Below are 72,089 nucleotides of genomic sequence, written 5' to 3'. Positions count from 1 at the left end.
TGGGTGATTGTAGATCGACTAACAAAATCTGCACATTTCATACCGATCCTAATCGCGTATGGACCAGATAAGTTAGCACAATTGTACGTTCGTGAGATTATAAGATTGCTTTGAGTACCGATGTAAGATCACCTCAGAAAGAGATCAATAAAAAAAAAAATTTACATCACGTTTTTGGATGAGTTACAGAAAGAGTTGGGTACAAGGATGAATTTTAGCATAGCAGACGATAGAAGATATGATAAGAACTACTATCCTTGATAGAGGAGTACATCAGGAGAATGTGTTGCCACTAATTGAGTTTGCCTATAAGATGTGAGACAAAGTTTCGAGATTGGAGACAAAGTTTTCTTGAAGGTTTCACCCTCAAAAGGGGATGAATAGATTTGGAGTTAAAGGACAGCTTAGACCCAGAGTTATAAGTCCTTACGAGATATTGCAAAAGATAGGTCCAATAGCGTACAGGTTGGCTTTGCCACCTAGCTTTGGAAATGTGCATAACGTGTTTCACGTGTCACAATTGAGAGGATATATATTTTCGACCCAAACCATGTGGTTTACTAAGAAGAAATGATCTTAGAACCAGACTTGAGTTATGAAGAGAGACCTCAGATGATGCTAGATCATAAAATTCGGCAATTGAGTAATAAGTCGATTGCATTGGATAAGGTCCAATGGAGATATGATAGTTAGAAAGAAGTGGAAAGAGAGCTTGAGGATAAGATGTGAGAGAAGTACCCGAAACATTTACAGGAGGTACAAATTTCGGGACGAAATTTATTTTAAGGGGGAGGGTATGTAACACCCGGGCTTTTGATGACGTGTTAATTGCTTAAGTTTGAGTAATTAGGGTTTAGATCCCTTGTTTGATTTACTTTGTAAAGAGATGAAGAGTTATATGAAGTTTTGTTGTTATATTTTAAAGATGTTGAGATGTTCTTTTGATGATGTGAGGATGATGTGGGATTTTATATCCGTATTTGAGTTTGAGTATTTGAATAATTCTAGATAACTATTTGAATGAGAACGGTGAACTCGGAAGTGAAATCTGAGTCCGTTAAGACGTTTTTGAAATTTTTGACTTTTTGACGATGAATAGTAAAGTACGGCTATTTCGTCTTTTTGTCGACTTTCAAAATCTTACGTGCACGTCGTCGAGAAATATTCTTAGTTTTTCGATACGAGTCCAATAATGAAAGTTTTTATTTTTGGACGACGAGTGAATAGTAAATCGGGATTTCTCAATAAACGTGTAAATCTCGTTTATCAGAATTTCGAGAACGAGCTTGTATTTTCTATATTTATATAGAATTACGAGTGTAATAAAAGTGAGTAGGAGTTGAGAGGGCGAGTAACGAAGAGTATGGGTAGTTAGTCGTTAAAACGAGACGAGACGAAACGAGATATTTAACGACTAACGGGTTAATATCCTAAATATCTAACCTACCCTACCCCTAACCACCCCCCCAACCGCCCAAACTCACTCACTCACACATATTACACGTTTGTTTCAGCCAAACACTTTTAACTCACACACACAACACCTAAAACACACACTAAACTCACGCATAACACCATTGTTGAGGAGTTGGAGCTTTTGACCTCCGATTTGAGCACCGAGACGAGCGCCGATCATCTTTTCGATCACGTATCTAAGTAGGTAAGATCTCTACCTACGTTTTGATGGTTTTCTTTTCGATTTTCGTCGACGTCGAAAAACGTCGATTCTCGACTTTATTTTGGAACGACGTCGGATCGTCGTGAAATTTTAGTATGTTGTTCTTGGGTAGATGTTGAGCATGTTTAATGAAGGGAGTAAGAACGGAACGAACCGTAGCTATGAAACCCATGAGGGCAGCCCCGTTTTTCACATATTAGCTTGTCTTTCGATTTTTGTTTGATCGTTTTGACTTGATATTTGTGCTTAGGGGTATGCTAGAATCGATATATATTAAATTCGTATTTTTCCAAGCACGAAAATTGTATAAATTTTTAGAGTATGATTATTTAAATTCGTGAAGTTAGAGACGTTGCATAATGAATATTATTGCGTATATGTGTTCTACGATATCACATGAGCATGCTAATTGATTTACAATTTATGGATGATAATTGTTGAACGAAATTAAAACTGGAATTCTGTCAAAATTTTACAGCAGTTTCAAGCTTATGTTTCGATGAGTTTTCATTGCTTGATGGCTCTGAAATTTTAGTATGTTTATCTATGATATGTGTATTTCGTTGCTGCAAAATTTCATGTCTTTTGGATGATGTTTGCTATTTTAAAGATATTTTGAAAAATCCTTGACAGAATCTGTCAACTATTGGTAGACTTCACAAAAACGTTTATATCTATTAATCCATGAAGGATTTTGCATCACCGTTTTTTTTAAACGAAACTAGACTTCAATACTTTTCTAAAAACATAAGATTTCAATTTTTATGACCTCTGAAACAGAGCAGTTTATTATTTCAAAAATGCCCTGTTCTGCTGTCATATTTGTCCAACAGTAAAAGTGTATGAGTTTCATTGTTTATTTGGCAGATCATATGAACGTTTTCTCTTGTGAAATTTTAACCAAATCTTCAAGGATACCTTTAGTTTTGGATGATTAAATTTGATGGAATTTTATTAAGGTTTGCCTTGGTTTCTAATGGCCTAAACAAAATTGGCAGAAACTGTCAATCTTTGACAGCCTGCACTAAAAGAGCAATATCTCCAAAAACCTTTAACCTTTTTGGTTAACTACCATTTTTAGAGTGAACTACACTTCATGAAGTTTTTGAGATCAATTGGTATGAGAGTTTATGATGATTGAGTTGGTTGTTATGAATTTTTAAAGATGACACAAAAACAGCAAAACTTTCTAGAAAATAACTTGATTATATTTGTTTTGATGGATGATACGATATGACTAAATGGTGTGAGTTGTGAGAGTTATGATTAACGCACATAAATGTTGGTATCTGACACTCGAACAATTGGTGTCGAGTATAAATGATAGTTTACTGATAAAGAGTTTTGATGATTTTGAATTGTTTGGTTTGCGTTGAAAAGATGTCAAGATGTTAAGTTTTGAGTCGAGAGACGAGTTCACGTAGTGAGATTCACGCGTTGAAATCTCGTGGTTGACATTATATATGAATAGGTCATGCCGAAATTTTTAGTGAAATTAGGATTTGAGCATAGTCAATTCTTGTTGACCCGTGACTCAAATACATGCTTAATGGATAGTTTAACTTCTAATTGGTTAATTAGACGAGATGAGAGCGAATAGATCTGCTAAGAAAGTGGACTTTTCGATGTGTTAAATATTTCTTTTAATTGAAGAGCTGCTAATTATAACATAAGGATGTTATAATTAATGAGTAATGACGAGAGATAATAATTGTTATATTGATTAACAATCAAGAGAGATGAACATTAGAGATACTAATGTTTCATAAAAGAGATTAGATTATTGATCGAGGTTTCTTTTATAACTTCTCACCAATTCTTCATAACGATGAAGGTCCTTTTGGGAAGTAACGACTTGAGGGAGAGAGTGACGTTACTCATTGATACAGAGACACAACGAGGTGGGTATTACTTTTACTATACGTATATAGAGATCCCCTGCGTGTCGTAGGCCTCTTATACGAATGAATGCATGAGATGATTTAACTGTTAATTTCAGTTTTATATATCTATCAAACGAGTTTAATGCTATCTTTGAACAAGTTATTTCGTTACAAATCTTTGAACTGGAAAATATTACAACTGTTGTCTTGCCATAAAATGTTTAAATTTTAGTATGATATCTATCTGCTTTGGCTTTGCCAATGATGCAATCGAATTCGGGTCCTGAGCAGTTGATAGCTATCCTGCCAGGGCTAGTGTACACCAGTGACCGTGAGTCATCTAGCGGGTTGGCCGGTCAAGTGACCGTGAGAGGTGGCCACCTCTCCGGCACACAGTTTCAGATATGATAGATTACAAAAGAACTTAGTCTGATCAGACGAACTTTAAGAATCACAAATGAACTTAGTAAGCTTGGGCCTTTTTAGCGAAAAACTCCCTTGCTGTACTGTTTATGATGGCATGACAATTTACAGTTTTGAAGCATGTATTTTTATACCTAGGCATACGTGCCCACTGAGTGCTTTTGTACTCAGCCCTGCATATGTTTTCTAAATGTGCAGGTTGAGCTGATGTGATGATGGTGCTGCAATGAGCGGAGTCTCCAGGGTTGTTAATAAATAGTTAACCTGTCTAGAATATGTCTTCATACATATGTCTAGCTACTTTCCGCTGCAAGATGTTGTTGATGTTATAGTATGTTATGTCATACTTTGAGTCTTAAGAGAATGGTTTCATACGATGTATAACTTGATTAATGATATTAATTAAGTTTTATGCTGTCTTTCATAGACTGTTTTCAATTGAGTATTAATGAATAAAAATGACGAGTTTTATTAAGATGAGTAAGTTTTACGGCTATAAATGACGCCCCTTTTCTTCCCCTTCTTCTTTAACCACATCCCTAGTCGTGGATCACTCGGCCTAACTATCCATAGTTAGGGCGGGCTGTGACATATTCGGCTTTTGATACATTGCGAACTTGTTTCTGATTTTTCTAAATTATTCGGGATAATTATGTTATTGATTTCGACCTATGTGTGTATTTATGTACTTTTCATTGTTTTTGTTGGATTTCTTAGGACTTTTTCAGTGCTTGTTCGTAAACACTATTTATTTAATTTGTTATGTTCTTTTTTGTTTTTGGGTGTATTTGCAGCGTAATTTTTTGACGAACCCAAATAGCAGATTAAAGATTTACTTCATTTTGCTATTTTTTCAATAAACTTAAATTTGTATTGTTGCGAACATATGAATTTTTATTGATGATTGTAGTTTTGTTTGTGTATATGGTCGAAGAACAGATTTACCGGAGAGATTGGGATGCTGGGTTCTGAATAAGTTCAATCCTCAAACTTTTGAACTTGAAGTTGATGCAAGGAGGAGGTTCAAGGTTACAGAAAGTGATGTTCACCGAGAGTTTTTGATTGTTCATCACACTTTTTGTATGTTCATCAAAATTTTCTTTTGTTCTTTTTCTTAATGGTTGAGATTTATCATTTATTTTAACGATTGCATTCTTCCATTGAGATTTCTCTATGATATTATGTATCAAAATCGATGCCCTTATAAACTAGAGGGAACATATATTTGTATATTAATTTTCATAAAAAAATTCATAGATAATTTTTTATATGAATCAATTATCTGTCAAAAATCTTAATACTTCACTCAGCATATTTGTCTATTCAATTAAACGGAACAAACAAATTTATAGGTAAGCTTTTTTTTGGTGCAAAAAAAATAAACAAAGTGCGATAAGTTCATTAAAAAGTATTAAATACGTTAAAAAAATTGCCATTATGTTCATAGAAAATTGAGATTAAAAAAATTTGTCATTATGTTCAAAAAAAATAAACAAAGTGCTATAAGTTCATCATAATTAATAAATTATTCATTGCAAAAATTGAGTTATGTTCATTTAAAAAATGAGAGTTGTTCATGAAAGTTCAAAGGATATAACTATTTGTTCGTACAAAACGTATTAAAAATTCATTATACTAAACGAAAAATATAATTTCATCAATCCGGGAAACTCTAGCAAAGTTTAAATGATATAACTATTTGCTCAACAAATTACGTTCAAATTAGTAAAATACGTTCATCAAATCAGTAAAATACGTTCATCATAATTAATACACTATTCATTTAGAGAATGAGATTTGGTAAGTTAGAAAATGAGATTTGTTCATTAAAGTAAGAAGGATATAACTATATATTTGTTCATACAAAAATGTATTAAAAATTTGTATTGAATAAATTTGTTCCAACTTCGACTATGGGGAGCTATACGCTATAGGGGCTACTATCTACTACAAGAATGGATCTGCACATTTTTCCAATAATTAATCAAAGTTAGGTACTTGAATAAATTTGAATCATCAATATTGAATTTTCTTTATTCGATTAATAACAAAGTGGTATTCGATGAATTCCTTATCCTTAGATATCCTCATACTTATGAGGTGCAGTATCTAGGTAGTTTATGAAGTTCATTAAAATATATAATAAGTTCATCCAACTTGTGAAATTTCAATGCAGGGAAATGTTAAGTTCATAATGTTTTTCTTGGATTTCTGGTTTCATTTTTTTATGGGTTTGAATCTTATTTCAGTGAAAGTTAATTATAGTTTGCTATATATTTATGTTGAACTTGTTCGAATCGTTTGTTGAACATATAATATTTATTGAATTTTCACTCATTTTGAAAAATTCAAAGTTTATTTATGTTGAACTTGTTTATTGGATTTGTCGAACATACAATATTTACTGAACTATATGAACCCAAATATCAAACATTTGCTAATAATTCAAATTGAATTCGAACATAAACATATAATAACTTGTGAACTTTAATGATAGATTTGAATATGAAGTTAAACAATAATATTCACTCTCAATAATATGAACATATAGACGCAGAAATCATCTGAATAATTACAATAATTGTGCGCCGAAAAGCTATTCTAATGCAATATCAAATATTTGATATAAGCATATCACGCTAATTTAGGGAGGAATAATATATTCCTTAAATAAATTGAATCTTTTAATCATTAAATATGGGAATTCGGTTAAGATTAAATGTTGATTTACGAAATGAGCCTTCATTATTCATATGAGGGCCGAATCCTTCCTATAATTTGGCTGAAAGTTTGATGAAAATTGACCACACGATTAAGTGATATGGAGGGCCAAGATTACTTCTCTCTTCTTTCTTACATTTAGGCCTTCTTCATTGAACCTTTGCATATATATATATATATATATATATATATATATATATTCATCAATTTCATATATATTTAATTTAAATTTAATGATATTAATAAAATTTAATCTACTACTTAATGAAATAATGAAATTATTCTATAACTAAAATTATCATTAATAATTCAAATAAAACGAAAGACCTACACATAAATACTATCACATAATCATATAACATTTACACATAAACAATTTATACGTTATTCTCTTTTTTTTTTTTTTTTTTGAATGGAAGTTTATTCGTTATTCTCATTTATCATGGAAGATAGTATTCTTACTGGATCTCAACCTGCTATATATAAATTGTTTCACAACTTTAAATGGTTATACTAACTTGTTTATCTTAAACCTTTTTTTACATATAATACATCAGATTACAACTCTCGTCGTGGCCTTTATTTTAAATTACATATTGAATATATTTTCATTAACGGCATGATTTTACGAAAGAGTAAAATTATAGAAAATAAAATTGATATCTAACTGTAAATTTATACTCCCTCCATTCCACCTCACTTGGCCTAATTTTTTTCGACATGGTTATTAAGGAGAGTAAGATTGTAGTATAAAGATATATGTCTTAAAATGAAAAGACCACACTTATTATGAACAGACGAAAATGACAACAAAATCATAGTTATCGTGGATCGTGGGAGTATAATTTAAGATGGAAAGGGAAGTGGCCTTCCCGGTGCATGTCGCAAATCCTTGCTGCAAGAGTTACATTGTCTTACAAAATAGAGGAAGAAGAAAGAATTCAACCACAAACATTGCAATTAGAAATGAATGTAGTAAAGGAAAACAAATCATCATAGGCGTATTCAGGTCAATCAAATCAGTAGGCAATAATAACTACACAAATTCAATAATTAAAAGAAAAAAAAAATGAGGAACAAGTTCACACTAGAGACATGAAATCTCTCCACACTTAATCACTTTAACCACTTGAAAGCAGAAGCTGCAGCAGCCGTGGTTCATATTTTCCTGTTAAAATGGGAAAAATGACCACAACTTGAGCTTCATTCAGGACTTGCACTTTTCAAGTCCACCAATCCACAATCTATCCTATACTATCATACAGGTTCTCCTTAGGCACCTGTATAAGTCAAATCTACCTAGCTTTGCACGACCGATGCTTGCCAGAATCGGGCATGAAATAGCCGCAGCTCACAAATCATAAATACTCATAAAAAAGCTACCTTTCCAGTGACATTTCCTATAGTATCTCACTCTTTTTCGCCTTTGTTTGCTCGATCTATGCTGGTTAGTTCGAAGGGGAACATATTGCTTCAACTGACAGCCGCTTTAGCACATTCGGACATGGATCATGCCCAAAGTTACTGTTGGATATTGTCACAGTGCATCTCTGCTGCCCAATGCACTTCTGCAAGGTTCAAAGAAATCAAACAGTTTGAGCATTGAATAAGATAATGCCTTATATATATAGAGAGAGATAATCTCCTGCAGTTTAAAGGAAAGAAGGAAGTATACCTTCTCTAAGATGGCATATGAAGTTGAAGCATGGCAAGCTCCTTGCTGGAAGTTACCACAGGTTCCAAGAGGAGTTCCGAAGCTTGCAAACTTAATGGAAGAAATGGACTGTCCAGGAGCACAGCGCAGATGAACCTTGGGTTTGTGGAACTCTTCAGGCTGGCCGTAGCTTTCTATTTGCCAGTTCTTAATGTTAGGGTGATACTCAGCAACGTCAGCACAAACGCTGGTTAGTGACCTCTTGACAAGAGCGATCCTCGTGGGATCTCCTCCAAGTTCTTCAAAAAGTACCACCACATTTTCGGTTGGTTTTAGCCAAGAACGTGGTAGATGATACCTGAAAGAGTAGTCGTTTTTCAGCCTCAACTCGTAACTTCTGATTCTTTTTCTTTTGTTATGCCGTACATTCATTCATGCATCGACATGCTAATTAATAAAAGTTCGAATCAAGACCTACCATCTTTGAGTTGGTTGCCCACACCCGAGTTGGCACTTGGTTGGCCGGAAACTTCCCGTGTAACTACATCCATTGCAATCACCGGTGGCATAAGCAGTCCAGTATCTTCCCAGACTCTGGCCATTCACCCACAATTGGCCTTTGCCCATGCTACTCATGTCCAAAGCCAATGGCTCATCTCCATCTGGTGCTTCAAAATAGGCCTGCAGAGTTTGAACAGAACAAATTCACGATGCAAGTCTCTTGTCGACCAGGGTCTATACTTCATTGAGTATTTTGTTGTACCTTATGCCATGTCAAAGGCTGCTGCCTCTGGGCTATTAGTGAACCTTGCATCCACTCAACTGAGGAGAAACTGTTTGGAGAGACAAGATTCATAGCTTCTCCCTTAAGACCAACCTACTCAGGAGACGATCATGAGAGAGCGGTCCTAAACCTAAGACATTATGGTGGAAAATTATGATGTCAGTCGTCACGTATATATACCTGGTAAGTCCATTTTGCCCAGGACAAATCCAATTTTCCGTGGTCAAGTCCTAGCAATGCAACGGGACCCAAGATTCCAGTGTTCCATGACTCATAATGTCCGCCAACATTCTCCAATTTAAAAGACACAAATGTCAGGTAGATTCGCAAGCGTAAGAGCTCATAAATGATAGATGAGCTAGTAGAAATACCCTTATATATGTAATCAAATCAAATGTTTAACAGTTTAAGTAACTAGTTATACACTAATTATATGAAATAAGAATGTGTCTATTAAAGATAAATGATCAAAAGCACTAACTGGCAATCCAACGGCCACACTCAGGAGACTAATCTTGTTAGATCCAGCATGAAAGTTAACTTTTCCCTTAAACATAAATCTCCTGTTTTGCCTCGTGCCAGAAGCAGAACCTAGACAACACAATTAGCATGACATAGATAATTAGCCTTATGTAAAGAAATGTAATATGACGTGTAAGGCCTTGAAAAATTACAGAAGCAGATTATCTACCAGAGAGCTGTCCGTTCACAAAAACATGCAGAGCATGACCAGTTGACTGAACAATAAGAGTTGGGAGCTCCCCACCTTGCAGAAAGGACTCTGATGAACCAATATCAACACTGCCAACACAGAGAAGAACACTAAATATAGTTAACTCTATCACAAGGGACACAATATTGCGTAAGTATCCGAGTTTCATATCCATATAGGCATAACAAAAGAATCACTAGCATGATACAAGTGTTACTTAATTTGAGAATTGCCAACCTCCAAATGATTTGTAAAAAGTGGCCCAGCTAGAAAAAATTTGCAAGTAATATACATATAATAAGAAGCGGTGGACACAAGTGGTTCACTTGCCAATTCAACTTACCTAGTTGTATACCAGAGATAATCGGTCGCATCTCTTGTAACATTTATCTGCTCCAAGAGACCAACAGCAGTGAAGGTTGAGCTGTCATCAAGAGAAGTTAAATCTTCGTTGAATGTTTCCCAGGAGAACACTTCTTTATTAGTCGGTAGCATTTCCATTTGTGATGTTTGAACTCCAACCTGCGATTCAGACAATAAAATCTCATCTCAGGGAGAGAAATTAAGAATAAAAGATACTTAGTTGCATAAAGTAATAAAGTCTCTACGAGAACCGGCCTATCACTGTAATGAATATTACATACTTTGGCTGTATTAAAGACAACGTTTCTGCAGTCAGGAAGGATGCTAATGGACCAAGGCGGCAGGTTGTAGTGCATGTTATTGAACATAACTCTCACCACAGACTTAGTATCATAATTAGAAAGAAATGCTGCACAATCGCCTGACTCTGAAGTGTATACATGAGCCTGAAAGAAAAATGAATAAATATTCAGAGGACAGCTGTCAAAAATGGCAACTGCATCTGGCGACAGAAGGTAAGAGGTAGAAACCTGCTGAAGGCTCCCTAGAGAAGTCACCACGGGATCTGCTGAAACTAGAGCTTTCTCACATAATTTGACAGCTCTATGCAGTTCCTTCAAATGGCCATATTTAGGTTGTTGGATCAAACCTGTCAGGTTAAAACAGCAAGCATTGAGTTTGCTTGGTGGTGTCAAATTTGAATACAACTCAAAAGGGCATAAACAATCATCACACTGTTTTTTGCGCCTTAAGCTCAAGCCATACAGGAGAAAGCCTTGTTAAGAGCGACTTCTTTTATTAGTAAAAAACTTTTAACTAGGTTCCTCTCCTGATTAAGAAATCAAATAGATTTTTCTCAGGCACCCACAAACAACCTCCATCAAAAGCATTTACAAATGCACCTCAGTTGTTTCTCTCTGTGCCTTAAAGAAAGATTTTGCTATTTACAATATACCCTACAATGATTATAGCAATTCCAATACAATCTAGGATTGACTTACAGAATAAAGCATGAATTAGAATTATCTGTACCATATTCATCTAGTGGAGCATCATAATCATAGCTTGTAGTAATGAAAGGGCCTCCTGCGGAGCGCCCAAAATTCGTGCCTCCATGGTACTGTTTACAAAGAACAATTGTGTTGCCATGTTAGTTAACTACCATTACTAAATTCTTTGGGAAGAATGAAGCCATGACATTGGTCAATTATGAAACCAACCATGTAATAGTTCAAAAATGAGCCTCCCTTCTGTATAAATCTAGCCACAGCAAATGCTAAATCCTGAACAGGCCTCTCATGCGTTGGACCGCCAAATTCTGTAAACCTAATTGTTGATAAAAGAGAGATTATACATGATCAATTCTGCGATTCTCCATCCAGTAAGTGATGAGAACTAAAAGATTTACTTACCAGCCACTCCAAGCTTCAGTCCACATTGTTGGCTTGTAAGGTTTGTTGGGGGTGAAAGCATCACAATAGAACCCATTGCATGTGTTAATCTGCCAACAACAGGAAAGATGAGAAATGGATGCACTGAGAATTCCAAGTCTTCTAGACAAGCAACGATTTTTTCTTATTTTACTACTTTCATCTGATATTAAAGATAAATATCTGTCTACGAGTGCCGCGAATCAAAATCCAATAAAAGCAATTAGCTAGGACCATTGAGCACTGACGGAAAATGCTGAGTTTTGCTTCAATAATTTCATACCACAGGATCTGGGGCATCTTCTTCTTTGCACATCACCCATGGAACCCCGGTGTCAAGTGCAACAGCCATGTTTGCAGCCCAAGTAGCATATTGATGGCCAGGAGCACCAAGTAGTTTCGCTTGTGGCCCATACTCATTTTCAATCTGTGTATAGACATTGACTTATCAGAACATATAACAAACAAGCAGAGAAGTAATACGAAAACCAACCTAGACAAAAGGGAAAACAGAAAATTAATCAGATGAAAACCACACCTGAGACAATATAATGGGTCCACCCTGTGATTCATACAGATTTTCACTCTTCATGAGATTAACGATTTTCTCAGCAAACCCCTTCATAGCCATCTGCCACCACAAAACCGTATAAATGTAATGCAGCTTAATAACAGTTTGACAAGGACTTCCCGTTCACAATTCTCAAATTTCATGCTTTGGAAAGGTCATATTCTATCTCCTCAACTCCTCAAAAAGAAAATAGTAACAAGCACAGAAGCAAAAGGCAGAACATTATAATAACCTTGAAAGGCTCATTATCTGTCCTGAAACTAATCCCTGGTACATATTTCAGCCACACTGGAAATCCCCTGCATATACAGAACAAGAGCATTTCAAGACACAGAACCTCAAAAATAGAATAGATAACACAATTTGTCACATTTGAAGACTAAGACCTGAAGCCAAAATGCTGGACTCAGTGGTGTGTGTGTGAAGGTGAGTTTGGAGCTTAATGGTTTGTAGGATAGATCTACACAAGATGAAAGGAATTGTTACCCAAAGTTCCATTCGGCACAAACATAAGGCCCCATACGGAGATGAACATACAACCCTGCTTTCTTAACAGTCTTCACAAACCTCACTAGATCATTTCTCCCTTCAAAGTTATACTGAAAAAAACACACACACACACAGCATTCCAACCAAATTACAACAAGAAGAGGCAAAAGGTTACAAAAATTGAGAAGAGAGAGTAGTACATTGCCAGGAGAAGGTTCGTGAACATTCCAGAACACATAAGTATCAATGACATCCAGACCTCCATCTTTAGCCTTGTTAATTAGATCTTCCCACATCTAAACACACAAATGCGACCCATAAATTCACCAGAAATCTCAAAAAAGGGGGAAAAGATTACAACTTTACTACCTCAGGAGTGCTTCTTGGGTAGTGTATGGAGCCAGAAATGAGAATTCTTCTCTGGCCATTGATGACCATGGCCTTTCTGTCATAAGTCACACTACACTGCACCGCCCCACATCCAAGGAACACCGCCATGCACGCCCAAAAAACCCACTGCGGAACTCGGTGGTTAGCCTTCATGGTTTCTCTCTCTAATTTACACCTCCCTCTCTCTCTCTCTCTAGAATGGCTCCCCTCTCCTCTTACAATGTGCAAATTGCTTGCATTATACTATTGTTGAGTTTACGAAGCCAAATCTAAGGAAGAATGTGGGAATGTGACAAGTTGGAGTGTCGGAAAACAGAAGAACTGCGAATTGTGAGAAGGGAGGGAAGAAGCAGTTGACAGGAAAATGGTGGTGCGTATTATATATACAACTTGTGTGTACAGAGAATGGTATATTAATTAATCACTGCTTAACTGTGTCTGAACTCAATACTGATTTCTCTTTTCTTTTAATTTTTGGGGTTTTGGTTAAAGCGACAATAGAAAAGGTGAGGAATAACAGATAAAGGGGGGCAAGAACGAGAAGACAGCATTGGTTATTATTATTAGTATTAGTATAATTAATATTTAATAGTAAAATCCCAGTCATAAGTAAAATTTGACTATAGATTAGCGTGAAAATTAAAGTATGGCAGTGACACTCACGCTCCCGTTCAAGCGGTCCTGGATTTCAGGGGACACTATCAACTGTTTTTTTTTTTTTTTTTTTTGAGAAACAAACACTATCAACTAGTTTGTTTATTACTATAATCAATTAAAATTAGCACGCACTGAAATTTGTTCAATTTGATTTCTCTTTTTCTTATTTCTAGGAAAAATGTAGTTTACAATTCTATTATTATTTTCCTTTTCCGGTTTGGGCTTTTTCTTATGTCACTAGCCCCATAATAATAATAATATTAATAAGTACCATATTTTCAAAAAAAAAATCTTCTTCCAAATAAATGTCATATCTTATATTCTATCCAAAATTGATGATAAATTATTAAATTCTTTATACTACTCTCGCTTTACATAATTTCCATATTCCTCACAATAATTAAAGAAAAAAATATGTAAGAATAATGTAGCATGAGTTTGCAAGTTTAAATATGTATGCAATAGCAAGTATGAAGTAGGTATTGCAAATTTTTCTTTAAATGAAAACTGAACAACTTATGTTTAATGGTCCAACCATATAAATCAGAAGATAAAAAAATAATTATAAGAATGAGAATAACCAGGGGGCTTAGCCCACTGGCCACCGGGTCCTCACTTAATTGAAGTGACACGGGTTCGATCCCTCTTGGGAGCGAATTGGAGATTGGAGATATAAGGTGGATTTTGGTGAATGGAGAGATAAGGTGGTTCTTGGAGCTGATGGGGAACTAATTACTAACATCTAACATGACTTTGCACGATCAAAAAAAATTATAAGAATGAGAATACATAAAGAAGGAAGTAGATGTCTTGGGTTGGAACTAAATTAAATAGGGAAGCCTCGAGTCACCGACAGAAATATACGTTTCATTAAATTAAAATTGACATAAAAAAGAGAACGGAAAAGAAAATGAATGCGAGAGGATATAATAGTAAAGGAGAGGAATTGAAGAAGCTAAGATGAATGCATGTGTGGAGTTTGGGGCCAAAATGGCAAATAGGCCCACACACCACTCCCCAATCTTCTTCCATGTGAAATTGCATCCTTCTTTCTTTTTATGTTTTTATTTTGATCAGTTGTTGAAGGTGTGTCGTTTTCGTTACAAATGAGACAGCGCAACTAATCTTAATAACCAGAAAAAATTACAGCTTCGTCTATCTTCTCTTGGTGTCAGAAATCAGAATTTACGTCACTTTCTTTTACTCCATTAGTCTTCACGGGATGCTTATATGTGTAATGTGCTGTTCTCTTCTCCAGCACACACATGTACTAGTATATATGTATGTGTTTTTGGTTTGCATTTTATAAAAGTTACACACACGTGATCAAATTTACTTACTACCTCAACCAATTCTTACACGGCTTTCATGGATTACTAATTCTATACTCTTAAGATGAATACTATATATTCTCTAAACAACTCACGGTCTTTTACTCATTTTTGGGGCTCAGACTTTTACTTTTTAGCAATACAATTAAGTGATGAAATTTCAATTTAATTATTTTAATTCGGCCCACGCCACAACCCTTAATTTGACAAATGAAACTAGATTTAAATAAGTTCTTTATAAGCTTGCAGCTCGCAGTAATCTAATTGGTGAAATATTCGAATTTGATGTTCAAAATATCTTTAGTGCGTCACATGGATCTTGTTCAGTACTGGTTGTTTGCTTTACATGAAACAAGGTCTATTGGGAGCTTACACAAATCTCTCTCTGGCTTTTGTATCATAAAAATGTGGCATCCCAATTAATACCTAAATTAATTATTACTCCAGTTATCGTGGGTATGTGTGAACAATATATTAAACATATAAAATTAATGTATTCGATGTTAAATTTAATATATTCAAAAAATAATAATTTTTTCATCATTCTTCCAACTCATGTGATGTATTTATTCAATAATATGATGCATTTATTGTAAATCTTCATTATAAAAATCTAAAAATGATTCATAATTCTCGCAATAATTTCGCTGGATTTAGGGAAGCAACTTAATTTGACCTCAAATGAAAATAATAAAATAAAAATTAGTTTAAATTCAATAGCCGGACCAGTCAAAAAATGCAAAAGTTGATGAAAGGTAAAGGAAAACAGTGAGAAAGGACACTTTAGTTAATGATGAGATTGCAACTAATGGCGATTTAATTAGTTAAAATAGGTGTGGGAGTAGTGATGAGTGAGAGTGACATAGTCAACCAAATTAAGAATCCTAACTAGGGTTCATAAATTAATAAACTTTGGATACTAGTTTCTGCTCCACTTTAACCTCTTTTCTGGTGGGAATGCTTTTTCCCATATTAGATTACGCTTTCTAAGCTTTCAATGGCGCCATCCACGGAGATTATTGGGTGGGTGGGTATGACTAAAATGGGTCGAATAATCTTTTTTTCCCACCCGTTGACTATTTATATATCTAACTTTCCGATAATTATGGTGCATCTATCTATGGTGGAACTATATTATCTACTCCCTCCGTCCCATATCGTCTCATATGCTTAGGCTAATTTTTCTTTTTTGAATATCCTATCTTGTTTTCATTAAAAAAATAATATTTTTTTACTCATTTATAATTATATCCCTATTTAATTCTTTAATTTACTCCCATTTTAATACATCATTAAATAATAAATATGGGCATACTAGGAAATTTACTTATATATTTTTATTTCCAGTGATTTTTCTTAATCTTTGTGAAAATCACAATCAGCCTATCCATATGGGACGGAGGGAGTATATATAACACTATCAAATAGAAGTTTTTTTATTTTCAAATTTTCTCTCCCCTCTCATTTTTTTTCTTTCAAATTTTCTCTTTTATTTTTTATTTTAATTATTTTCAAAAATTCGTTAATTTTGATTCATAAAAAAAATATTCAATATGAATGTTAAATTAAGATTACGAGAAGATCATTAATTCAATATAAAAATTATAAAATATAAATTTGAAATAAATGAGTTATGATCATTTAAAGTGTCAAAATAAATTTTCATTCTCTCATATTTATCTACAATGTTGAACATCATACTCTATTTTTATTTTGTTTTCGCTTGTTAGTGAAAAATAAGTAAATTCCTTTTTTTTCTTTCAAAAATCTTTACATGGTTGTTTAATTATAATTATTTTAAATTTAAATATTTTAAAATTATAGTAGTAGTTTTAATGAAATTAAGGAGAAGGAAATTTGTATTAACTTTGTAAATAAAAAATTATTTATATATCTTAAAATTAGAATTGAATATATTATATAGATTTATTTAATTATATGTACGAATTATTTGTTTATTTATATAAATATATTTGTTGTAATATTTTTCTTTTTATATTATTCATATTTTTCCTGATTTTTTTAATTAGTTTTGGGCTATTTGAATACGAACGTTTAATAATAATACAGTTTGAATTTTTAAGAGCCCAAGATTTTTGGATTAAATGATGACTATTAATTTTGTTATATTGATGGTTTAGTGTTATTTGCTCAAAAAAAGATTGACTTATTATTATTATTATTATTATTATTATTATTATTATTATTATTATTATTATTATTATTATTATTATTATTATTATTATTATTATTATTAGGGTTAATTATGCGAAAAATCATGAACTTTGGGCCGATTTCCAAGTTTGCCATGAACTTATTTTTTTTATCAAATTTTCCCTAAACTTAACCAACTGATCAATTTTGCCATAGTTTTGAGAAAACCCCAAATAGAGTGCTGACATGGCACTCTTTAAGTTATCTGAAAATTGACGTGGCATCGCCGGTGGAACAAGAAACGACGACGTTTAGGTGGGGTAAAACGACATCGTTTTGAGCCCAAAACTTTTCTCTGTGTGTGTCGAGCTTGCCGGAAAGAAGCTCGTCTAACCACCTGATACTGCGAAGGGGGGCGGCGGATCTGCGAGGTGGTGGGGAAGGGCGGTGGAGAGAGAGGTGTGGTGTGGGGGAAGGCAGCGAAGGGGGCGGCAGATCTGCAAGATGGTTGACGGCAGATCTACGAGATGGTTGGGGGAAGGCGCAGTGGATTTGGTGATGGTGGTGGGGGAGGGCGGTGGAGAGAGAGGTGTGGTAGTGGGGAAAGGTAGCGAAGGGGGCGGCAGATCTGAGAGGTGGTTGGGGGAAGGCAGCGGAGGGGGCGGCAGATCTGAGAGGTGGTTGGGGGAAGGCAGCGGAGGGGGTGGCAGATCTGAGAGGAGGTTGGGGGAAGGCAACGGAGACAGCGGCAGAGGGCGGCAGATCTGAGAGGTGGTTGGGGGAAGGCAACGGAGGGGGCGGCAGAGGGCGGCAGATCTGAGAAGTGGTTGGGGGAAGATGAAGGCGGTGGATCTGGTGTGGTAGTGGGGGAAGGTACGGCGGATCTGGTGATGGTGGTGGGGAAGGGCGATGAAGAGAAAGGTGTTGTGGTAGGGGAAGGCAGCGGAGGAGGCGGCAGATCTGAGAGGTGGTTGGGGGAAGGCAACGGTTGGGTCTGTGATTTGGTGTCGGAGTTGGTCACTTGCTCCACTTCGTCAGTCGGCAGCGGCGGCGTTGCATGTTTTGGGAGGAGGATTTTTTCTAGACAAAGAAGATGAGCGACGGTTGGCGGTAAGATGGAGGGAAGAGCAGCGGTCGGCGGTCGGCAGGTTTTGGCAAATAATTGATTTTCTATTTTTTTTGTTTATTTTTTTTCCAAGTAGGAGCCACATCAGCTCGGTATTACCACGTAGGCGCCATGTCAGCTCGTTATTGCCATGTAGGCGCCAGCTAAGACCGGACCTTCACCAGAGGTAAAAACTGTGGCAAAATTGATCAATTGGTTAAGTTCTGGGAAAATTTGATAAAAAAAAAAGTTCACGGCAAACTTGGAAATCGGCCCAAAGTTCATGATTTTTCGCGTAATTAACCCTTATTATTATTATTATTATTATTATTATTATTATTATTATTATTATTATTATTATTATTATTATTATTATTATTATGCCCACGCAAGATCGTCTTATTCGGCACGGTTTGATCATACCGAATTGGTGTGCTATCTGCATGAAGGATGCGGAAACGACGGATCACATTTTTGGGGGCTGTACTCCTGTTCAGCGCGCTTGGATGGAATTTTTAGATTGATTTCAGTTTCCCCAAGACAGGCAGACGTTGGATATTTATATCTTTTTGGTCTTAGCATGGAATCAGAAGCTTAGCACTCAGGTTGGCAATTTCTGGAAGGCAGGCATTATTACCATGATTTGGGTGATTTGGTCTTAGCGGAACAGCTGCATTTTTTACGACAAGAATTTCTCCTATAAGCATGTCATTCATGTTGTCAAGGTGGCTTTCTTGGAGATAGAGAATAATTTTAAACATCTGGGTCGTATGAGCAACACTTGAACCGATTATATTATTCTTCGCACCATTGGAGTTAAAGGCAGGGCTGCCCCTCCGCCAAGGTTTATTACTGTTAACTGGTGGCCACCTACGGAGCATTGGATTAAAGTGAACACAGATGGTCGGCTTTAGGTGCACCGGGGGTGCTCGGAGCTGGTGGTGTTTTTCGTGATCACTGGGGTTGGGTGCGTGGGTGTTTTCACTATAAGGCCGTTGGGCGTGGGCTATGCCTTCGAAGCGGAACTTTTTGCGGTGATCTCAGCTGTGAGAATTGCCAAGATTAGAGGATGGACTGATCTCTGGATTGAATCAAATTCTACTTATGTGGTTGGTTTCTTGCAAAATCGTGCTAAAGTTGTCCCTTTGGGAGGAGGTTTTGGGTTTTCTTTCGACTTTTAGGCTTCACATCACTCACATTTTTAGAGAGGGTAATAAGGTTGCTGACATCATTGGCCAATCCTGAGAGAACTGTGGGGTGGTGGCCTCACGAGATTGATGAGATTAAACATGCTGTTCGTGTTGACATGGCTACGCATTCTCATATTCGCATGGTCACTTAATTGTTGGCGGCTTTTCAAGTGGCAGTCGGTTTGCTGGTTTAGCAGGATTGATGAGTTGGCTTTGGAGGTGGTTTGTGGCTGGTTTGATGTGGTTTGGAGTTGGGGTTGGGGAGTCAGTGCTTTTTCAGCATCTGGGTGAGCTCGGTGCTGAGGCGCAGCTGGTCGGGTCCCGTTGGTTCTCCGTGAACGACCTCTTGGGGTTGTTTAGCGTCGAGTCTGGTTGGGAATCAACAGCTTCCGTCATTGATAGGTTGATTCTTGGAGTGTTATCTCCTTTATTTTGGGTTAGCTGGTTTTGGTCTTCTTTCGAGTTTTCGTTTTCGATTGTTTTCTTTGTTTGTTTTGTTTGTTGGACTTTCTTTTTCGGCGCTTGGGAACCGAGCTGCTTAGAGGCGATGGTTAGCCCGGAGCTTCTGAAGCTATCTCTTTTCAGCTCCCTCGCAGATTTGACCTTAAATGAGTACTCTTTTTCCCTTTTAAGGATTTTTCCTCTCGGGTTTGCCTTAAAAGGGTTTTAATGAGGCTCGGCCCTTAGTTTGCTTCTTTGTGCTCTCAAGGGTTCTTGGTTTTGCTTTCTTTTTCTTTTCTCCTTTTATAAAATCTTAATTTAATAAATAATAATAATAATAATAATAATAATAATAATAATAATAATAATAATAATAATAATAATTATTATTATTATTATTATTATTATTATTATTATTATTATTATTATACAATACTCATTAAATTTAATATGATACTCATTAAGTTGATAATATTGTTATTATAAACTATTTTAAATCAAATACTAATATTTAAATTAACATAATTCTTTTATTACCAATTAATCTAACTCAGAAATAATGAATGCTGATATTTTTACATAATTTAAAATTTTAAAAATAAATATATTGTGGCTCGTACATCACACGGGAGGACATACTAGTATAGTATTAAAATATAAATATTTAATTATAAATCAATTGAAAATTTTATGATTAAAGTAAAATTTAAGGTTTGTTTGTATATTATTTTTTTCCTTTCTTTTTCTTTTTTTCTCTTTTAAATAATTTTATTCTTTCGTAAAATCATGTTATTCTTCTAATAAAAATATATTCAATGACTATATGTGAGATTTAAATAATTTGATATGTAAAAAGGGGTTAAATTGAACAAGTCATGATCATTTGAAGTTGTAAAATAAATTATGTGCACATTAAATATTGATGTATAGATACATAAAATTACTATATTTGGCACAAATAGTGCGAATAGACCTTTCCGCACCATTTGTCTCAAACTCTATCGAGCCCACACTTGGAACGAATGGTGCAAAAGAACTCATTTGCACCATTCTTTCCAAGTGATGGTGTGCAACATTTGACATATGTAATGGGAAAAATGTAATGCCCCGCTCTTTTAAATACATATTAGATTAAATATGTGCATTAGTTATAAAATTTTTTTTAATTATTTATTGTGATTATTTTGTTCAGATAATATTATTTCAGCAAAAGTCTGTATAAGAGATACAGAGCTGCGATTTAATATTCAATCATGAATCAAACCAATAATTAAATTATTGGTTTAGCTACACATTGAAACTTTGCATTACCAGTTGATTGATTCAATAGTATTAGAAATTTTAGATTTATAATCGATTTCATAAATCGTGTTATTTAAATCGAATTGTTAGAATTATAATTTGAGATCATATGCATAATAATTTTATTATTTCGCGTTATATGTGTTAAGGTATTAAGTCGCGAATTAATTCCGACTTTCACGTATTAAATCTCAAGATTGAGGATTTAATTTATATAAATACGACGAGTATTTATTAAACAAGAATTGGAGAATTATTACAGGAACTAGGAGAAACTAGATCACGGCACTACACGTATTTCTCGATTTTTCATCCAACGCAACAATTCCTACATGTTAGTCAAAAAGCAGCTCCCACAATTGTCAAAAAGTTGCGGCAAGCCATTCAACAATGGCAACATTTCTTTTCACACTGCAGCCACCTACCACCTCAATTCCCTATAAATAATCCTCGAAGCAGCATTTGTAAATACACCCAAAACCAAAGAAAAAAAAAAAGATTCATCTGCAATCTAGAGAAAGAGAGGAGCAGGTGAAGGGTTGGGAGAAAAGGTGAATAGTGAAGTACTGTTCAAGTGAATAGTGACAGTCGTCGCGAATAGTGAAATTCGTGAATAGTGAAAATTAGATAGTAATTTTCACGGGGAATAACGGGTTGTGAGTTGAGTGTTGTGAGTGTTGTAAACACTGTATATTTTTCTCCCTTGTTAAATAGATCTGCAGCAGCTCCGGGGACGTAGGCATAATTGGCCGAACTCCGTTATCAAATTTGTGTCTTTATTTTGTCAAAAGATGCAAATTTCAACAATCAAATTTTCAAAAGTTGCAACTCCCGGTACCAAAAATTTCCACCATTTTGATTCTGTTGTCTGCAGAAACTCCTCTATAAATTGAGGAGAGTTCTGCAGAAGGAAGAAGTGCAGCAAGAGGTGTGAGGCAAGAGAGAGTTTAGGAGAATTTTTAAAATTTCTTACTTGCAAGAGCTCAAGTGAGCTCCCTTCGCCAGGCTATTTCTTCGCCGACCGGCCACTAGGCTCTGAACCGAGAACGTGTACTCGTTCCTCCATCTTCAGGCTACCAAACCCAACAATCGAAAGGCCGAAGCCTTCTCTATATTTTCCTGACCAAAGGCCGCAATATCCTTCGGAGGCCAACGTCGAATTCCCGACTTAGCCACCGGCCAACTTACGGCTTTCGTTTCTCACTATCCTTACGACGAAAAAGGATTGAGAAAACACCGTTGTGTAGCCTGATCTACCTCGCACGAGGAAGACTAAGTCGTAGACCTTCGCGGCTAAACACCATCGCGGAACGACGACCAGAAAACCCCCGACGAACAACTTCCATTAGTGCTCACTTGGACAAGGGTAAGTTGATGCCCTTATTTCGATGCATTCCCGTTTCTATTATATTATGGGAAATTTCTGGGGTATAGATGGGAGTGTGGTGAATATTTGTACAAAGTTTCATGTTATTTGAACTTCGTTTACTACTCTTTTAAAATTTGAGAAGTCTACTGCCAGTATCTGCTGAAACTGTCGTGAGGCAGATGATTAGGTTAATTATTTCAGTAACCATATGTTGATATTTAGCTCTCAAATTGTTATTCTATGAAGATATATGTGTTAGCTATCTACATATAAAATTTGAGCTCATTCAGGTAACGTTTGCTATTTTTCAAAAATCTGGACTTTCAGTTGGCAGAAACTGCCGAATCTGGTAGGCGATGGGAAAATCGCTATATCTCTTAAACTACTTGGAGTTTTTCAACATACTTTTTTTTCAATTAAACTAGACTCAAAGAGGTTTCTATTGATATAAAATTCGACTCCATACGAGTTCGGAGTAAAAGCAGTTTATTAGTTGAAGTTGAATCTATACAGTTTTGTTGAGATGGAAATGATTCAAAATAATTCCTATTAAGGATTTTAAAGTTTTATTGTTGATAAAATATCACTTTTAGATTATAAATGAGCTATTGATGTGTATATATATATATTGGTGATTGGCATTATTAAATGGGGAAAAGGAAAACGTTTTATGTTTATAGAATTATTCTTTATTTATAATAGATAAATAAATGAATAATATAAAATGGAATTTCCTACATCCTCAAAGGTACATGAAATATTTTGATAAAGGAAGAACGATTGTATATGAGTTAGATATAGTCGTTTAAGGAAATATGGGTAGTTAGAGAAATGAGTGAATAGTGATTCACTGCATTTGTTGTTATCTTTTCTATTATTCACTCGAACACATGTTTTCGTGTTATCAAAGGTTCAAATAAACAAAAGCGTCTGAGTAACCTATCGCGCTAAGGAAAGAGAATCATTGTCTTAAGTAGCAAAACACTGCAATCAGGTGGGCATTACTTTTACTATACGTATATAGAGATCCCCTACGTATCGTAGGCCTCTTATACGAATGAATGCATGAGATGATCTAACTGTTAATTTCAGTTTCATATATATCAAATGAGTTTAAATGTTACATTCAAGCAAGTTATTTCATGACAAAATCTTTGAGTTAAAGTTATTTCAAGTATTGTCTTGCCATAAAATGTTTAAATTTTAGTATGATATCTATCTGCTTTGGCTTTGCCAATGATGCAATCGAATTCGGGTCCTGAGCAGTTGATAGCTATCCTGCCAGGACTAGTGTACACCAGTGACCGTGAGTCATCTAGCGGGTTGGCCGGTCAAGTGACCGTGAGAGGTGGCCACCTCTCCGGCACACAGTTCCAGATATGATAGATTACAAGAGAACTTAGACTGCAGTCGAACTTTAAGAATCACAAATGAATTTAGTAAGCTTGGGCCTTTTTAGCGAAAAACTCCCTTGCTGTACTGTTTATGATGGCACGACAATTTACAGTTTTGAAGCATGTATTTTTATACCTAGGCATACGTGCCCACTGAGTGCTTTTGTACTCAGCCCTGCATATGTTTTCTAAATGTGCAGGTTGAGCTGATGTGATGATGGTGCTGCAATGAGCGGAGTCTCCAGGGTTGTTAATAAATAGTTAACCTGTCTAGAATATGTCTTCATACATATGTCTAGCTACTTTCCGCTGCAAGATGTTGTTGATGTTATAGTATGTTATGTCATACTTTGAGTCTTAAGAGAATGGTTTCATATGATGTATAACTTGATTAATGATATTAATTAAGTTTTATGCTGTCTTTCATAGACTATTTTCAATTGAGTATTCATGAATGAAAATGACGAGTTTTATTAAGATGAGTAAGTTTTACGGCTATAAATGACGCCCCTTTTCTTCCCCTTCTTCTTTAACCCCATCCCTAGTCGTAGATCACTCGGCTTAACTATCCTTAGTTAGGGCGGGCTGTGACAAAGTGATATCAGAGCCAAGGAAAGCTCTGAATTATAAGTCTTGAGTTTAGTCTAGAATGAGTCACTAGACTAATAGTTATTAACAACCGTGAGCTCAGCGCACCATCACACCAGACTCAACGAGGTATGTAAAATTTCAAAGTTTATTTGACATTAAATTTTGAAGAGCATGATGTTGAGGTTATATGATGAGTTATGATGTTACACTTTGAAGGTGCATAGTTTGAGTTTGAGTATGACAACATGATTAATAATGAGTTATTATGTTGTAAGAGCATATGTTGACGTTACATGATGAATCATGAGAGCGTTTATATCATATGATGTTATATGATTGATGATGCATAATTATGAGTTATGATGTGATGTATTTGAGATGTTTTGTGATGAGAATTGTTTGAGCAGTTGTGATAAGTCACGATGATTTAGATGAAGGAATCTAATGTCATTGTTAAGAGAGATTTTTTTTTACAAAGTAGAAGGATGAAATGAGAACTTAGAGCTAAAGCTTGAGAGAATTAGCAATTGCTTTAAGTACTTGTTGGTTTGAGTTATGAGTTTGAGTTATGAGCTTGAGTATAATAGCATGATTAATGATGAGTTATTAGCATGCTGCAATGAGATATTGTACGATATGTTGAGTTGTTTTGTGACGCGAGTTTTGCTCACGCAACCTTAATGGTACTTGAGGAGGTATCATGAGCCATAGTCTTTGGAGATGGCTTTGAGAGAGAATTGTTGAGTTGTCTTACTGAGTCACGAAGATTTAGATTAAGGGATCTAATATCATTGTTTAGAGAGATTCCCTACTGAGTAAAGATGGGACGAGATGAGAATTTAGATGTTTTGAGCTTGAGTTTTAAGATATCAGTACTACTTAGTAGGAGTTTTGCTAAGTTATGTTTTGTTTATTTCTGTTGCTGGAGCCAAGTAGAGTTAGTTCCTAGAGTCACCTTTAAGTTCTCCTTATAGGTTGGCCAGGACTGTTGGCACTGCACGAAAGTGGACTGTTGTGAGATCGAACTCAGGGAAGGTCGGATACGAGGACGAGGCGTACAGTATGTGGTACAGAGATACCCTAGCAGATTTTCAAACACATGTTCATAGACTATGAAAGGATGAGAAAGAGCCAAGGAAGGCTAGGGTATGAAAGGATGAGAAGTAGCCGAGGAGGGCTAGAGTTGATGAGAATGAGAAGAGAAGCCGATGTAGGCTAGAGCTAAGGATGATCTTGAGAGTATGAGCAGTACACCCTTGTTTTTGATTAGTTTCAATTATATTGCGATGTATATAACTTACTTAGGAGATATTGATACTTGAGCTTTTGACATGCTGATAGATAAGCATGCGAATATAGTACCCTACTGATGTTAAATAGATGGATGTTCCTAGTGTGCTAAAGTAGCAAATAGATGAGTTAACCGGTAACAATTACCGTAGGAAGTCCAAACAGAGACATAGCACCATTAATGGTGTCGGTTTAGAAGGGACATTACGATAGATACTATGGTTTTTGTAGGGTTTATATAACCCCTTTATGTAAGTCCTCTAAAAAGAGGCATTCTACTGATGGATATATTAGGTTGATCAGAGTGGTCTTTTTGTTAGCATTTCGTGAGTGCTTATTGCCTTACAGATGAATGTTAAGGTGACCGTGAGGGTTTCCTTAAAATTGAGTTAGTAAATTGCACTTGAGTTTCGAGGATGCTTAGAGCGTTGGTCGAGTTGAGTTTTCCTTTTGTGATTTCAAAAATGCCTCAAAGATATCATCAAGAGTGTGATGTGAAGGGTAGGCGGGATAATACTCCGCCACCACCACCGCAACATGAGAGGAGAGTCGAAAAATATTGAACTTTCGAAACAAGAGTCTAGAACATAGGACCCTGAGTTTAAGCTTTTAGCTTGCTGGTGTGAACTTAAGTTTTGTTATGTATAGTATGTTGAGGGTTTAGAAGACACAGAATTTTCAAGTTCGGGATAGTATATCCCGTGTGACTGGGGAGTGATTATGTTGGACCTGGCCAGTCCACATGATCCAAATCTCAGTAGACGTCTTTTGGGTTGAAAATCCATGTGTTTCAACTTTCGGTTGAAAAGCCAGATGGGTTCATACTCGAGGTCATTTTGTTCGACCTAGTAGTTAATCATTTCATACCCTCTGGTCATTCTTTTGATTCTCTTGAACAATTTCTACAACACCTTGCTTTGATGTTGTGTTGAGTTTGAGCCTTGCAACTCGTGAGTTGTCATAATAAGATCCCCTTGATTGATAAGACTAAGAAGTGTTAGTCTACTGACGTAGTATACTACCCAAATTATGGCTTCGTATAATTGTGTCTCATTGTAATTAGTTGAGATTAGTCTTTGTCCTATAAATGTTATCGACCACTCATTATGATAGAAATTCAGAGTTCAAGCTAAGATCGTAATATAGTGTTCGAGTACGAGGACTTAAGTTAATTGGTCTACGATAGTTTTAAGTGATTCTTATTTTTATAGATCTAGATTGTATGATGTTATGTGTGAAGTATATGCCTTGAGATGTGAAAGTTCGATGGAGTTTAGTTTACCCAAAATTGGGAACTTTTGAGTCAATGGTTAAGATGATTAATAGATGATGAAGATGAGTCCATGAGATGTATATGATGATGATTGATGGAGTAAATTGAGTATATGATGTCAATTGATGATTTTGATATGAGTTAGTTTAATAAAATTAGGGATATGTGTATCTATGCTCTAATTTGTAAATTGATGGGTTATATGTGAGATTAATTGGCTAAGATTGATAGATCTATGAATGGATTAAGGTATCATGTGTGTTTATTAAATTTCAAAGAGTTTACTTTAATAAAAATTAGGACTTTTTGCCTATGTGTTATTTAAGTGATTTTGGCTTAAGATATATGTATTTGAGCATGATATTAGTGTATAATTATGTTTGAGTAAATCTTTTGTTGGCTAAGAAAATTTTTGACTTAGTTTAGTTTGTATGAGTTTTTGAGTTTTCATATTTTGAGAAGTCGATGATTGATAAAATGAGGTCTAATTGCTTTATGACCATTATGTGAAAGTTTGTCATGTTTTATTAAGAGTTTTATGATGATACATGAAGTTTCATTAGAGTTTAGTTTACATGATAAAAGGAATCTATATGTGTATAATGATTTATATGATAAATGAGATCATGTTTGAGTATTTGAGTAATTTTGAGCACGAAAATGAGAAGAGAATTTTAATGATGAGTTCGTTGAAATGTTTTACTTGAGATTTGAGGTTATGATGTAAGAAGAGAGTCAAGATTTAGTATGATGAGTATTATAATGTGCTTGAATGTTTTCAAGTGCTATATGTGTTTAAAATGAGCTTTGATTGGTTTTCTTTGAAGGGATGTTGAGTTGAGCATTTAAGAGTTTGAAATGAGATTTTGGTGAATTTCGTACGCCTACTGACCTACTGTGATCGACGGTTTTTAGATGTCTAATAGCTTTGATAATTTTATAACAAATCCCTACATGAGTCTTAAGCACACCGGTAAAATTTCAAGTCATTTGGACTTCGTTTACTATTTTTATAAAATACAAAACCTAAACTGCACATTACTACCGAGAATTTCAGAGAACAGGAGAAAGAGTCATTCATTTCAGTAGCTTCCTGTGTGATCTAGATTTCAAAATTTTTATGGTATTAACCTTATAGTGTTAGATAGATATCCACCAAAGTTGAGCCCAGTTTGACAACGTTTACTATTTTTTTAAAAATCCAAGTTTTCGATTGCTCAAAATTGCCGAATATGGTAGACTGTAGTAAAACAGTCATATCTCCTACAATACTTGGAGTTTTTGACTCTACTTTTTTTTATATGAAACTAGACTCGAAGACCTTTCTTTTGGTATGAGTCTCGAGTCCAGGAGGTGTCGGAGTCAGAACAGGTTAGATTTTGAAGTTGAGTCATTATAAAAATAGAGCATGTTTTGATAATGTTTGATTGTGTTTTCTTATGGGCCTTAGGTGATTGTGTTGTCTATGTGTTTGAATGAGATTAGACGAGCCTTATATGAGAGACAAATCGAGACTTGGAACCATGATTTTCTTGAAACCTATCCTTGAACTTAAGGATTTGAGATGAGTGGAGAGTTTATATAGAGTTGAGTAAGGAGATAGAATATGAGATAGAGCATAAGTTTCCTTTCATGTCTCTGATTATCATAAGTTTTTGATGTCGAATCTAGAATAGTATCTCTAGACTTCTAAGAATGTCAGTAACCCTCAGCTCGCCGCCACACTGCCGCAACAAAGGTACGATAATAGTTTCAAAAATATACATATAAGTATTTCAGATGTTATGAAAGTTTTTCAAGAAAATGTGCGCCTTATGTTTACGATGCTATGTGAATGCTTTTTGTCGTGTTTGGGACTACCCGAACCCATAACGACTCAATGAATGTATTTCGTGTTCGGGACAACCCAAGCCCTTAACGAATCAATGTATGTATGTATGTATGGTCGAGTTAGATTCCTTGAATCTTTCCGGCATAAGCAAAGTTTTCATGAAAGGGACATTAAATGTCCATATATGTTAAGGTTTCAAAAGAAACAGAAGTATGTATGTATGAATGAATGAGAAAGCTTTATGTTGTCGTTTTAGGCTAGCTGCCTATACGATTAGAATGATGGGTCCTCTTACAAACCGTTTGAGTACCACCCTAGAATGCTTTGAGAATGTTAATCGTGATAGCACCGCTTGATCGATTTAAGTAAAGACTGGTAAGATAGAAATGTTTAACATAGAGATGTTACAACATAGAGGCAATGCTTTAAGACTAAGGATTCACTTGAGCTATTTCAATAGCGGTGAGATTAAGTTTTTCACATAAGAACTTATGTTGCTTATGATTATGATGTTAGTGTCACGACCGGTCCTAATTAAGGATAATTAAGCCGGGGAAACCGTGACTAATGGAGGGAGATTAGAAGCGGGGTAGAAAGGGGAATAATCCAACAAGAAAGGATCACATTTCATCATTTAATAAAAGGAATATTTATAATATAACAGAAGTTTAGTCGTATAGACTCAAATAACTAGTAAGTTCAGATATCTCTGACTTAGCCAAATAAACATAAAACTTCTGAGTACGCAGCGGAATATGATTCTGATTACATGTATGAAGACATGTAACCCTAGAGTTCATTAATACATAATAAGACAAAAGAATCCCGCTCGTCACTTCATCACCATCGGCAGCTGCTCAACCTGCACATTTAGAAATATATGCAGGGCTTGAGTACAAAAGTACTCAGTGGGCACGTATGCCTAAGTATAAAATACATGCTTCAAAACTGTAAATTGTCATGCCATAATTAAACAGTACAGCAAGGGAGTTTTTCGCTAAAAGGCCCAAGCTTACTAAATTCATTTGTGATTCTTAAAGTTCGACTGCAGTCTAAGTTCTCTTGTAATCTATCATATCTGGAACTTTGTGCCGGAGAGGTGGCCACCTCTCACGGTCACTTGACCGGCCAACCCGCTAGATGACTCACGGTCACTGGTGTACACTAGCCCTGGCAGGATAGCTATCAACTGCTCAGGACCCGAATTCGATTGCATAATAAAAGTCACATCAGATAGATATCATACTGAAATTTAAATATTTTATGGCAAGACAATATTTGAAATAACTTCAATTAATTTAGTCATGAAATAAATTGCTTGAACGTAACATTTAAACTCATTTGATATATATAAAAGTAATGCCCACCTGATAGAAACTTTTTGTGATACAGTAGCTCCTTGACCGATTATTAATCTCGTGCTTGACCTTTATTACGAGAATATAATTAAGATACTGCTCGAGTAAAATCCTCAAATAATGAGAATACAGAATTAATGATGCATGATCCTTATGCATGAATTATTATTCTGAAATAATAATCAGGGAATTTCTATTGTTAATCCAAGCTATCGGATTTAAATAAAAGCTAAGTTTCATCTCATGAAACCGGATAATTAACTAAAATTAATCTATTCTCTTCAGGATGTTATAATCCACTGATTAAATAAATCCATCTTTATTGGTCGTTACTAAGAAATAACTAATTCGGCTTATTCGCTGAATAACCTCATAAATTAATCGGGCTTAATAAATAGGAATAAATAATGTTATAAGATTGAATAATTAAAAGGCTTAACATAAGGCAGCCTAATAATTAATTAAATAGAAGTGGGCTTGAATAATTAACATGAGAGGCCTAATTGAAATAACTTATCGGCTCAATTAATTAAATAAATCTTGGCCCAATAAATAATTTGATTAGCTGGGCTCAATTAAATAAATCAAACGAGGCCCAACGAAGATAATATAACAGCCCAATAAAATAGATGGGCTTCAATTTAAATAAATTCGGCCCAATGAAATAATTTAATAAAGGCCCATCTAAGTAAAATAAATAAGGTCCAACAAATAAATAAGGGCCCAAAAATAATTTAGCCCAAATCAATTAAAATCGGCCCATATAAATAAACTCAGAGGCCCAATTACAATAATTAAAATCGGCCCATATAAATAAATCAGAGGCCCAATTACAATAATTAAAATCGGCCCAAGACTCGGCCCAAAATAAAGAAATAACACGGCCCAGATGATTTAATTCGGCCCAAAATAGGTGCCCAAAATAATTAAAAGCCCAAGTAAAATAAATGAAGAGGTCCAAAACTAAAAATTTTCGGCCCAACTGAAAAAAAAAACAAGGCCCAATCAATTAAAATTTGAGAGCCCAACTCTCTTTCTCTCCCAACAACTCTCGGTTCTCTCTCCCTATTTCCTCAAAATTCACGCACACACACATATAGACGCACATCTCTCTCTCTCTTGCTCAAGATCCAATCGAGCTCTCTCCCTCTCTCAATTGGAGCCGATACTCTCCCTCGCCGCACAAGACTTCTCCCTCTCTCTCGCCCGTCCTTTCTCTTCGCGAGCTTCGCTGCGAATTGCTCCGGCGACTGCAGCAGCTAAGCTGCCGCCAACCGAGACTTCGATCGAAGCAGCCGCCAAACTGCCAAGGTCGCCGTTTGAAACTCTTTTCCGTCTCCGAGGTCCACCGCCGCCGCCGCGGAACCGGCGACTCAGTCGGCGCCGGTTGCACCTGCCTCTCTTTCTCCCCGTCTCTAACGTGAAGGGGATCGAAAGCTCTAAATATCCCCTGAAGTTTCAGACCGGTTTTCTCCCTCAAATCCGATCTGTCTTCCTTCTCCGGTTACACCGCTGCCGCCTGCTCCGAGCGGCGTCGACTGTCGACGCGTCAAAGCCCCGGCGCCGTCCTCTCTTTCGGCCCTCCGGCTCAACTCCGGCAAAGCAGCCCGTCGTCGCTGCAACTGGAAGGTCGGGAGATTCGCCGTGTCGCTGCTTCGATCCGCCACCGCTTTGAGCTATCGCCGTTGTCTGGAGCTGCTGCTGTTTCACCGGAGTCGCGGCTTGCTGGAGGAGCGTTGCCGCCGCCCGCTGCTTAAGCCTTCCATCGCCGCCGTGCTGTCACTGAGCAACCGGCGAGAAGAGTACGCCGCTGCTGCTGGATTTGGGCGAAGGGTACTCCGCCGCTGCTGCAATCCAATCGGCGAGGGCCATCACCGAGGTCGGGAGTCGTCTGCCTTTCACCGTTCGACGCCGTCGACGCTGCTGTTCTCGCGAGTCGCCGCCCAGATATCGTCTCTCGGCTTGACTAAGTAGAGCAGCGCCCCTCATCTCTAAAAGCTAAGTCTCCATCTACTCTATTGTAAAGCTTGATTTTCCTTGTTGTGCTTAGTATGTTGAGTCCCTTAAGTTCTTACATACAAGTATAGTGATTGGTGTTCTGCCTTATAGAGTGTGAGATGTCTTTGTTCTATCCCCTGCTATTGTATTTTGATTCATGTTGCTACATGATGGGAGCTCTCATGGCTTTGGTTGTACAGTGGTAATATTTCAATGTATGAATCATACTACTTCCGTGAAATGCCATAATTCATGGGTTCGCATATGTGGTTTGCTATGAGCTCTATAGATATGAATACAACAGGAAAGTAACTGATGCTATTTCATATAGAGTATGTAACTTTGCTAAGTTTTTCAAGCTTATGGTCATCTATCATTTGAAACTGATATGATGCTGGTATGGATGTGGGTGCATTGAAGGAATGGAATAGTGTAAATACCTTGAATGTCTTGTTGAATGGCTGTTTCGTTGTTGGATTATATGCAGCAAAATGAACTGAAATAACCAAGTTGCTGTTCATAAATGTAGGTGGAATCCTGAGTGCATTAAAGAGAATTCAAAGAAGGCTTACCTCCTTGAAGTTTGGCAAGAAGAAGAGTACTTTACTCCCCTTGAAACTTGACGGACAGTGAATGAAGTAGGGAGTTTGTTGGCTGGGGTTGATACTAATAATTCATTGGTGAAGACTTGAGTGTAATGGTGGGGAAAAAGAAAGAAAAACATAATGATAGTGGTGTATAGAAGTTGGGGAACAAAGTTTAATGGAAAGAAAAAGAGAAGAAAAAGAAAGGAAAAAAAAATGTAGAGGAGAATTATTGATGTATTTTCTCTGACTCGGTGATTCTGTAACTGTAAAGTGAATCACGTGCTCATATTTGCTTGTACTGTTTATTTAAATAAATCCCGATTTCGACATGTGATATCTTACTAAAAACGATAAGTTATAAAATGAATCTAAATTAAATCCGTAGATTTAATTCGTTCATTGATCTGATATCTAAATTAAATCCGCAGATTTAATTAACTCACGAGTCTGAAATAATCTACAACTTGAGTAAGAATAAAATCTAATTCCATCTCGCTTAAATAATTAACGTGACTTTGCTAAGTCAGTTATAACTCTGAAATAATATCATTGACTGCTTTAACAATATAAATTCAGGATCATAAGCTGAATTCATATCAGAATAATATCCATTTTCATTCACTGATGAACAAAAATACACACTCATTACTGGATTTAAATATATAAAAGAGCGGGTCACTACATACTACCCCTCTTAACAAAAATTTCGTCCCGAAATTTGCATAATTCTTCTAAAACAGTTCGGGGTATTTATCCTTCATTTTGTCTTCAAGCTCCCACGTGGCTTCCTCTTGTCCGTGGTGTCTCCATAAGACTTTCACTGATGTGATTGCCTTATTCCTGAGTTGTTGTACTTTTCGATCTAGAATGGCCTCTGGTCTCTCTTCATAACTCAAGTATGGGCAAAGGATCATCTCTTCTTGGTGGATTATGTGCTTTGGATCGAAAACGTATTTTCTGAGTTGTGATACGTGGAAAACATTGTGAACGTTTCCAAAACTTGGCGGTAATGCCAACCTATAGGCTACTGGGCCTATTCTTTCCAAAATCTCATAAGGTCCTACGAATCGGGGCCTAAGTTTTCCCTTGACACCAAACCTAGTTATCCCCTTGGTAGGAGATACCTTTAGGAAGACCTTGTCTCCTATTTCAAACTGTAATTCGGTTCGGCGTGCATCAGCGTAAGATTTCTGTCTATCTTGCGCCTCCTTTATTCGCCCTCTGATTTGGCGGACTATCTCAACCATCTCATTTACCATGTCTGGTCCTAAAACTTTTCTCTCACCCACTTCATCCCAATAAAGTGGTGATCTACATTTTCTTCCATACAATGCCTCATATGGTGCCATATCGATAGTCGCCTGGTAACTGTTATTATAGGCAAATTCAATCAACGGCAGCACTACTTCCCAACTTCCACCTCTATCTAACACCACTGTTCTCAACATATCTTCGAGGGTCTGAATTGTCCTTTCAGACTGCCCATCTGTCTGCGGGTGGAAGGCGGTGCTGAAATTTAACCTCGTGCCTAACTCCTTTTGTAAGCTCATCCAAAATCTAGAAGTAAATTTTGAGTCTCGGTCTGAAGTGATCGACACTGGTACACCGTGTAAGCGTACAATCTCTCGAACATACAACTGAGCTAGCTTGTCTGATCCATGTGTGATCGGTATTGGTATAAAATGAGCACATTTTGTGAGTCGATCCACTATTACCCAAATGGCAGTGTTTCCTTTCTTTGTTTTGGGCAAACTGGTCACAAAATCCATTGCTATGTGCTCCCACTTCCATTCTGGAATTTCCAACGGTTGTAATTTTCCATATGGCCTTTGATGTAAGGCCTTCACCTGTTGGCATGCTAGGCATTTTTCCACAAATGACGCTATGTCTCTCTTCATTCCTTCCCACCAAAAGTGTTTCTTTAGGTCCTGATACATCTTAGTACTGCCTGGGTGGGCAGTATAAGGGGTATCGTGAGCCTCACTCATGATTTTATCCTTAAGCTCATCATCGTGGGGGATGCATATTCTTCCTTCAAAGAGGATAACATTATCTGATGCTTCTTGATAATTCTTGACGCCTCCTTTTCTTACTGCTTCCCGTAGTTTTTCCATCTTCCCGTCTTTTCTTTGTGCTTCTACGATCATCTTCCTCAAGTTAGGTACTGTTGCCACAACGCTTGCTATCGTCCCTGGTGGTTTAACCACTTCTATGCTCATTTTGCTAAATTCCCTTATGAGCACCGTCTCTCGAGTGATGAGAGCTCCCAATTTAGATTGGGTCTTACGACTCAATGCATCAGCCACTACGTTGGCCTTGCCTGGGTGGTAGTTAATACCGCAGTCATAGTCTTTCACTAGTTCGAGCCATCTCCTCTGTCTCATGTTGAGGTCCTTTTGCTCGAAAAAGTATTTCAGGCTTTTATGATCTGTGAATATTTCACACCTAACTCCATATAGGTGGTGCCTCCAAATCTTCAGCGCATGCACCACTGCAGCTAACTCCAGATCATGAGTCGGGTAATTCAGTTCATGTGGCCTAAGCTGTCGTGACGCATATGCTATCACTCTTCCTTCTTGCATCAGCACGCAACCAAGTCCATTTTTGGACGCGTCTGTGTAGATCATGTATTCCTTATCAGCTGTTGGGACGGCTAACACTGGTGCCGTAGTTAACTTCTTCTTAAGTTCTTGGAAGCTCTTCTCGCACTCCTCTGTCCAAGAAAATTTTATTCCCTTCCTGAGTAGTTGCGTCATTGGCCTTGCAATTTTGGAAAATCCTTCCATAAACCTCCTATAGTAACCTGCCAATCCTAAGAAACTTCTTATCTCATTAGGGTTAGTAGGCGATTTCCATTCGCGCACTGCTTGCACTTTTTCAGGGTCCACTTTAATCCCTTCTGATGATACAATATGTCCTAAAAACGTGACTTCGCTGAGCCAAAACTCACACTTGCTGAATTTGGCATAAAGGCGCTCTGTCCTCAACGTTTCTAGAACAATTCTCAGATGTTCCTCATGGTCTTTATCGTTCTTCGAGTAGATCAGGATGTCATCTATGAATACCAAGACAAATTTGTCTAAATACGGATGGAACACTCGATTCATGAGGTCCATGAACACGGCTGGCGCATTAGTTAGCCCGAATGGCACAACTACAAATTCGTAGTGGCCATACCTAGTTCGAAATGCCGTTTTAGGTACGTCTTCTGGTCGAATTTTCAGCTGGTGATAACCAGACCGCAAATCAATCTTCGAGAACACGCTTGCTCCCTTGAGCTGGTCGAAGAGGTCATCTATCCTTGGTAAAGGATATTTGTTCTTCAGTGTCACTTTGTTCAGTTCCCTATAGTCTATGCACATTCTCAATGTGCCATCCTTTTTCTTCACAAAAAGTACAGGTGCACCCCAAGGTGATACACTTGGCCTAATGAATCCAAGTTCCAAAAGTTCTTGCAGTTGTATCTTGAGTTCTTCCAACTCTTTAGGAGCCATCCGGTATGGTGCCTTCGAAATGGGAGCTGCCCCGGGCTCCAAATCAATGGTAAACTCAATTGGTCTGTCCGGTGGTGGCCCTGGCAGAATCTCTGGAAATACATCTGAAAAGTCCCGTACAATTGCTACATCTTCTATACTCTTTTCAGTACCCAGTTCTCCGTGCAAATATACGAGGTAAGCTGGGTATCCCTTCTTCATCATTTTCGTTGCTTGTAGGGCGGAGATGATCATCTTTCTTCTTCCCATACTAATTCCATGGAAATGTGACGGCTCCCTTCCTGGGGGTCGAAACGATATCCGTCTTTCGTTACAAAGGATGGTGGCATAGTTCTCGGCTAGCCAGTCCATTCCTAGGATTATGTCCACATCTCCCATTGGAATAACATACGAGTTGTTCACTACAATCTTGTGTGACCCTATGTTCAGTTCTAGGTTCAAGCACACATGATCTACTGTCGTCATCCCTCCTATAGGTGATGATATACTCAACTCTTGGTCAGCTCTTTCCATTTTAAGTTTTAATGTGTCAACACATGTACTTGAAATGAAAGTATGTGATGCGCCCGTATCAAATAGAAGTACAACAGGAGTATTGAGTAGCATGCCCATACCTGCCAGGTTTCCCTGGTTGTTCTCGGGCTGCTTCTGCCTCATAGCATAGGCTCTAGCATGACGAGGTTTTTCATGTTGTTTCTGTTGTCGCTGCTGTTGTTGGCGGGCCTGTTGCTGATATGGTTGTTGAGGTTGGGGTTGGTACTGTAGCTGTTGGTGCTGTTGTGGCTGCTGATACTGTGGTTGCTGCCTTGGGTATGATTGGGGCAAAGCTTGAATTGCTCGCAGAGGTGGAGCCTGGATAGGTGGGTTTGGCCTTGAACCCGTTCCATGTTGCTTATTCGGGCACCGGTTTGCATAGTGCCCCTTCTGGTTACAGATATAGCAACTATCACTGCCGGCCTTACAGATTCCCACATGATTTTTGTTACATTTGGGACAATGTGGGGCCCTCTGTTGGTCATTTCCCATCTGTTTCGGTGCACTCTGGCCTCCATAGCCCTGTGACTGGAAGACCCGTCCCTGCCATGGCTTCTTCTCGCCTTGGTTCGGGTTACTGTTGTCCCATCTCCTTTTTCCTTTAAAATTCTGATTATGATTTTGATCATGTGGAGGTGCTGGCGCAGGTACAATTGCAAGTCTTTCTCCTGGCATGGCTGCCTCAATGTCTAACGCTCGACTGAGCGACTCAGTGTAAGACAATCCTCCATGGCTTGCCAAGGCCATCCTAATCTCGTGCCTCAGACCAGCACAAAACTTTTCAGCCATCTTCTCATCTGTGTCCACTTGTTCCGGCGCATATCTAGACATATCGCAGAACATCCTGTCATATTGAGTTACCGACATCTTCCCTTGCTTTAGATTGTAAAATTCAGCTTCCTTCTTCTTGCGGTAGCTCTTGGGTATATACTTGTCATATATACCAGCTTTGAATTGTTCCCAGGTCAGATTTTCTAACTGCTCTGCTGTCATTGTTTTCATCCGTGCTTCCCACCAGAAATCAGCTGACCCAGTCAACTGAAAGGACATACAAGTCAGACGTTCTTGGTCGGTGCAACGCAGAAAGTTGAAAATGCGTTCAATAGCGCGAACCCAAGTTTCAGCTTCTGCCGGGTCTCCTGTCCCGTTGAAGGTAGGTGGGTTCTGTCGCAAGAATAATTCTTCAATCCGTCGTTCTGGCTGAACAGGTGGTTGAACTATTTCGGTTTCTGGTTCTGGCACTGTTTCTGGGTCTCTTCTTTCATTTCGGGGAATCCTGCCCCCTCCTCTTGGTCGTCCTCGTTTTGGCGGCATTCTATTAGGTCAAAACATAAGTTGTCAACGCATTAAAATGTAATAAGGACATACTATCATTTCTATAGTTACTCTTTAACTCATCGAGTTCTGCTCCTGTTAAAACTTAAGCGAACATATAAATAAAACATAGCGGAATGACTTGCCACGAAAGACCAATAAGGTCACCATATATAACATAGGGAAAATTGCCTCAATGAGGACTTTACATCATCATAAAAATCTAGGTTCAAAGATCTATGTAAGTACCACACATGATGAACTGGCTATCCAGCGAAGCCATTACAAAAAGTACTCAATCACAGAACGCCCCAAGGTTTCGCGTATCCGTACTAATACTAGTCAAAAGACTATGCCGGCATATGGCATACAAAGAGCATTAAAACAATCTATGTTTCTGGAATATTTAAATATCATCCTATTAGATATATATATATATATAAACCGGTCTAAGAAGATCGGGTACAAGATCCCTGGGTCGGGGCATGGCTGTCTTCCTCTGGATCCTCTTCCGGATCTTCCTCTGGGTCTTCATCTGTTTCTCCGCCAGATGGGTGCGACTCACCCCCTCCTTCACCTGCTGCCTGGCCAATGATGGCTGAGCGAATCATCTTCAAGGTGACTCGAAGAGTTGGGCGGTCGTCCATGGCCGGGGCTTTTCCCCTATTGAGGAAATCCATGGTATCGGCTAAGACTCTGTCAACGTCGACCATAGCGGCTGCTATCTCTGCCTTGCTCAACTGCCTTGATGACAATGGTGGCTCACAGACTAATGGCATTGAACCCGTGCCAGGTGGAAAATCTCTGTAGGCTTGAGGCCTAGAGGGGCCTGCCTCAGCGTCGTGCCTCCTGGGTTGCCCTAAGATAGGGGCTACTGGTGGAGTCGGCTCCGGAAGTGGGTCCAGTAGTTCGTCGGGCGAAGGTACTCCGACTCGAGCAAGGTCTCCCGGACGTGTATACGGCCCTCGAGGAGCATTTCCCCAACGAGTGAATTGTGCCTGGATCTCAGCAGTAAATCCAGAGAAGTCATAATGCAAATCATAGGACCTGCCAGAACGAGTGATGTAGTGAGCGGAAATCATCCTCGCCCATCCCTGCCATTCTGATGGCAGCAAATCCATTAGCCGCTCCATTCCGTCATAGTCCGATATCCCATGGTCTCTTGCAGCGACCCAGTGTCGATGGAAGCCGGCCAAGAATTGACCTAAGTCATCACCGTGGCATCGGCGATAAGTAAAATATGAGTTCCTGATAGCATCCGGACTAGCATCTCGACGCAACGGCCGTCGTCTGGTAAAGCGCATCCTTGCCATCTATTCATGAAGGTCGCATAATCAAACTCACGAATATCAAAATAGGTGGCAAAAACAGTAGGGTTCAAACATATCTACAACAGTAAGGTAATAATTCTACTTGAGGTCTCGAAATTCAAACCACGGTATTATAATCATAATAGCCTAACACTAGACTCGAATATAATTCGTGAAGTCTTAAATATGCTGCAACTAGTACTAACTAGGTTTTTGAAAAGAGATAACTCCGCTATGTTGCAGTTTCCAAACTATGTAGGGTATTCTTATTACTATGAAAAGTGTTCCCACTATACTCTGATTAAGGCGATAGTTGATTCGGTATCCGCCTCGCGTGAATAATCCGAACGAAGATCTATGCCCGTGTCACTATCTCGTGTGTGACACTTGTCTTTACTCCCCATTGTATTTTGTTTGTTGATTTCTCGTCTGGTTCACTAACTTTGTAACTTACTCATCGCCTCAATTTACAGAGAAAAGCAAAAATGTTCTTGCTAAATTCCTTCTATTGTTGTGTTCATAACAGTGATCATGCATCCTTAGCGCATCTAAGTTCATTGAGTAACATCTCCATAAAAGGCATAAGTAAAATCAACATTTGCATCAAGGCGAAATATAAACTTCAACATTCAAAACTTTCTGTTGCATTCCTTTCTGTTGAGCATAGCGATGTGATGAAGTGCTGAGCTTTTGCCGACTGACTCTTTCATACTAGTGATCATACTAGAAAAATTTATTAACTCTAGGGTTCAGAGCAAATAAACTGCTCTGATACCACTCTGTCACGACCGGTCCTAATTAAGGATAATTAAGCCGGGGAAACCGTGACTAATGGAGGGAGATTAGAAGCGGGGTAGAAAGGGGAATAATCCAACAAGAAAGGATCACATTTCATCATTTAATAAAAGGAATATTTATAATATAACAGAAGTTTAGTCGTATAGACTCAAATAACTAGTAAGTTCAGATATCTCTGACTTAGCCAAATAAACATAAAACTTCTGAGTACGCAGCGGAATATGATTCTGATTACATGTATGAAGACATGTAACCCTAGAGTTCATTAATACATAATAAGACAAAAGAATCCCGCTCGTCACTTCATCACCATCGGCAGCTGCTCAACCTGCACATTTAGAAATATATGCAGGGCTTGAGTACAAAAGTACTCAGTGGGCACGTATGCCTAAGTATAAAATACATGCTTCAAAACTGTAAATTGTCATGCCATAATTAAACAGTACAGCAAGGGAGTTTTTCGCTAAAAGGCCCAAGCTTACTAAATTCATTTGTGATTCTTAAAGTTCGACTGCAGTCTAAGTTCTCTTGTAATCTATCATATCTGGAACTTTGTGCCGGAGAGGTGGCCACCTCTCACGGTCACTTGACCGGCCAACCCGCTAGATGACTCACGGTCACTGGTGTACACTAGCCCTGGCAGGATAGCTATCAACTGCTCAGGACCCGAATTCGATTGCATAATAAAAGTCACATCAGATAGATATCATACTGAAATTTAAATATTTTATGGCAAGACAATATTTGAAATAACTTCAATTAATTTAGTCATGAAATAAATTGCTTGAACGTAACATTTAAACTCATTTGATATATATAAAAGTAATGCCCACCTGATAGAAACTTTTTGTGATACAGTAGCTCCTTGACCGATTATTAATCTCGTGCTTGACCTTTATTACGAGAATATAATTAAGATACTGCTCGAGTAAAATCCTCAAATAATGAGAATACAGAATTAATGATGCATGATCCTTATGCATGAATTATTATTCTGAAATAATAATCAGGGAATTTCTATTGTTAATCCAAGCTATCGGATTTAAATAAAAGCTAAGTTTCATCTCATGAAACCGGATAATTAACTAAAATTAATCTATTCTCTTCAGGATGTTATAATCCACTGATTAAATAAATCCATCTTTATTGGTCGTTACTAAGAAATAACTAATTCGGCTTATTCGCTGAATAACCTCATAAATTAATCGGGCTTAATAAATAGGAATAAATAATGTTATAAGATTGAATAATTAAAAGGCTTAACATAAGGCAGCCTAATAATTAATTAAATAGAAGTGGGCTTGAATAATTAACATGAGAGGCCTAATTGAAATAACTTATCGGCTCAATTAATTAAATAAATCTTGGCCCAATAAATAATTTGATTAGCTGGGCTCAATTAAATAAATCAAACGAGGCCCAACGAAGATAATATAACAGCCCAATAAAATAGATGGGCTTCAATTTAAATAAATTCGGCCCAATGAAATAATTTAATAAAGGCCCATCTAAGTAAAATAAATAAGGTCCAACAAATAAATAAGGGCCCAAAAATAATTTAGCCCAAATCAATTAAAATCGGCCCATATAAATAAACTCAGAGGCCCAATTACAATAATTAAAATCGGCCCATATAAATAAATCAGAGGCCCAATTACAATAATTAAAATCGGCCCAAGACTCGGCCCAAAATAAAGAAATAACACGGCCCAGATGATTTAATTCGGCCCAAAATAGGTGCCCAAAATAATTAAAAGCCCAAGTAAAATAAATGAAGAGGTCCAAAACTAAAAATTTTCGGCCCAACTGAAAAAAAAAACAAGGCCCAATCAATTAAAATTTGAGAGCCCAACTCTCTTTCTCTCCCAACAACTCTCGGTTCTCTCTCCCTATTTCCTCAAAATTCACGCACACACACATATAGACGCACATCTCTCTCTCTCTTGCTCAAGATCCAATCGAGCTCTCTCCCTCTCTCAATTGGAGCCGATACTCTCCCTCGCCGCACAAGACTTCTCCCTCTCTCTCGCCCGTCCTTTCTCTTCGCGAGCTTCGCTGCGAATTGCTCCGGCGACTGCAGCAGCTAAGCTGCCGCCAACCGAGACTTCGATCGAAGCAGCCGCCAAACTGCCAAGGTCGCCGTTTGAAACTCTTTTCCGTCTCCGAGGTCCACCGCCGCCGCCGCGGAACCGGCGACTCAGTCGGCGCCGGTTGCACCTGCCTCTCTTTCTCCCCGTCTCTAACGTGAAGGGGATCGAAAGCTCTAAATATCCCCTGAAGTTTCAGACCGGTTTTCTCCCTCAAATCCGATCTGTCTTCCTTCTCCGGTTACACCGCTGCCGCCTGCTCCGAGCGGCGTCGACTGTCGACGCGTCAAAGCCCCGGCGCCGTCCTCTCTTTCGGCCCTCCGGCTCAACTCCGGCAAAGCAGCCCGTCGTCGCTGCAACTGGAAGGTCGGGAGATTCGCCGTGTCGCTGCTTCGATCCGCCACCGCTTTGAGCTATCGCCGTTGTCTGGAGCTGCTGCTGTTTCACCGGAGTCGCGGCTTGCTGGAGGAGCGTTGCCGCCGCCCGCTGCTTAAGCCTTCCATCGCCGCCGTGCTGTCACTGAGCAACCGGCGAGAAGAGTACGCCGCTGCTGCTGGATTTGGGCGAAGGGTACTCCGCCGCTGCTGCAATCCAATCGGCGAGGGCCATCACCGAGGTCGGGAGTCGTCTGCCTTTCACCGTTCGACGCCGTCGACGCTGCTGTTCTCGCGAGTCGCCGCCCAGATATCGTCTCTCGGCTTGACTAAGTAGAGCAGCGCCCCTCATCTCTAAAAGCTAAGTCTCCATCTACTCTATTGTAAAGCTTGATTTTCCTTGTTGTGCTTAGTATGTTGAGTCCCTTAAGTTCTTACATACAAGTATAGTGATTGGTGTTCTGCCTTATAGAGTGTGAGATGTCTTTGTTCTATCCCCTGCTATTGTATTTTGATTCATGTTGCTACATGATGGGAGCTCTCATGGCTTTGGTTGTACAGTGGTAATATTTCAATGTATGAATCATACTACTTCCGTGAAATGCCATAATTCATGGGTTCGCATATGTGGTTTGCTATGAGCTCTATAGATATGAATACAACAGGAAAGTAACTGATGCTATTTCATATAGAGTATGTAACTTTGCTAAGTTTTTCAAGCTTATGGTCATCTATCATTTGAAACTGATATGATGCTGGTATGGATGTGGGTGCATTGAAGGAATGGAATAGTGTAAATACCTTGAATGTCTTGTTGAATGGCTGTTTCGTTGTTGGATTATATGCAGCAAAATGAACTGAAATAACCAAGTTGCTGTTCATAAATGTAGGTGGAATCCTGAGTGCATTAAAGAGAATTCAAAGAAGGCTTACCTCCTTGAAGTTTGGCAAGAAGAAGAGTACTTTACTCCCCTTGAAACTTGACGGACAGTGAATGAAGTAGGGAGTTTGTTGGCTGGGGTTGATACTAATAATTCATTGGTGAAGACTTGAGTGTAATGGTGGGGAAAAAGAAAGAAAAACATAATGATAGTGGTGTATAGAAGTTGGGGAACAAAGTTTAATGGAAAGAAAAAGAGAAGAAAAAGAAAGGAAAAAAAAATGTAGAGGAGAATTATTGATGTATTTTCTCTGACTCGGTGATTCTGTAACTGTAAAGTGAATCACGTGCTCATATTTGCTTGTACTGTTTATTTAAATAAATCCCGATTTCGACATGTGATATCTTACTAAAAACGATAAGTTATAAAATGAATCTAAATTAAATCCGTAGATTTAATTCGTTCATTGATCTGATATCTAAATTAAATCCGCAGATTTAATTAACTCACGAGTCTGAAATAATCTACAACTTGAGTAAGAATAAAATCTAATTCCATCTCGCTTAAATAATTAACGTGACTTTGCTAAGTCAGTTATAACTCTGAAATAATATCATTGACTGCTTTAACAATATAAATTCAGGATCATAAGCTGAATTCATATCAGAATAATATCCATTTTCATTCACTGATGAACAAAAATACACACTCATTACTGGATTTAAATATATAAAAGAGCGGGTCACTACAGTTAGTCATGATAGCTTGGCTAGAACAACATAGAATGGACTTTCATGGTATCAGTAACTTATGATGAAGTACTTATTAGTAAGTGCTTTAAGTTAGAAGTTGACTTAAAGCTTTATAAGAGATAAGAAGTTGACATGATTGGGGGCGAAGCTCCCATTTGACTGAGTGATTCATCGTGCTGGGTCTGGTCAGCCCATATAACTAAGATCTCGGTGATTGTCAATTAGGATTTTGACCTTGAGTAGGGCGTCATCCCAATGTATAGACTCACACTATGTAGTTGTCACAATAAGATCTTATTTTACCACGATAAGCACAGTAATGACTAGAATGACTTAGTTTGATGTCAGTTCTCGAAGTACTAGAAGGTGATATTCTCACAGTTAGAAAGATACACTAAGCATCAACCTATCTTTTGACCGATAGTCGGTAGAAACAAAGCAACTTCTGGAATCCCAAGTGGAGAACCAGGGCAGATAACTAGTATGATAGAGTTTTCAACAAAATATCAGGACGTGCTCCAAATATGGTGGACACTTATAAGAAACGCGTGAAGGAGTTCGCAAACGAATGGCGTCATGAGATATTCAATTCCCCTACCAAGCCAAAGAAATATTACGTAGGAGCAACCAACGAGCAAGACTCTCACCATCGAATCACTGCTACCAAGGGAGAATGGGAAGACTCCGACACAATCTGGATATACACCACCTCAAGATGTGGTGAAGGAAAGAAAATGGAATGAAGAAAACAACAGAAAATTCGAGCATAGAAAAAGAACTTTAGAATAAGACTTAAGATCCAACCCAACCTCAAAGCCAACAACCTCACACTAGAAGGGTGATTGTTTCGGCTAAAGTGTCAAAAGCTCCATCAATAGGAAGCAAGTATTTGTTTTAAACTTCAGAGAACTTGAGCACTATGTCTCATTAGCCCCAAAGTTGAATTACTTGACTTATGACTTAGAACTCGTTGTGGTTGTGCACGTGTTGGAAATTTGGAGATACTATCTCTACGGAGTTAAGTGTGAGGTCCTTATAGCTGACAAGAATTTGAAGTGTTTTTTTTGAGCAAAGAGATTTCAATGTAAGACAACAGAGACGATTCGAATTAGTGAAGAATTATGATGGTACTATCAATTGGAAATTAAGATAAGATGTTTCACCACTAAATATAAAGTACTGATTGATAATTGCCTTATTCGGTTTAGTAATTGTTCAACATCCGGAGACAATATCAAGCTGTGTAGTTGCATCAATAGTTAAGTGTGAATTGCAAGAAAGGATTATGAAAGCACGAAATGAAAATGGATATTGGTGAGAAAATGTGTCTCGCCTCAAGAATAAGAAAAACGAAAGGATTCACGAAAGTCAGGAATAGTGCACTAATGGTTAGTGGAGGATTGTGGATGTATACACTGAATATTACGTCTCGCAGTTAAGAAAGTATGTGATTAAGAAAGATGAGATAGTCCAAGCTCAAGGCTTAAGTTATTGAGAGAAATCAGTTTAGTGACTAGATTGCAAGGTTTAAGTGTTACGAGGCAATAATATTGTTCTCGTCATGTAGAGGAACCATCACAGGATGGAAAAGGCTACAAAAGAGATGAATGAAACGAATGACTAGTATCACAAGCTAGAATACCAGGTATGCAAATTTCGGGACGAAATTTATTTTAAGGGGGGTAGTATGTAATGCCCCGCTCTTTTAAATACATATTAGATTAAATATGTGCATTAGTTATAAAAATTTTTTTAATTATTTATTGTGATTATTTTGTTCAGATAATATTATTTCAGCAAAAGTCTGTATAAGAGATACAGAGCTGCGATTTAATATTCAATCATGAATCAAACCAATAATTAAATTATTGGTTTAGCTACACATTGAAACTTTGCATTACCAGTTGATTGATTCAATAGTATTAGAAATTTTAGATTTATAATCGATTTCATAAATCGTGTTATTTAAATCGAATTGTTAGAATTATAATTTGAGATCATATGCATAATAATTTTATTATTTCGCGTTATATGTGTTAAGGTATTAAGTCGCGAATTAATTCCGACTTTCACGTATTAAATCTCAAGATTGAGGATTTAATTTATATAAATACGACGAGTATTTATTAAACAAGAATTGGAGAATTATTACAGGAACTAGGAGAAACTAGATCACGGCACTACACGTATTTCTCGATTTTTCATCCAACGCAACAATTCCTACATGTTAGTCAAAAAGCAGCTCCCACAATTGTCAAAAAGTTGCGGCAAGCCATTCAACAATGGCAACATTTCTTTTCACACTGCAGCCACCTACCACCTCAATTCCCTATAAATAATCCTCGAAGCAGCATTTGTAAATACACCCAAAACCAAAGAAAAAAAAAAAAGATTCATCTGCAATCTAGAGAAAGAGAGGAGCAGGTGAAGGGTTGGGAGAAAAGGTGAATAGTGAAGTACTGTTCAAGTGAATAGTGACAGTCGTCGCGAATAGTGAAATTCGTGAATAGTGAAAATTAGATAGTAATTTTCACGGGGAATAACGGGTTGTGAGTTGAGTGTTGTGAGTGTTGTAAACACTGTATATTTTTCTCCCTTGTTAAATAGATCTGCAGCAGCTCCGGGGACGTAGGCATAATTGGCCGAACTCCGTTATCAAATTTGTGTCTTTATTTTGTCAAAAGATGCAAATTTCAACAATCAAATTTTCAAAAGTTGCAACTCCCGGTACCAAAAATTTCCACCATTTTGATTCTGTTGTCTGCAGAAACTCCTCTATAAATTGAGGAGAGTTCTGCAGAAGGAAGAAGTGCAGCAAGAGGTGTGAGGCAAGAGAGAGTTTAGGAGAATTTTTAAAATTTCTTACTTGCAAGAGCTCAAGTGAGCTCCCTTCGCCAGGCTATTTCTTCGCCGACCGGCCACTAGGCTCTGAACCGAGAACGTGTACTCGTTCCTCCATCTTCAGGCTACCAAACCCAACAATCGAAAGGCCGAAGCCTTCTCTATATTTTCCTGACCAAAGGCCGCAATATCCTTCGGAGGCCAACGTCGAATTCCCGACTTAGCCACCGGCCAACTTACGGCTTTCGTTTCTCACTATCCTTACGACGAAAAAGGATTGAGAAAACACCGTTGTGTAGCCTGATCTACCTCGCACGAGGAAGACTAAGTCGTAGACCTTCGCGGCTAAACACCATCGCGGAACGACGACCAGAAAACCCCCGACGAACAACTTCCATTAGTGCTCACTTGGACAAGGGTAAGTTGATGCCCTTATTTCGATGCATTCCCGTTTCTATTATATTATGGGAAATTTCTGGGGTATAGATGGGAGTGTGGTGAATATTTGTACAAAGTTTCATGTTATTTGAACTTCGTTTACTACTCTTTTAAAATTTGAGAAGTCTACTGCCAGTATCTGCTGAAACTGTCGTGAGGCAGATGATTAGGTTAATTATTTCAGTAACCATATGTTGATATTTAGCTCTCAAATTTTTATTCTATGAAGATATATGTGTTAGCTATCTACATATAAAATTTGAGCTCATTCAGGTAACGTTTGCTATTTTTCAAAAAATCTGGACTTTCAGTTGGCAGAAAACTGCCGAATCTGGTAGGCGATGGGAAAATCGCTATATCTCTTAAACTACTTGGAGTTTTTCAACATACTTTTTTTTCAATTAAACTAGACTCAAAGAGGTTTCTATTGATATAAAATTCGACTCCATACGAGTTCGGAGTAAAAGCAGTTTATTAGTTGAAGTTGAATCTATACAGTTTTGTTGAGATGGAAATGATTCAAAATAATTCCTATTAAGGATTTTAAAGTTTTATTGTTGATAAAATATCACTTTTAGATTATAAATGAGCTATTGATGTGTATATATATATATTGGTGATTGGCATTATTAAATGGGAAAAAGGAAAACGTTTTATGTTTATAGAATTATTCTTTATTTATAATAGATAAATAAATGAATAATATAAAATGGAATTTCCTACATCCTCAAAGGTACATGAAATATTTTGATAAAGGAAGAACGATTGTATATGAGTTAGATATAGTCGTTTAAGGAAATATGGGTAGTTAGAGAAATGAGTGAATAGTGATTCACTGCATTTGTTGTTATCTTTTCTATTATTCACTCGAACACATGTTTTCGTGTTATCAAAGGTTCAAATAAACAAAAGCGTCTGAGTAACCTATCGCGCTAAGGAAAGAGAATCATTGTCTTAAGTAGCAAAACACTGCAATCAGGTGGGCATTACTTTTACTATACGTATATAGAGATCCCCTACGTATCGTAGGCCTCTTATACGAATGAATGCATGAGATGATCTAACTGTTAATTTCAGTTTCATATATATCAAATGAGTTTAAATGTTACATTCAAGCAAGTTATTTCATGACAAAATCTTTGAGTTAAAGTTATTTCAAGTATTGTCTTGCCATAAAATGTTTAAATTTTAGTATGATATCTATCTGCTTTGGCTTTGCCAATGATGCAATCGAATTCGGGTCCTGAGCAGTTGATAGCTATCCTGCCAGGACTAGTGTACACCAGTGACCGTGAGTCATCTAGCGGGTTGGCCGGTCAAGTGACCGTGAGAGGTGGCCACCTCTCCGGCACACAGTTCCAGATATGATAGATTACAAGAGAACTTAGACTGCAGTCGAACTTTAAGAATCACAAATGAATTTAGTAAGCTTGGGCCTTTTTAGCGAAAAACTCCCTTGCTGTACTGTTTATGATGGCACGACAATTTACAGTTTTGAAGCATGTATTTTTATACCTAGGCATACGTGCCCACTGAGTGCTTTTGTACTCAGCCCTGCATATGTTTTCTAAATGTGCAGGTTGAGCTGATGTGATGATGGTGCTGCAATGAGCGGAGTCTCCAGGGTTGTTAATAAATAGTTAACCTGTCTAGAATATGTCTTCATACATATGTCTAGCTACTTTCCGCTGCAAGATGTTGTTGATGTTATAGTATGTTATGTCATACTTTGAGTCTTAAGAGAATGGTTTCATATGATGTATAACTTGATTAATGATATTAATTAAGTTTTATGCTGTCTTTCATAGACTATTTTCAATTGAGTATTCATGAATGAAAATGACGAGTTTTATTAAGATGAGTAAGTTTTACGGCTATAAATGACGCCCCTTTTCTTCCCCTTCTTCTTTAACCCCATCCCTAGTCGTAGATCACTCGGCTTAACTATCCTTAGTTAGGGCGGGCTGTGACAAAAAAACTCATTTGCACCATTCATTCCAAGTTTTGTCGTGCAACATTTGGCACAAATGGTGCGAAAGTATTTATTCTCACCACTCATCCCAAAATCTTTTGCACCAACACTAGGCACGAATGATACCAAAGAACTTATGCGCACTATTTGTGCCAAGTGTTGCGCGCCAACACTTGGAATGAATTGTGCAAATGGATTCTTTCGTACCATTTGTTCCAAGATTTGTCGCGCAAAAATGGCACAATTTGTTCCAATAAAAAAAATTCACAATTTGTTCTAACAAATCCAAGTAGAATTGATGAACAAAATTCAAATCAACATTCTTTTTGTCTTTTCTTCATTTTTCAACACATCCAATTACAAAATAAATTACCAAATTAATAAATAATACGAGATCTCACAAATCTAGCTAACTAAATTCTTGAACTAAATCTTCAGTTTCATCATTTACTTCACTTTCTTTCACTTGAGAAGAGAATAGAAAGGCGTCGTCTGGTGACGGCGGATGGTTGGAGATTGTTGTCTTTTTCACCCCAATAAGCCTTCGTTTGCGCACTTAATTAGCACGAATAGTACGAATTAAATTTTTTCGTAATTAACACTTATGGTCATAGTACTAAAACAAAATGATTTAGTAGTGACACAATTTTAGTGACATCAAGAGTTGTATCATAAAATTTGTTACATCTTTAAATGTAACAAAGTTTACTAATACATATATCTATGTACTTTAGTTACACAAAAAAAATATAAATTTTTTTGTTACATTTAAAAATATAATAAATTTTGTAACATTTATTCATGTAACAAATTTTGTGGCATCCAAAATTATCACAGAATATTTTTGTTACGCGTAGGTATCACAATATATATATATATATATATATATATATATATATATATATATATATATATATATTCCCTCTCTCTGTGTGTGTGAATGTATCACACTCTTTCACAAATATTTTATATATACCCACAATATTATATTACTTTTAACTATTAATAAAATTATTTTTTAAATAAATATTTAATTATAAATTATATTGTCATAAAAAATATCTACACTCTCACATATCACAAAAATAACTACACTTTTACATGTCACAAAAATAATTACTCATTCAAATATTACTCCCTTCGTCCCAAACGAAATGTCTCATTTCTTTTCGGCACGGAGATTAAGAAATGTGTATAAAGTAGATAAAGTGGGTTGGTGGAAATTATTTAAATATTAAGTATAGAGAGAGAGTGTATTGCCAAAAAAGAAAACAGGACATTTCGTTTGGGACAGCCCAAAAAGGAAAACAGGTACATTTCGTTTGGGACGGAGGGAGTACTAAATTTAGTGACATGTCTTAGCTTTTGTGATACACATAATAACTACCCAAACTATAATATGTAACCATTTTAATCAGTTACGTTTATAAGTGTCATTATTTATCAAAAAATATGTCACTATTGAAATAGTTTGTTGTATCCTATCATGTAATATTGTTATCGTTCAACCTAATAACAGTACTATCTATATAGATATAAAAGATGAGTTTTTTCCTTCCATTTTCCCCTTCTCTTTTTCTCTCTCTTCTCCCACCAATTTTTTCACTATTTTTTATTTTTCTTTTTTTTGTATTTTAATTCTTTTCTATAGAGCATCAAATTTGATTCATGAAAAAGTATTCAATATGCATTTTAAATTTAAGGGGTAATTGTCTGTAAATTCCTAACGTTTACACGGAATTGGTTTTTGCACTTATTTTTATTTTTCTTCTTTTAAATATCTAACATTTAGTTTTTGTCTCAAATTTGTCCGGCGATCGGTTTTTTCTTACGCCGGCGCCGGAAATGCCACTGTGGCAGCCGAAATCGACGAGGTGGCAGCCGGAATTGACACCTAAGTATATATTTGACATGTGGAATAAAATTAAACAAAAAAAAAATTCACATGTGGAATAACCCCTCCCCTCCCCCGTCTTCTTCCCCCTCTCCCTCGTTCCCCTACCCGCCGCCCCTCCTCTTCTCCTTCCCCCACCATCTGTCACCGGGCGCCGATCTCTGCAAATCGGCCACGCCACCACCGTCTCCCCTTCCCCCATCCTCCGTCGACCCCTCCCCCCCGTCTTCTTTCCCCTCTCCCTCGTTCCCCCACCCGCCGCCCTTCCTCCTCTCCTTCCCCCACCATCTGCCACATCGGGCGCCGATCTCTGCAAATCGGCCACGCCACCACCACCTCCCCTTCCCCATCCTCCGTCGACCCCTCCCCTTCCCCCACCCTCCGCCGCTACCTGACCAAATCGAGAGGCCCCTCTCCTGTCTTCCTCTGCTGGCCTATCTCCGTAGGCCCCTCTCCAATTCGAGAGGCCCATCTCCGCCGGCCCCTCTCCAAATCGAGAGAGTTGCTACTGTCGGCCAATATTGAAACAGAGGAAAGAGGGTCATTTTTGTCGTCGAAAATCGGAGGAAATGGAGGCTAGAATGTCGCCGCTGCCCTGAGTCGTCGTAGAAGAAGAGGTGGGTGTGCCAAGTTTTCAGAGGGAGACGAAGATGGCAACGTAGTTTTGAGGAAGACGGAGGTGCCGAGAAGCTCTCTGTGTGTCACGGCGACAGAGGTGGCGGCGTAGTTCTGAGGGAGACGGAGGTGCCGAGAACCTCTCTGTGTGTTGCGGCGACGGCGAAGGGAAGGGAGGCGGCGCCGGTGGTGCTGGCAGGGGGGAGGCGGCGGCTTGTTGGGGGAGGGGGATAAGGGTTTGAGGAAGATGATGATGATTTGGAATTTTTTTTATTTTTTTATTTTTATTTTTTTGCCACATGTAAATAATATGTTTAGGTGTCAATTCCGGCTGCCACCTCATCAATTCCGGCTGCCACAGTGGCATTTTCGGCGCCGGCGTAAGAAAAAATCGGTCGCCGGACAAATTTGAGACAAAAACTAAAGGTTAGGTATTTAAAAGAAGAAAAATAAAAATAGGTGCAAAAACCAATTCTGTGTAAACGTTAGGGATTTACAGGCAATTACCCCTAAATTTAATATAGTATAAAAATCATGAAAAATTAATTTAAATGAATATATTATGAAAACTTTAAAATTTAAAATATTTTCTCTTTTTCATTAAAATTTTGTAATTTTTTATTTATGTTTGTGTATGCAAATATTTATTTATTTTTGACACGTAATACTTTATAATAATTATGCGTAATGTTAATTTTTATTATCGAATAGTTTTTAAATTTATTTAATTACTGTAATTTTCATAACATGATAAAGTTGAAAATTTATATTTTCAAATTCAGGATTTTATTGAATAATTGATGTGGATTATTTTATTTTATTTTATTTTTAAAATATATTTTATATTTGTTTATATTTTAATTTTATTTAATATTTATATATATTTATGTAAATATATCTTTTAATTTTTAGTACACATAAATTGTCAATTCCGCCTAGAGGGGAAAAAAGAAAAGAAAAGAAAAGAAAAGAGAGAAGCTGCCGAAATAGGTGATTTTATCAAATATCTAATAAATAATTTTCTCCTAACAACAAAATCAATGATGCGAATGTGTTTATTAGGTCTGTGCATTCATTTTCCATTTGTTGATATTAGGCTATCTAACCTACCGAAATAAATTGGGGCTATATATATATATATATATATATATATATATGAAGTCAGTAGGGAAACTTTTGAAATAAATTCAATTTTCTCAACGATGCTACCGAATTCCCAGAGATTATATTGCTCTTAGATTAATGCATTTAAGTTTGCCCAAGTATCAAATTGAAGTTGGGAAACTCTTTATATAAGTTATCTATCAATTCTATAAAACAATACATTTTTGAGAGCCCACATCAATTCTCTATCCTACGTGGCGCTCTCAAAAGTCTCTATTTCGATTTATCTAAATTCTACATTTTACTCCTTTGAAAAAACTCAGCTTCTCACAGTAATCAATCTGCAAATACCTTGATTTGGTATTTTCTCCCCATCGCTTGATCTATGGTGCAAATTTCTCTCTCCATATCAATGCAAATGCCCTAATTTGGTATCTAACGCTTTACCATAGGAGCCTCCGAGGCATGCCAGCTCTTCTCTGACGCCCTACCATATATGCGGCCTGTCTTGCTCTCCCATCGCCTCTCTCCCACTCCCAAATCTATAATCCTAAGTCGCCGCGAGCTTCGTCTCCTCCAGTCGCCGCCGCCGCCGGCTGCAACTCACCAGGCAATGCCCCATTCTTTTCAACATTGAGCTCAAACACGTTTGGTTCCAGAACCGCAGGTGAGTGATAAAAAAAAAAAAAATTACTCTTGATTTCTAAGAACCATTCATCAATTTAATTATCATTTAGGTTCTTGCTTTTTTTTTTTTTTCTGATTTTAATGATGTAAATTTCGATTTTTATGATGTTAAATTTGGAGATGGAATATATGTGACAGCTGAAAAGGCAAAATAGATTGCTATTATAGACACGTCGAATCCACTCCCCTTGGTATGATAAATACAATATGATGCCAATCCTGCAGTTGTTATTGATCAGGTAAAGAGGATGAGAAGATTGAATGGAAAAGTGTACTTGAGGTTTTAACAAAGAATTATCCAACAAATTAACCAAGAGATTTACTTGGATGAAATTATTTTCTTTCTGATTGAGAATAGAACTATGTTGTAAATGTCAGTTTTTTTAGAAAATAATTTTAGAAAATAGTTGATTGTTAAATAAGCTCATTAGTTCTGTACGTGCTTTAGCATTTTTGGAATAAGCTAGCACACTACATAATAATTGTTGGATTTATGTTCTGTACGTGCTTTAGCATTATTCCAAATTGAATATAACTTAATTTTATCTATCCATTCAAAGCAAAAAGGTAGTGGTGTTTATTCTGGAGTCAGCCTCATGGTTGCATTTTAAGATATGTTAATCTTCACAGCAAATGATTTTGTGTAGTTTATCCTTTATATGGCCGATGACTGATTTTGAGAATAAAAGGGTAGAAACCTGTACATGATTGCTGGACAAGAATGATCTTTTCAAGTCTATTTATTCCAATGTTTATATTAGTTTTCATTCTTCGTTCCCATCCCGCTCATTTCGAAACCTATTTTTCAAGGTACGTGCTTGATTGTCATAATTTCATCTCAAGTTAATATATTTCTAAAACTATTCAAACACCTTCATCCTTTGCATAAATTGAAGGAATTAGGAAATGAACAATCTACGATGCCTAATCCACGCCAGTCACCGGCGTGAGGAAAAAGCCATTCGCCAACCCATTGGCTGACATTTTCAAGTTTTGGTTAGTATTTCTTATTCATTTCAGTTTGAATATTGTTGCAGTGGTTATATATGTTGTCTTCATCAATAACGTGTCACTAACTTGTGGAGATTATATCATTATAGGACATCAGAAAATTTTTGTACTACACTCTTTTCTGCTATTTTACTTGGTAGGGCATCCTTAGCCCATTGATATTGTCTAGGATTAGAAAATACAAGAATTAATTATGTGAAAGCATGGTTCAAAATATCAGTTACCCATTTTGAAATATTCTTTTCTTTGCTAATTAGAAAAATGTGAATATAATTATTTAGCTCTGGCCTTTTAGAAGTAAAGATAAGGGGGAAAAAAATCATTTGCAATGAAATGGTGCTAATACATCAACTATAAGAAAATTACATTTTCTATATAACTTGCTAGACACGTCTTCTTAAATTTGTGGTAGTGATTAGCATTATTTGAGTTGTCGATGAAATTATCGGATTCATGATTAGTCTTCTGTCTACAAAAGTTTCGAGAGATTCATAGATAAGATCATTATAGGAAAAATATGTAGAAAGATAGATGTCATTGCATCCTGTGGGAATATGTTTGTATGCAGGGATAAACCTTGAGTTATTAACGGAATAAGACGGTATTATCTATCAATTTTTAGTATTGCAAATTTCAATTTATGTTTGGTAGCCATTTGCATGCTCTTTAACATTACCAGCCTTATTACAGATTTGAAAATGCATTATAATTTTACAGTCTATAGTAACTTTGTTGTTAAATGATATTGGATGAGTAGTTTTTTGTGGAGAAGTTTTGTATGAATCATTCTTTTAATATACTACTGGATATTGTATTTCAAGAATTCTTGTGCATGTTATTGTTATGCATGTGCTTAACTTATAGTCTCCTTATTCCTCCATTACGTGTTTGATGTGTCTTAACTTATTTCAGTCAAATGGGTATTTCAAAATTCAACACCTGTAAAATTTCAGAGAACATTATGTCCTATTTTTAAGAAAAAAGGTCTCAAAATTTTAATATGTGACGAGAATGGTGAGACAAACAACACGACGACTAATGTGGTATACAATGAAATTTTTGATAGATTTAAAGGTAGTTACGATATAACTTTGGTTATCTTTTTCATATATCTATATCTCATTAGCATTCATTAGAAATTTACAATTCAATTTACTCAACATACTTTTATTAGTTTACTGCAGATTCCTTATGGAAAGACCCTTACTTTTAACAATACGATTTGTGTAGTTGGTCGTTTTGAGTGTCTTTGCTTTTGATTTTCTTTAGTAATATAGACTAATGGTTAATGAGTTAGGAGAATTCTTTATAGAGGATCAGATTTCATGTGACTGACATTGTTGTTTTAGGTGATGAATTGTTCTTGGCATTCTCTGTCCGGCAATTACTTATATATGACCTATCTTTCACTTGTAGAGGCTATGTGGGAATCCATAGTTCAGGATTCAGAGACTTCCTGTTGAAGCCTGAGCTTTAGAGGGGTGTTGTCTTGAACAGGAAGCAAAAAGACAGCCTCTAGCAACGAGGTTGACAAGAAAAGCAATTCTTGCTGCTGCAGCTATTAATTGAACCAAGTTGAACCCAGCATCACCATGATTCTTTAATGCTATGACTGTATTATATGATTTGTTAGCTACAAAATCACTACCCTCATGCCGTCATGGTTTTTATTATTTTTCACGAAATTGGTTGTTTATTGTTATTAATTGATAAACTAAGAATGAATGCATGTATGTATACCACAAAAGATGAAAATGTATGATCATCTATTTGTAATTTGTTTATTCAATGAATCGGCCAATGCGGTTTTTAACCTTTGGAATAAATTTCCCTGATGTTGTATGTGGTTCGTGGTTCTATACACTGTAATGATCTGGAGGATTTTTTATTTAAATAAAATGATTTATAAACTTTATCATTTAAAAATGTAAATAAAAAGATAACTTTAAAAAAATAATAAAATTTTATTTAAATGTATTTCAATCTATTTATTATATAAATAGCTACATATTGAAGTTTTCTCTACTATTCTCTATCCTATGTGGCACTGTCATAATTTAGTATTTGCTTCACCCTCAATAGTCAATTCTACACTATATGTCATTTTACATTTGCAAAACCTCTATCTTTCTCATATTGATATTATATTAAATTTAATCATAGAAAAATCTAGATAAATAAATACTTGTAATATGTATTTCAAATAAATAGTTTTCCATATTTTTTTATAGTTGCAATAGCTTTTCACAGTAAATTTATATTAAATTTCATAATTCAAAGTCTAAAAAAATTGTAATTAGATTTCAATATTTGCAAACTTAAATAAAAATATAGATGTTTTTGAAATAAATAGGTTCTTCAATTGAATTTGGTCATATAAAATAAATAAATTCTTCAATTTAATTTGGTCATGTAAAATATTTTGATATAAATCTTCATTCCCGCATTAATCTCATAATGATATATATAAATAAGAGGCTTAATCTTCATTCATATATTAACTTATCATCATTTCCACATTGATATTTTATCATTCCTGCATAGATCTTAAATTGAACTTCACCATGAAAAAAACATAAATAAATGGATACTTTTGAGATGCATTTAAAATAAATAGATTGTTCGATTTAATCTGATCATGAAAAATAATTTTAAATAAATTATCATTCCCGAATTGATCTAACACATTCTTATATATATTGAATCTATGTTAAATCTCCAATCCAAAATTTAAATAAAATGATTATTAAACTTCGCCATTTAAAAATCTAAATAAAAAGATACTTAAATTTTAAAAAATAATAAAAATATATTTAAATGTATTTGAAATAACTAGGTTCTTATTGTTTGAAATTTTATTGAGATTATTAACCAATTATTGATTTACATTTTATTTATTTATATACATATTTTATAAATTTAAACAAATTTAAGAAATTAGTTGGTATTATTATATGGGGTTGGGACGAAAATAAATATTAATATTATCACATATATAATAAAAAATGGAATACTGTTATGTTGCATCACCATATTTTTGCATTTTTATTTATGCTAATTCTCCAAAGATTTTCATATTTATTCATTCTTATTTATCTAAATCTTCTCATCCCACATTGTTTTTTGTTAATGAGATTTCATCAAAATAAAATCTATATAAAAGGGTGCTCTTACTCTCTAAACCAAAAACTCACATTTAATTGATAAAATGATTGAGATTAATTCAATTTGAATTGCTTTGTCAATTTAAATTGATCAAATTTATATGGTTAAATAAAAAATTATTTAATTTTATTTTTTAAAAATAAATAGTACTTGTGATTAAATAAATTATTTCTTCATTTTAATTTGGTCATAAACAATATATTTTGCGCAATTTTTTTTTCTCTAAAAAATTGGATTACACATTGATTTTTTATGAAAATTTATCAATTGAAATACTAAATAAATTGATATGATATAATTGGAATCTCATAACAATTTTTTTAAGCCTTAGATGAGATGATTCTCAAAACTTAGTTGTGGTCTTTCAAACTTCAAACAAGATGATACTTACTAGCCATGTTTATTCTTTCGAACCTCAAACGAAATGATGCTTAAAACTCAGTTATGGTATTTTTAACTCCAAATGAGATGATGCACATAACCCTGTTATGGTTTTTCAAGCTCCACACAAGATGATATTTAGAAGTTAGTTATGATCTTATAAGCTTCAGTTGTATAATCTCACAAGTCTGTCTTGATATTTCAAGCTCCTAATGAAAATAATATTTAGAAGTGAATTATGATATTTAAAGCACTAGATAGTAATGTTCAAACGATTGACACATAAAAGTCGGATATAGTATTTCAGAATTCAGACGGGATATATAATGCTCAAAAGTTTGGCGTTAAAAAGTCAAATATTGTCTTTCGAGTTCTTGATGATCCTGTGGTCTTATAAAGTTGAGATGAGATGATACTTATATGACATATGAGATCTTAAATTAATTTTTATCCGTTAATATAGAAAAAATGTACTATAAAATTTATATAAAAGGGTATTTTTATTATCCTAGCAAAAAATTAACATTTGATTGACGAATATAATTGAGATTAATATAATGTAAACTTTATACATCAAGTTAAATTAATTAAAAATAATTATATTATATAAAAATAATATAAATAATTCAAATCATAATTTAAAGTCCCGTCGAATTTCGACGGGTTATACACTAGTACTATTATAATTAGTAATCAAATAATTAAAGAGTTAAGGTTAAAACTTAATTTATTACAGTACATACGAAGAATTCAGAAATTAAATTTCATGTGTTATTTATTCCCCCAAACAGTAGGCGACGGATTTGTTGGACTTTGGAGATGATGAAAGGTGGTGTCCTGTTGGGTACAAGGAGTTTCTCGATGATTTTTTTTTCTTAATAGCGATAATTTTTATTATTCTTATAAAAATTAATTAATAGTTAAAAATAACGCAACGTTTACTTAATAATTTTCATATTATTTTAAGGATGAAAATAAAAAATATCAACGGGTGAGTCAAAACCCCTACAACAAATATAGAAAAAAATAGTTTCGGCATATGATCGCCTGAAAAAACTAAGAAGATGATATGTTTTTGAAGCCATTGTGCTTTCTGCAGTCATTGTACATGTGTGTTTTCATTGTGTAAAGAAAAATCCTCGCTTGTCTCTTTTTATCTTGTTTTTTATATAGACCTTATAAGTAATTATAATGTGTCTAAGAGTGTCATGCGTCTTTGGTCACCCACTATTATGCTTAATCCTTGAATGAGATTAAGAAAGTTAATTGAGATTAATTAGGGGTTTATTAGTAGGGTAATTGATGTTTATGAGTCTGTTCGATTCCGTTCGAGTCTGCTCTGTTTTGTATGAATTTGCTATGTTCTGTTTGGGTTAGACCCTAATAAGGGCCCTGTCAGGGTCAATTTCATTCTATGGATGCACTTATGAATCCAAAGAGGTGTTCCAAGGCCTAGAATACACAAAACATATGAGAGCGAATGAGGATTGAGGTATTATTATATCAATATTGTTGACTCAATATACACTAAGGAGGACTAGTTCAAGCCACAATGTCCACTAGGTCGTCGGTATAGTCGATGATATTGACTACGGTAGGTTCAAAGTCACAAGCTACATTTCCAAATGCAATAGTGTTTCTTAAGATGATCGAGCTAACTACATGCATATATTTGTATACGACTTTCTCACTCATGTTGGAAATTGTCGGAAATATAGTTTGAATAACCATTTGGTTATAATAATTATTTTATTAAATATTTATTATCTGAATAAAATAATTATTGGATGTTAATATACGTCGTGAGTAGCTGAACATGGTATACTCGAAGTTTCAAAATTGATTTTCGGTGAGTAAGATATTGTATGCCGAAGGTTAAATGTTGGAGTAGAGAAGTAACATTTCAAGTTGGAAATGCAACTTGTCCATATTGGCAAAACAGAGAAGTTCTATCTTGTATATAAGTTGTTAAGTCCATGGATTTAATAATTTGTGGGCTTGGAGAGAGGGCTTCCCTTGGACGCCGCTGGCGCCGACGATCGATCGATTGATCGGACAGACAAGAGTGTCAGGTTCAGGTTGCGACCAAGATTGAATCAAAAGCACTATTGGAGCGAAATTCTTCTTGCGGACAGAGAGTTGAAACTGGCGTTTTAAGCCCTTATTTTAGATCAAATCCCGCCGTAACTATATAAGATAAGAAGGAGTTCCTTTGCCCTTTGAGTAAAGCTAGGGGAAATGGATCCCTTGTCTGCTTTCGCTGTGTCATCTTCTAAAGACAGATGCAATTAGAGATCCTTTTATGGTGAGTTTGTGACCCCTTGAGATAGATGGTACGTATACCATCTTGACTTGGCAATTTGAATAATCTATTTTTGTTTATCTCCTTTTTCCTTATTTTTTATTTATTGTTCGATTTCTGCTTTTCTATTTCTTTAAGTTGTAAAAGTTCTTGTTCATATAAATTCGGAGTTGCAATTTCTTTATCAAAGATTACATAATTCTCAAATTTAAACAACATTTTACTCTATTAATTTTCGTCAGCAGAAATTACTCAAGGAGCACACACAAAGCTAAATTAAAAAGAGGAGGTGTGTGTTGGTATAACGATAGGAGGTTAATGTTCAATATCTGAGGTTTTGAGTTTGAGAAGTGATCTTTAATTTTTTTTATTTACTATGTTATTTAAAAATATATATAGGGAGGAGCCGAAGATTACTGCAAAATCTTGATCGGACATGTTCCATATATATTCTAGCTAATTAAATTAAAGCAATATTTGAAATTCAGCCCAAATTCTATGAACTATATATATATTTTAAATATCTCAAGCCTTTTTCAATTAATCAACTATATATAAGCAGTTGACTATAACAGGCTATAAAATCACCGGCAATTTTTTTAGATAAACTTCATGAAACAATGATGAAAACTCATCATCTTATTCTTGAGTAAATATCCTAGGCGAAATTCTATCAAATAACTCGACATAAATGTCATAAATTAATTTACAAGTAAAATGAATTCAATAACCACGCCTAACCAATTGGGAATTCAATACTAATTTAAGTTTGAATATTTAGACGAATTCAATTAATATATCAAACTTAAAAATAATCACGATTTCACGGCTGAATTAGCCAAATAATGAGCCATGATTTAAAATAATCAAATTGGGATTGGACCGAATTAAAATTACGAGATAGCCGATCGTGAAATCAAGGTAGCCGGCGGTCGACTACCTTGTTATTTGGGCTAATTCGGTCAAATTCAAGTACAAACGTGATTAATTAACTCATATAATAAACAACTTTTTGATATGTAATTCATGTTCAATTAACTTAATAAAGATAATGAAGCGCAGCTGATCAGTTGGTAAAACGATTCCCCCTCCAATCAATAAATCGGGAATTCGAGTCATGACGGAGTAAATGGGGAACCATGCATTATTGATCACTTTTTTAAAAAAATAAATAAAAATAGAAAACTTAATAAAATAAGAATTTATATGAAAACCTTAATACATGCTTTAAATTAAAAATATCCTTGCCCAAAATATATCCATGTAGTATGTATCTCTTGCTCTCGCCGAATTTCTCATTGTCATTGCAACGTTGTATCTCTCTCTCTCTCTCTCTCTGATGGAGGTAGCCGTGAAATGGGGTGGTAGCCATGAGAATTTTGACGTAGCCGTGAGTGAGAATGAGGAAGAGCCGTTTATTTATGGGGTAGTAATTTAGTATATTAGGATTTTTTGTTTAATATGGGTGAGCCCATGTTAATATTCAAAAAGTATGGAATATGACATGATATGTATGGTAAAGGATTCTTAATATTTTGGAAGGTAGCCGTTGGAGTGGGAATAAGGGAAGATAAGGGACACTGGTGGATCCAATGTGGTGCATGGGAGTGCAATTGCATTCTTAATATATATATATATATATATATATATATATATATAGGAATGGGATCATATAGATCCCAATGCTTATAATAGATCCCTAGATCCAAATCTTGACCACACATTTATGACATGTGGCGCATCAAGATGGTGACACGTGGCAAGGATTCCAAGGCAAAATCTGGAGGGGTAAAATTGGAATGTAATTTTCGGATTTAATAATTAAAAAAAATATTTTTTTTTTAGATTTTCTCAAAATAGATATATTTTAGATGCATATAGTTTCACACAAAGATGCATAAAGTTTTCACATGAAATGCATAACTTTGAACAGAAAAATGCATTTAATTTTTTCAGTTTTGGTATTTTCACCACCCCACCCCATACCACCCCCCAATCCAGCCCACACCACCCCCCCCAACCCTCCCCATTACCACCCCCCAAAAATATGCATGTTTCACATGCATATAAAATCAAACAAAAATGCATAAAGTTTTCACATAAAAATGCATTAAATTATACAAAAAATGCATTTCATTTTAATAAATCTGGTAGTTTCGCCACCCCACCCCTGCCCCTGCCCCTGCCCCCTGCCCCCCACCCTACCCACCCCCCACCCCCACCCCCCCCCCCCAAAAAAAAAACTTTTTTTTTCAAAAACTGATTTTCTAATTGCTGGCCCACCCCCACCCCCCACCCCCCACCCCCACCGACCCACCCCCCACCCCCCCCAAAAAAAATTTATTTTTTTATTTTTTTAAAAACTGATTTTCAAAAAAAAAAAAAATTTTTTTTTGGGGGGGGGGGGGGTGGGGGTGGGTGGGTGGGTGGGTGGGGGGGTCAGTGGTCAGAAAATCAGTTTTTGAGAAAAAAAAAAATTGGTGGGGGGGTGGGTGGGGGGGTGGGGGTGGGGGTGGGTCAGTGGTCAGAAAATCAGTTTTTAAAAAAATTAAAAAAAAAATTTTTTTTTTTGGGGGGGTGGGTGGGGGGGTGGGGGGGTAGGGGGTGGGTGGGGGTGGGGTTCTGGGGTGGGGTGGGGTTCTGGGGTGTGGGGGGTGGGGTTGGGGTGGGGTGAAATCTTATGCATATTTATATGAAACTTTATGCATTTTTATATGAAAGTTCATGCATTCTCGTATGAAACTTTATGTATCTAAAATATACATATTTTGAGAAAATATAATTTTTTTTTTTTTTTGAATTTCGAAAATTACATTCCAATTTTACCCCTCTCCAGATTTTGCCTTGAAATGCCTTGCCACGTGTCACCATCTTGATGCGCCACATGTCATAAATGTGTGGTCTAGATTTGGATCTACGGATCTATTATAAGCATAGGGATCCACCGGAACCCAACCCTATATATATATATATATATATATATATATATATATTAATATTCACATATATTTAAATTTAAGGTTTGCACCTCCAAATAAAAGTTTTAACTCAAAGTAAAAGAAAAATTCAATTTTTAAAATCCTAAATTCCATTGGCCCAACTAAAAAGAGAGTTCATCATCTCTTTCTTTTTCATTCTTTTGATCGAACCGATCATTTAATCAATCCATTACCTCAATTCTTATTTAAACAAAAAAGTTACAAGTACACATTTGTATTTGAAATACAAAGTTATTACTATTATATTTGTATTTTAATAAAAAAATGTCTAAAATGTATTGAAGTTTCCAAATTTTTTTCTTCGGGGGCTAGCCATGCCCTTTAAATTTGAGGTAGTCGGCTCATAAAATTCGAGGTAGCCGTACGGCAACCTTAGTTAAATTGGGACGGCAACCTCTAATTTTTAATACTTCCTTTGATTTTGTGGTACCCAATGAGCATTCAATTCATAAAGTATATAACAAAACATCATTATTCTCGGATAACATCAAATAATTTTCATTGATTTTGCTGGATATGTACAATTGTATAAGAATTTTGTCTTCTAAGTACAAATTGATGTAGACATAAATGTTAATTTAAGCAATTTGAGCATAAGATGGTTTTTTTTTTCTTTTTTTTAAGAGTGAGTATTTTTAATTTTAACATAATCAATGTGAACATTTTTAATTTCCTCTATATATTATATTTAGATTTTTTTCTAATTATATATATATATATACATATTTATCTTAATTATAACTACTACCATTCATTGCATGGAGGACAAATTAAGTGAGCATTTTTATTCCTAAAAAGTGTATCATTTTTTTTTCATTTTCTTCCAGTCTCTTAAAAATGTATCATGTCTATTTTGGGATATGACTCCCCACACCTCCTTATATTTTTATCCACCACACCTAAAAGTAGTGGGTTTGTTTATCCACTCAACACATTATGTCATTATCTACCAACATTTCTTATTACTCATGTCGTCAACCAAGTAATACATTTATTAGGGACAAAGAGAGTATAATCTTAAAATAGAATTTCAAATGTTTTTTATATTTATTAAATCTTTAATTATGTTTGTATGTTTTTTATATTTATTTATATATATTAACATATTTGCTATTATTATTTTTTAATTATTATATTAGATTTACATTTACGTATATATTAAGAATCGAAATGACTCATTGGAATATTATTAATTAGAGAACCATTTATTGATCAGTTTTAGGATTAAAAATAATAGTTTAATTTTGTAATAGCACGTCTACTTAAAATTACTAAGATCATCTACATTAATTGAAAATGAACGACAATTGTGACATATCCAACCCTTTTATTCACTAACCCATTGATGAAAAAAATATTTATTAATAAAACAACATAAATTAAAATATAGATGCATATAAAAATAATTATTGTCATACTTATTCAAGTTACTTGGCTCATATATGTTTACGACTCGCTAGTACTAGTAGCACCATTATTCAAATGTTTTTTTTATTATTATTAAAAGCGAAACCCAACTATAATAATGAAATACTTATTATTCAATATTATAAGAATAAACTTAATCAATTGGGCAATTTTATTTATGAAAATAAATCCTATCTCTTTTTTTCAAACTCATATTTTTAAAAAAAACACTTATATCTAACAAAATGATAGAATAAATATGATTTGATTATAAACTCAAAAAATATTAAATTATGCAAATAGATGATTTTGTACACTTTATCTATATAATACATAATGATACTCATTATTATTTATGTTTTTTTTTATGAATTTATTTATCTATACTCATTATCAATTAAGATTTTTAAGTAATTGATATTTCAAATATTGAAAATATAAAATTGAAAATTCATATATTTTCAAATTCATATTTTTATTGAATAATTAGTGTGAATTATTTCAGTCTAAAAAGATAATTTACATTTATTTATATTTAAATTATACTATTTAATATGCATATATTTTTTTAAATACTACATCCGTCCACGAAAGAACTTCATACTTGATGAGGAGTAATATATGCAAAGCAGATGAATGAACTCGGACAGAGGAATCACTCTGGTCAGAGGAATGGGTTCCGCCAGAGGAACGGGCTCAGTCAGAGGAATCACTAGGGTCAGAGGAATAGGTTCCGCCAGAGGAACGGGCTCAGTCAGAGGAATCACCAAAGACAGAGGAATGACTTATCACTCAAGATAGGCAGCGAAATGAGCGACCGTTTTACCCGGGAAGCGCCAGAGCAGAGGAATTGCTCGTCTGCAGGCAAAATTACTACTATACCCCTGACCACGCGGGGAGCATGTTTTCAGAGATGAAATTACTATTTTACCCTTCTATTGTACTCTATAAATACCCCATGCATTCCCTTTGTATAGACTACGTGCTCTCTATTCAATACAACAACAATTTCATTTCTTTCTCGGCAATTCAACTTTTTCTCTCAACTTTTACGCTCAAACACTAGGTAAAACTCGCAACTTAGAATTAGCTGTTGATAAGATACATTTTGAGATGTTCACAAAAAAACTTCCTACCTATTTTTTTACTAAACCTATTACTTATAAATATCTCATTTACTCTTACTTTTAATTTTTTCACCACTTTCAATACTAATTAAAATATATTTTTATTATTTTCAATACACTCAATAATCTTTTATTCACTCAAATAATTTTGTTTTTTAAAATTCATATCGCATCTTAATTTAACAAAGGGAGAAAATATCATTTAATTTGAATGTTGGATTGTGCATGGCAGAAGTGAACCCTGAGCTGAGATGATTTTTCAATGAGGCTGTCGATTTCACTTTTAAGGATGACGTTGGATTTATCCATAGACATAGTCACACCTCATTAATGCCATACAAAAACGTGGTAACCGTAGTTAAGGGAATCATAACTGAAATAGTGATTGCTTGCGCATCACTACCACAGAGAGAGAGAGAGAGCTTTACGTAATTATTTTCAGTCGGTTCATAATTTGGTCCCTCGACATTCCAGACAAAAACATTTTGTACAATAAATCAGTTCTTTTAAGTTGCTAATGAGAGTAGTAGTAATAAATTATCTATGTGAGTTGACGGTGCCAAGCTGTATGAATATAATAAAATAATTAAATCCTATTTTTATTTAAAAAATAAATTAAATAAATCAAAATTCTCCTTATTATATTAGTTTGTGGGTGACCACAATGTGGCTACATAGATTTATTGATTACAAAAAGACTAATGTTAGACAACAAAAGTATGGCCACAGGCCACCCACACATTAGGAGTCAGAGGATTTTTTAGGATAATAACTTAGGTTGATTTAAAAATTAGGACAATAACTTTCGAACTTGTAAAAATAGGACACTAATTAATAAGCGTTGCACCCGCAAAATATTTATGAGCTAATTATTGAATTTTGGGATTTTTTTTGCACAGACCAAGCACATGACAACCCGCACGGAGGGATTGATTATATGACAAGCACGTCATTTCTATGGCTTCAGATAGGATGTCATGTGTTTGATCCATGCGGGAAAGTTCAAAAATTCGATAATTGGCCGAGAAATATCATGCGTGTGCAACATTTATTAATTAGTATCCTATTTTCACAAATTCAAAAATTATTATCCTAATTTTTAAATCAATCTAAGTTACTGGTCTAAACAATCCTAGACTCCACACATTAGTATTACAATTCCAGCAAATTAAGATAAAAGTTCGATATACATACGCCTCCAAAAAGGTGATGATGTGGTCTAAGGAAATTGGAACAATAACTAATTGCTTTATTACAAGATGCATGGGATGAGAGCAATGAGTAGTGTCAGTTACACAACAGTTGGAATTATTCATGAAGTCATGATGCATGTTTTGTGTCTGTTTTGGGTTATTCTCATCGCACGTTATGTAGACATGTCATCAAACAAACATCCCTCTTTTTTTTTTTTAGAATTTCAAACAATTAAACATCCCTTATATATACGCGTAACAAATTATAATGTCTGTATGAATTAAAAAATAAAACATTCGTGGATGTGAATTATAATAAATTGAACCTCAATAAGTGAGGTTCTTATTTATTAGTTAGTGGTATGAATGATAATTTACGGCATGCCATATATCAGATTTCTAATCAAAGCATCGGTATATATTTGGGCTATTTAGTTTCTCTATCCATCTCATTACTTAATTCTTTTGTCGGTAAACCTTAAATTTCCTAATTTTTTTAGGGAAAATTTCCTAATTTATGATTGATGCTCCCAGATAATTATATATAGAACAAATAAAAAAAGATTAAATACTTTTAAAATGATTTATTTAAAAAAAATTATTCTAATTTTAAAAAAATAGTTATCTTTATTGTTTTCTCCACATTATAATTTTTTTTATCAATTTTTTTAATTTTACTTTTTTTTTAGTTTTTATACTTTAAAAGTAATAAAAAATAAAAAAGTTATTAAAAATTATGGAGAAAACAATAAAATTAATTAAATTTATTTTTTTGAATAAAATACTCTAAGGGTTAATTGCCGCAAAAACCATATACTTCTTCGATTTTTGGTTTTTTCCCATGACAAAAAAAATCTGAACAGAAATCCATGAATTGAAAAATTAATTGCAATTTTTCCCCGCGTCCATTTTCCGGCGATCTCCGATGGAGCTCCGATCCAACGTGGCTTAACTGATTCCAAGTGTTAAAATAAAATCATGACATGGCAGCCACATTACCTTAATTTTCCACCTCACCTAAACTCGTAATTTTCCACCTCACCTCAACCCAAAACCCTCATAGAAGCCTTAATCTACTCTGGCGAGTTGTCAGCTCTGTCAGCTTTGGTGGCCTTGGTCAGCTCTGTCTACCATTTTTTGAGCATTCCATTTTCAAATTTTTGAGAAGGCATGGTCAAGTTAAGAACTAGATTTTTGCTCTGCATTAAGAACTACATTTTGAGTAGATTTTTGGTGTCATTCCATTTCCAGATTTCGAGCCATTAAGATCTACAAAGGAATCGCCGAAACGGATTTTTCTCGGTGTGAGATACACGAAGGACGGCTAGTATTCCACATCCACATTGTGCAGGCGGTTGTAAAGCTCCTGAATTCGAGCTTCCAGTTAGGTTTTGGGACATTTTGCTCGACGAACCCTAAGCTTCAAATTTTGTAATTCAATTGTCAAAAAACCATAAAACGGCGTCGTTTAATTATAATTAAAACGGCGTCGTCTCGTTCAATTCCCGGCGATGACACGCTGGAAATTCGATTGCCACCTTGAATTCAATTTGGGGAAAAAATGGACGCGGGGGAAAATTGCAATTAATTTTCCAATTCATGAATTTATGTTCAGATTTTTTTGTCATGAGAAAAAATCAAAAATAAAAAAAGTATATAGTTTTTGCGGCAATTAACCCATACTTTAACTAAATTCATTTTTTAAATTATTTAACTATATTTTATTTCGTCATATTTTATCCAAATAGCATTATTGTATAAATAATGGAATTGAAGATTGCATAGCGCAGGAAATGCGTGATTGGCTGAGTTACAAAGGGCGGAAAGACCACTGCACATGAATTTCCATTTCAATGAAGCCCACCAACAAACATATGCCCTTTTAATTGCGAAATTGTCCTTTGCCCCCAAACACAATAATTAACGCCGTCATCCCCACCGTTTTCACATTTATGACCACTCCATTTTAGCATTAATGAAAAATTTCTTTGTTCAGGATGGATTCTGATTCTTCCATTGATTCTCCGAAAGTAAGATGCTATTGTTTAACACTCTGGTGATTTGAGAAACCAACACCTAAACTAGAAAAGCAATAAATGACACGGATTTACGTGGTTCGGTCGAGAAGACCTACGTCCACGGGGTGTTGGGGGTTTTTCCACTATACTTCGAGAGAATTACATTTTACAAGAGATGAATGAATAATGAGATGAGATCCTCTCCTAACCTACTACTAAGTCTCTATTTATAAGCATGTAAATAAGCCCTAGGGCCTCAGGCCCATTTACTAAGATAATTGGGCTTAAGCCCCTTTAATACATTGAAGGGTAAGATAGTAATTTCGGTTTTACGCGGGAGACCTCCCCGCGCTTTTAGTGACTCCTCTGGTGAAAATGTCTTCTCTGGCGAGGGCGTCATCTCTGGCGAGGATGACTTCTCTGGTAAGCACGACTCCTCTGGCGAGGATGACCTCTCTGGCAGATACACCTCCTCTGGCGAGGATGACTTCTCTGATAAGCACGACTCCTCTGGCGAGGATGACCTCTCTGGCAGATACACCTCCTCTGGCGAGGATGACTTCTCTGTCAGATGCGATTCCTCTGGCGAGGATGACTTCTCTGGTTTACACCATTTCCCTACTATGCACATATCACTCCTCATCAACCACTCCCCCCCTAGTCTGGTTGAACCGGGTATTCTTCGTGTTCAACCAGCGAAGTATCGTTAAAGCCAGCGCTGTGCTGTTTTCCTTAATCCCTGCAAATCATGAAGACATAAGAGTTTTAATATTATAAGAAAGCAAAGATAAGCATTTTTCCCTTGACTTTGGAATTGTAGTTCCAAGTTAGATTTCCTTCTTGTTTGTTGAATGTTGACAAAGATAAATAATTTCCATTTCTTTGGGCGCATAAGAAGACCAGCGCTGAGAATACCCCATATTGAATACTTTGCATAGATAATCAATATAAATGCTTTGTGTTGGATGAATCAGAAGACCGTTGCAAGAATACCCGAATAACATAGGAAAACCCATGTTGAAGTGAGAAATATGATACTCTGATCATGTGAAAAAACCCGTCATAAATATTTGTCGAGTCTGAACAATATACCCTGTTGTTGAGCGCGTAAAAAATCCAGCGCGTCAGAAGACCAATAGATAACATTGGCACGCCCAAGAGGCGGCTTACTTCTCGCTGAGCAGTGATTAGAATAGATCAAAACAACCCATAAAGCGGAGGCGCAAAATAGTGTAATCCGTAGAGTAGAACAGAGAAATACCCCAGCCCGATCAGAGCAGAGAAATGCCTAGCCCGGTCAGAGCAGAGAAATACCTATCAGATCAGAGAAATTCCCATCAGAGCAGCTCGGTCAGAGCAGAGAAATACATATCAGATCAGAGAAATGCCCGTCAGAGCAGAGAAATGTCTTTTCAGAGCAGAGAAATGTCCCTCAGAGCAGAGAACTGTCCCTCAGAGCAGAGAATTGTCCCTCAGAGCAGCCCGGTCAGAGCAGAGAAATGCCCTTTCAGAGCAGAGAACTGTCCTTCAGAGCAGAGAATTGTCCCTCAGAGCAGCCCGGTCAGAGCAGAGAAATGCCCTTTCAGAGCAGAGAACTGTCCCTCAGAGCAGAGAATTGTCCCTCAGAGCAGCCCGGTCAGAGCAGAGAAATGCCCTTTCAGAGCAGAGAACTGTCCTTCAGAGCAGAGAATTGTCCCTCAGAGCAGCCCGGTCAGAGCAGAGAAATGCCCGTAGAGTAGAGCAGAACATTGAAGTCATGGTGGAGCATTGAAATCCCGACAGAGGATTGAAATCCAGGTAGAGCATTGAAATCCCGACAGAGGATTGAAATCCCGGAAGAGCATTGAAATCCCGACAGAGGATTGAGATCCCGGTAGAGCATTGAAATCCCGACAGAGGATTGAAATCCCGATAGAGCATTGAAATCCTGACAGAGGATTGAAATCCCGATAGAGTATTGGGATCACGGACGGTGGTTGAGCATTGGGATCACGGACGGTGGCTGAGCATTGGGGTCACTGCAGAGCAGTGAAATCACGGTAGGGTAGTGAAATCACGGCAGAGCAGTGAAATCACGGCGGAGCATTCCTCAGCTGCCTCCCTCATTTGCTGCTTCCCATCCAAGCTTGAACACTCTGCGCGGAGCATGGAAGACCCGGGGGGTGCAACCAACTTTCGCGGCTTACGATTAAATAGTAACCCTCTGCGCGGAGCAGGGATGCCCGGGGGGTGCATCCGACTTTCGCGGCTTACGATTAAGTAGTAACCCTCTGCGCGGAGCAGGGATGACCCGAGGGGTGCATCCGACTTTCGCGGCTTACGATTAAAAGAACACCCTGCACGGAGCTTGGCAGACCCAGGGGGTGCACACCACCTTCCATGGCTTATGGTTAAATGCAACCTCTGCGCGGAGCATGGAGGA

The 72,089-nt window shown here is 36.2% G+C and overlaps 1 protein-coding gene and 4 long non-coding RNA genes across 5 annotated transcripts; 4 read left to right on the top strand and 1 right to left on the bottom strand.

Annotated features, from left to right (window-relative positions):
- Window positions 1-1,259: 1,259 nt before the first annotated feature.
- LOC131021630 (uncharacterized) lies at window positions 1,260-4,408 on the top strand. Its single transcript, XR_009101016.1, has 2 exons — window positions 1,260-1,660; window positions 4,183-4,408. It is a non-coding gene; the product is annotated as an uncharacterized LOC131021630 (long non-coding RNA).
- A 3,270-nt stretch (window positions 4,409-7,678) lies between these two features.
- LOC131021629 (beta-galactosidase 3-like) lies at window positions 7,679-13,556 on the bottom strand. The gene is made up of 19 exons (XM_057950883.1): window positions 13,078-13,556; window positions 12,909-13,004; window positions 12,706-12,818; window positions 12,452-12,518; window positions 12,187-12,279; window positions 11,932-12,075; window positions 11,631-11,719; window positions 11,439-11,544; window positions 11,251-11,338; window positions 10,749-10,867; window positions 10,500-10,664; window positions 10,199-10,377; window positions 9,835-9,944; window positions 9,625-9,734; window positions 9,324-9,434; window positions 9,123-9,236; window positions 8,838-9,040; window positions 8,381-8,717; window positions 7,679-8,273 (listed from the first exon to the last, which is right to left on the bottom strand). Exons 1-19 carry the CDS (start codon window positions 13,249-13,251, stop codon window positions 8,154-8,156), a joined length of 2,538 nt encoding a protein of 845 aa, XP_057806866.1. The 5' UTR covers window positions 13,252-13,556; the 3' UTR covers window positions 7,679-8,153.
- An 8,469-nt stretch (window positions 13,557-22,025) lies between these two features.
- LOC131021627 (uncharacterized) lies at window positions 22,026-24,481 on the top strand. Its single transcript, XR_009101015.1, has 2 exons — window positions 22,026-22,644; window positions 23,558-24,481. It is a non-coding gene; the product is annotated as an uncharacterized LOC131021627 (long non-coding RNA).
- A 22,672-nt stretch (window positions 24,482-47,153) lies between these two features.
- On the top strand, window positions 47,154-49,611 carry LOC131021626 (uncharacterized). The gene is made up of 2 exons (XR_009101014.1): window positions 47,154-47,772; window positions 48,688-49,611. It is a non-coding gene; the product is annotated as an uncharacterized LOC131021626 (long non-coding RNA).
- Window positions 49,612-53,524: 3,913 nt separating this feature from the next.
- LOC131021625 (uncharacterized) lies at window positions 53,525-56,901 on the top strand. Its single transcript, XR_009101013.1, has 3 exons — window positions 53,525-54,044; window positions 54,961-55,060; window positions 56,492-56,901. It is a non-coding gene; the product is annotated as an uncharacterized LOC131021625 (long non-coding RNA).
- Window positions 56,902-72,089: the final 15,188 nt, after the last annotated feature.

This window comes from Salvia miltiorrhiza, chromosome 4 (assembly GCF_028751815.1).
Source record: "Salvia miltiorrhiza cultivar Shanhuang (shh) chromosome 4, IMPLAD_Smil_shh, whole genome shotgun sequence".
NCBI classification, from domain to species: Eukaryota; Viridiplantae; Streptophyta; class Magnoliopsida; order Lamiales; family Lamiaceae; genus Salvia; species Salvia miltiorrhiza.
This window is presented reverse-complemented; position numbering and strand designations above follow the sequence as displayed.

Coding starts and splice junctions, on each gene's coding strand:
- LOC131021629 (XM_057950883.1), bottom strand. CDS start 13,251: ATGAAGGCTAACCACCGAGTTCCGCAGTGGGTTTTTTGGGCGTGCATG. Junction 9,945..10,198: donor TATCTCTGGTATACAACTAG/GTAAGTTGAATT, acceptor CTGTGTTGGCAG/TGTTGATATTGGTTCATCAG. Junction 9,041..9,122: donor AGCCTTTGACATGGCATAAG/GTACAACAAAAT, acceptor CAAACTCTGCAG/GCCTATTTTGAAGCACCAGA.